The sequence below is a fragment of the Ostrea edulis genome, chromosome 1 (assembly GCF_947568905.1).
Source record: "Ostrea edulis chromosome 1, xbOstEdul1.1, whole genome shotgun sequence".
NCBI classification, from domain to species: Eukaryota; Metazoa; Mollusca; class Bivalvia; order Ostreida; family Ostreidae; genus Ostrea; species Ostrea edulis.
Window position 1 is genome coordinate 46421174 of NC_079164.1, and position 72089 is coordinate 46493262.

Consider the following 72089-nt stretch of genomic DNA (forward strand, 5'->3'; position numbering starts at 1 on the left):
TATATTTTAAACAATATCATTCTCATTCACACTTTGATTTGATATATCCTTGTGAACTCAAAATAAAGATACCATAGAGTCCTCCACATCTGCTTTGTATTTAGATATTTTATTGAAAATAAATATTTACAGCAAACTAACAATTCATCTTTATGACAATTTTTGAATAGTGTGAAATATCGCTGTTGACATTAGATTGTATTTCTAGTGATAGCTTGGTCGTTTTTCAATGTACATACTCAATTGACTGGCGGTGGAAAAATAAATTTCACAGAAACTATGCATGTAAACGTGTAACACGTAAATGGTTTACGAACTATTTGCTGCTAGCGCTGAACATTGCATTTGTTTGTAAAGAAGTGCTCAGGTCCACACCACATTGAGCCGAGTGACTGCATAGAGGAGTTGATCAAATCAGCTCCCAAAAACCTATCCTATTCAATATATCATCGACCATTTCAGGTAAAAGAAAGGTCATCTTAGTCATGATGATTTTGAGGCATCCCCATTTTCTGAGAAATCAAGTTCGGTTATGACGTGACCCTTTGAGGCTAGGTTGTGACCACAATGTGGGAGCAAAATTAAAATTTCATCTTGTGAACATTAACAGAGCCAAGGTGACTCAGATGAGTGATGTGGCCCATGTGCCTCTTGTTTTATAATAGTAGTGAATGGTAGGAATGTAAGCTTTCAGAACGAAAGAACATGCTGTGAAGGACGAACCCAAAATCAAGCCCCCCTCAATGATGAAAGGTGAAGATAACGAACAGTAATCAATCTCATAACTCCTATAAGCAATACAAAATAGAGAGTTAGGCAAATACAGACCCCTGGACACACCAGAGGTGGGATCAGGTACCTAGGAGGAGTAAGCATCCCCTGCCGACCGGTCACAACCGCCGTGAGCCCTATATCTTGATCAGGTAAACGGAGTTATCCGTAGTCAAAATCAGTGTGCTAAGAACGACCTAACAATCGGTATGAAACACGTTAGACAGCATTTGACCGAATGAAAGGTGGTATTGAAAAACTAGAACGTTATATATCGACCATAGAATTTGCAAATTGCTGACTTTAAATGAGACTCGTGAAATTCCTGAGCCATCAACTTGTTTAACAGTAGCCTGCTTCGATTTTAAAACTGGCCATAGACAGATTTGAAGTTTGGGCAAAAGAGAGATGTTTAGGTAGTAGTATGTTACGTCGGACGAAAATTTTAAACAATTTTGAAATCAGCAAAGCAAAATATGTGGCCCGTAGAATGTCTACAAGCTTTTCTATTGACCTTCGACCTTTTGACCCCAAAATCAATAGATTTGATTAAAAAGTTAGATATTTAATTCAATTAGTGACAACTGCCAGTTAAATTAAGTGGAGGCCGCCGGATATTTTAACTTAAAAGTTGCGGTCGCTAGTTAAATTAAGTGGCGACCACCATATAAATCAGGGGCGGCCGTAAACTTAATTATTAACATTAATTCTGAAATCTTTTCACTTACCGCGTTTCGTACTAAATACACAGTGTAGTTAATACTATGCGAAATTTTCTCTCAGAATATGTTGCATACCTATCATATTAAACTATTATCTTCTCTATGAGATATGAAAAATGTCACATTTCAGACACTAAGCAACACTTCGAGGTATTACAGACCTTTTATCTGTATGGGATGGAGTACTGAACAGATCTCATACCTCAACCAGTGGACACTTTCGCCCTTCCTCTCTTTGTATAGTAGAAATAGGAACTTCAAATCTGTCCCGACCCACAACGAGAGCCAGAGGTTCAAGCAAGCTGAACAACATTTCTGGGTATTACAGATCTAGACCTCCTTTTGTCTTTAGAACATTGAGTACCCAATAGGGTCTCATAGTCCAACCAGTCGACATTTTTTCGCACTCTCTTTGTAAACTAAATAAAGGAACTACAAATTTGTCCCGACCCCCTAGAGCCACCAGGTGGTACCACCACAGCCCCAAACTGAAAGCGGTAAATCATAGCCCAAGGGGTATTCTACCTTGCCCTAGTGTTCCTTCCGCCTTGTTTTCAAAGATAATAGCTATAAAAGCAACCATCAAACCCCTTTATTCTCTATGAGATGCGAAAAATGTCAAAGTTCAGGCGAGCTAAACAATACTTCCAGGTATGACATAGCTCTTCGATGACATCGAGTACCCATTAGAAATCTCTACTCCAACCAATGCATGGACATTTTGTCCCTATCTCCCCTCATAGCGTAGAAATAGGGACTCCAAATCTTATCCGACCCCCGAGAGGTACCATTACAGCCCCAAACTGAAAGCGGTAAATGATAGCCCCGGTGTTCCTTCCGCCTTGTCTTCAAAGATTACAGCTCTAAAAGGAGTCTTCACACCCCTTTCATCTCTGTGAAATACAAAAAATGTCAAAGTTCAAGGGAGTTAAACAATACTTCCGGGTATCACAGTCCTCTTGTCTTCATGGCATGGAATACATTTAGTCCAGCAAGTGAACACTTTGTCCCTTTCTTATACCACTGAGTAGAAATAATCCAGACCCCCAGGAGCCACCTGATGGTACCCCTATACAGCCTCAAACTGAAAGCGAGAAATATTAGGCCTAGGGGTTCCCTATCTTGTTCCGTTGTTCGGACTGCCTTATCATCAAACATAAGCGGCATAAGATGCCGTCATGAAACTCAGCATGTATTGAGTAGGTCATGTGGAATGTGAAAGTCAGGTGAGGTAATCCACAGTTTTTGATAACACTGGTCGGATGGAGGTATCACTCTCCAGATATTACAGAGGAAGTATATGTTTCATTATTTGATTTGTTCTTTACAGCATTTCTTTTGTTGATTTCTTTTGTTAGAAGGAATACAATTCAATTATTGCTCTCTTTAATTGAATTGATGCCCGCATTAAATCAACTATTGCTCTCATCAAATGAATTAATGTGCGCATTAATTCAAATAATGCTCTCTTCAATTCAAATGATGCGCGCATCAATTGAATTAATGAAAGCAATAATAGATTAGATGCGCGCATTAATTCAATTATTGCTCACTTCAATTCAATTGATGAGAGCATCAATTTCGTAGAAATATTGCTCGCAATAATTAATTTAGAGCTCGGTATAGATAATTTGATGATATCTTTAATTCAATTGAAGATATCTTTAATTATTTACAATGCTTTTGTATAAGGAATTAATGCGCGCGTCAATTCTTTTAAAGAGAGCAACAATTCAATTAAAGAGATCATTAATTCAATTGTGTGTTGAATTGAAGATATCTTTAATTATATAGTTGCTCTCTCTAAAAGAATTATTGCTCTCTTCAAATGAATTAAAGATATCATAAATTCAATTGAAGAGAGCAATAATTGAATTAATGCGCGCATTAAATCAATCATTGCTCTCATCAAATGAATTAATGCGCGCATCAATTCAATTATCAATTATTGCTCTCTTCAATTGAATTGTAGTGCGTTTTGTGTTGTTGATATCATTAATTCATTTGAATTGAAGAGATCATTAATTCAATTAAAGCGCGCATCAATTCAGCTGAAGAATTAATGCTATGTAATGCGCGCAATAATTCAGAATTGAAGATATCATTCTTCATTTGAAGAGATCTTTAATTCAATTGTTGCGCGCATCAAATGAATTGATGATATCTTCAAATAATTGAAGATATCTTCAATTATTTGAGTTTATGTTAATTTGGCGCTCCATATGTACCTGTACATGTACCATTCGATCTTCAGGGGAGTTAATATACAGAAAAGGTTTTTGAATGCAATATAATTTTAAATTGAATGGCACATGAAAATAGAATCAGTCTTGAGATATACTGTAATAAAGCACACCACATCTTATGGTTTTCCCTATCATTTAAATAATTTATATTCATCGGTACTTGATCCCTGTGAGCTAAATTATCAATGTGCAATTACTTTCGTACATGTAAGGTGGCAAAATTAATCGTTCAAAAAGATCAGAAAATTATATGAACAGTATGGTCAATTTTATTTGCTTCCATCCTTTCATTACAAATTACAGATATTAATTCAATTCACCATTAATGTGCAGCCTCTCACATGAGCTAAGTTGCCCATACCTGTTTCGATTGACATTTACTAATTCAAAACATAGATATATGTCTATGTTCAAAATTAAAAAAAAAAATCCTTTAAAATAGGTTTCAAATTAAATATTTTTCTATAAGTATCATCAGTCCTTTGATGATTTTCTTTAGTTTTCAACTGTTTTCAAACCTCGATGGAGGTCGCAAAGGACGTAAAATATCGAAATAAATAGATTTGAATTTCATCGCTTTCAACAGCTGTTCAAACTCAAAAACTACGCAAAATGTTTTAGGCATGAAAAGAATTAATTTTGCTGAAAAAATAAAAAAGTTTAGAAACATGGGATGTGTCCTTTAAAAACTTTGTACATATGTACCATTCCATGGTATGAACGACTAGTTTCCGGAAAAATATAAATTCAGACTAGGTTTTATATTTATTATTTCTACTCTATGTTACTGATAAGCTTCAAAGTGTTTTCTTGTTATATGAAACGTTTAAATGATCAAAAGTGGCTAAGGTCACATGATTGCAATTATTGCAGATGTAAACACGGGTCCAAAGTCTAGCCCAAATGGCAGAAGAGAGAAGAGTGACCATGAGTAACACGTTAACATCAGGATTTATTCTCTGTTTTATGGTCTTACTGTTTTCTACACCAACTGTCTTAAGGTAAGAATATGTTGCGTCGCACTCTGATATCATTTTCCACCCAAGTTTCCTCTGATAAAATTGGTTTCTAGAAGCGAAGTCGAGTAGACTTCTCAGATGCAATTGAATTATTTGCCTATGTCATCTCTGGCAGTGTTATAAGGAAGAAAGGTAATTTATTTCTTATTTAACATATTTTCTTCATTTCAATATAATTTTTGTTGTTGTGTGAGCTGCCATGGACTCGCGTAAAACACTGACTAAATGACTGATGCTGGGACCAGATAGATGGTTTAAAATTCATAATCTGAAAGATAAAAGTTTTTACACAAATGTGAATCCAGTAACTTGCAATCCCAGCAAGATTGGATTTGATATAAACGCTAGACCACTAGCCTATTTACAGATTTAACCTAAAAATATATACTTTGAAAAATTGACAGTGAGTAATTTCAATAATTTGTAAGTTGTTCACATGTGTAGCCAAGTGAGTACACAGTTCATGTGCAGTACATTTAACAACGAAATTGCAAAAGTTCATCTGAAAAACAATGAATGATTTAAAATCAGCAAATTTTAAAAGACATGATTGAATGTAGGACTAAATTATTTTCTAGAATCACCAATCTAGAGAAATGGTTATTTGAAAAAGATATGGTAAATCTCTGTATCCTTTACTGTGATGCATTGTAGACTGACAAGGTCAGTGATACAGGACTTAGTCAAATTCGGTGAACCTCATATGTTCCTTGTACAGCTGTGATGATTAACATTGCAATTAGATAATTTAGATGCAATATGTTTACTCCCATATCCTGTCATCAGAAATCTGGGCTTCCCCAAAACTAATACCATTTCTATGACAATAAAATGGGAAGAAACTTATCAAATCTAAATTACTTAGGAATAATATCAATAGTAAAATGCTTTGATAATCTTTTGAAGAACCACAAGAGTACCATATGTTTGATTTAAATCAATAGTTTGATTGTATGGTTTTAAGGATGACCAAATAGCTATACTATGCCTTGTAATTTTGAAAAGATTGTTTTGACTTTACAAGGAGACAGTGATTCATGACAATAATTTAGAGACATGCCAATGAATATTTTCATTCCAGAATGTTGTAAATACACATATGTATACTTATGATTAGGCCAAAATAAAATATATATGTGTTTTCGGTTTCCCCGACCCTACCTATTTTTTGGCTGTCAACCCTAAAGAATTTTAATTGACAATATATATATTATGGTAAATAGAATAAAAATCTGCAATTTTTCAAACTGGAATTTTCTTTTCTTTTCGCATTCAAGTTTCTGTAATTCACATTTTGACTACTATTGATCTTCAAGATGTTTGAAAAGTAAGTCTAATATATATATTGACATGTATTCAAAGTGTATCAAAAACTTAGATTTCAAATGAAATGTTTTACCTACCTTCCCTACATAATTTTTAGGGAGTGAAATAGGAAACACACATATATTTTATTTTGGCCTTCGGCTTCCTATAAAATCTGAACAATAACGGTCGGACCTTTCATTTCCGGATTTATTAAACTTTCGATTTATCAAACTTTGAGTTATCGAAATTCACTCGTATATGAAAATCATTAAAAAACCATATTTTAGAGTCAGGCAGGTGAAATTACAAGAAATTGTCCTTGGGCAAGTGTGAATTTTGAAAGTAAAACAAAAGTATAAGATACATAATGTAATGATATGAAATGTGAATGTGTTGACAGTATCGAACGTGGATAAATGTTGAAAGGTGAATGCACAATGCATTGATGAATTGAAACATGGACAAGTTTGTGACATTTAGCAGGAGAAGAATGGACCCCGACTGTATTAAATAACTATGATCAGCCGTCTGTGTCTACAAAGGGTGCAAAGTATGACAAAACGAAGAAAATCCGGAAATATCTCAAATCATGGGAGGAAACTTGGTCTTGGCTTTATTATGATGAGCAAACAGAAATAGATATCAATTAATTGATGTAATAAAATACAATAAGATGAACTATAGTAAATAGTTTATTTATGTCTTAATCTAAGGTGGGGCAAGTGAATTTTGTGGTAGATTAAGTGAATATGGCATTTCTACCTGTCCTTAGACAATCAATTCAAAAATCAATTTGTCTACCCCTGCATTTGACTTGTCCGATTTGTTATTTTTCAGTGATGTGGATGAGAAGCTGGGTGAGAATTGGTGTGTCGTCACCAAGAGCCAGAGAGCCATCGACATTGTCACTGTTCCATGTGTGGAGAAAATCAAAGCAAGCTGTGGCTGGTTCAGTATATCCTACTGTACCATGTACAGGTTAGTCTGAAAGTAAGGACAAGCTGTGACTTGTTCAGTATCTCTTGCTTTGCTATATACAGGTTAGTATGAAAGTATGACTAGCTGTGGCTTGTTCAGTATCTCTTAATATACACACAGGTTAGTCTGAAAATATGACAAGCAGTATCTGTCAGGTTCAGTATCTCATACTGTACTATGTACAGGTTAGTCTGAAAATAAGGACAAGCTGTGGCTGGTCCAGTATCTTCTACTGCACTATAGATGTACAAGTTTGTCAGAAAGTACAACAAGCTGTGTGTGATTCAGTATTTCCTATTGTACTGTAAATAGATTAGTCTTAAAGTATGTAAAATGAAAGTTATTCAGGTCTAATATGCTTTGTGCAGCATACTTAAAAAGCCGGGCAAGTTGTGAGTTTTTATGCGCTCATCTAAGACGGGACGTATTATGCTATGGCGATTGTGTCCGTTTGTCTGTCCTGCTTCTTGTCAGGCTAATAACTTAAGTACCGCGAGACCTAGAATCATAAAAATTTGTCAGCTTGGGTAGAGGGTGGGTCACACTTTAAAGTAAGGTCACTGTGATCTTTGATTAAGACTTTATGACCAAATATGGTAAAATCCTGTCTGACTTGTAACTGGACAATTATCGTCAAACTTAGTCAGTTAATGCATCTTAGGTATAAGGTGTGTCACACTCTAAAGGTCTCTGTGACCTTTAATTAAGATGATATGGCATAACCCTTTTTTGGTTCATGTATATTTTGTGTCCCAGAATCAACAAACTTTGTCAATTCGTGCATCTGTATAGAAATGTAAACTGTAGCTTAAAATCAGGTCATTAAAACCTCTAATATGGTAATTATTAAACAATAGGTAATCCCTTCATATGTAAGAGAATAATGCAGTAACGCTATAATTCAATAATTTTTACACCAAGAAATGCACATTTTTTTCATAAAATGTAGCTACATAGTACATAACAATTACTATGAATGATTATTTTGTTTCAAACATAAATGAGATAAATATATGCAGTATTGTACTACACAACAGATAGAGGAATTGTCTCATGGGAATAATGATCTAAGTCATGGTGTTTCAAGGACTTCAGTTGGACATACCAAATTAGATTTCTTTCACATGAAATCTAAATACATGTAATAATATGAAACATGTTCTGAAACGTAGTTATTTGAACAATTCAAGAGATATATTGACAAGTCAATACGCCGGTTTCAAGATACGCCTGAGTTATTTCCCTTTGGAGAACTCTCGTATATAGTGAGGCGCAAAACAATTTGTTTACACGCGGGAGTGGGACTAATTTTCATCACTGCGTAAGTGAATGTACTCAGTAAGTTTCTCATACAGTTACATCACCCGAATTCGACTGATACGCAAACTAAGTAAATTATAAGTATTTAGGGAGTAATTAAATACATAGAATTGTTATCATATCACGTTATTTCTTTGGTCATAAGTACCATATCTAAGATATTACTTGCAAATATGACATTTTTTTTATGTTTCCACTTTAGTAAAACATTTCTTTCGACAGTATTTTGTATTCCCCACATTTACATATTAAGCTGACTGTAGGTCCACTCTGTCACACTTAGTCATTCAAAGTGCCACTAAATGCACCTCCTACACAGAAGAGTTTGTATCTCGAAACTGGCGTATTGTTGTACCAAGGTTAACATGATTTTGTCCCATGCATACTCATCTTTTTATGATTATGAGTAAGAAACATTTGACGGGTGTATCATGTGTCATGGCAGTGTACTTTATTCAGTCCTAATATACTGCTGTATGTTCACCTTAGTTAGAAAACATGGTAAAGTTATGAATAGTGTAGGTGCATTGGATACTCCTATGAATAGAAGCCTTGGTTAATGTTGGTTATACGATATTAATAAGCAAAAAATAAAATAAAATAATAATATTAAATAAAGATGAAATAAACTATGATAAAAAGAAATAGAAACCATGATAAGAATAAAAACATTTTTTTAAAAAATATATGATGATAACATAGAATAGAAGTATTACTGCTGAACCCCAAGCTGGCTGAATTAGTATTTTTGAAAAGTATTCCACAGGATTTGTATTACTGCATGTATACTTTACTTGTATACCCTTTCATATAAAATCTTCTCTTTTTTTCAGGAAAACCTACTGTAAAAAAGAATTGAACACAACGAGAGTCCTTTACTACAAAATGAAACAATGCTGTGAAGGCTTTGTGAAGACACCCAACAACGCATGCATAAGTATGTAAACATAGCAACACATTTGTGTCTTTATTTTGTCTCAGACTAGAATGTTTATCTGTTATTGAATAAAACATGCCTTTTGACTGAAGACTAAAGGGTATATCTCTATAGACAGTCAGTAAGAAGACTACAGGGTATATCTCTATAGACAGTCAGTAAGAAGACTTTAGGGTGTATCTCTATAGACAGTCAGTAAGAAGACTACAGGGTATATCTCTATAGACAGTCAGTAAGAAGACTACAGGGTATATCTCTATAGACAGTCAGTAAGAAGACTACAGGGTATATCTCTATAGACAGTCAGTAAGAAGACTACAGGGTATATCTCTATAGACAGTCAGTAAGAAATCTATGTAGGGCAATATGGAATATGGCAGATTTGTGTAAATATATTTACGAAACATGGATATTGTCTGTTGTAATATGGTCCTTGAGAAAATCAAAAAATTATTAGGTTAAAAAAATTTCCAGACCTTCTATGGAAAAATATCAGGTTGATCAAGCCCATAGAAAGTTACACATTATATTTCCATAGACAATAATTAATAAACTTAATAACCATGCAATATTCAGGTAAATATTTTCTACGCTCAGTAACACGGATAAAATTGGTAAGTCCTGTATATATGAAAAGATATGATAAAGACATATGTGGCATAATATTTATGAGTTCAATCCACATGATCGGTAGTGGATATATGCAAGATGGTATATTGGTCACCCACTCGGACGTGTGGATTTCCCTCAGGTACTCTGGTTTTCTCCCACATTATTGAATCCCTGGTGCCAATATTCAAGTCAATGATAAATGCTATAAATTTTAGAACTTGTTTATTAATTGTCATAAAATGAATAAGTTTAAACTAGAATTTATATGTACCATACATGTGTGTTAGTACATGTTTATAAACACATGGAAATGTACATGTAAGAGTCAACTGGGGGCACACCATTCCATCCCTGTTTCCACCTCATTCATTTTTATCACATAACTTTCTTTGGTAAAGGGTATTTTTCAAATGAAGCACCATACAAGGGAAGATAATTAAGTAAGTTTTATTGTATAAAAGTTATGTTGTATTACATGTACTGTGTACTGTAGGAAATAAATATGACAAAAATGAATTTCTCATTTCCTGTTATATTGTATCAGTGTTTGTAAGGGAGAATGAAGGTAGGACTTAAAGGACCTTATATGGACCTGAGTTTGAGAAGTCAGCAAAATGAATATAAAATTTCATACAGATATGCTATTTTCTTCTGGAACCCTATTTTGCTCCAGTGTGTGATAGTCCAGTGACTTTAATCACTTGCAGTCATAATCATGATTATATTTCTATAGGTATCATTTTGAAACAAGATTTTACAAGGTTTCAGAATTTTAAGTCTGTTTTGAAATTTAAATGAAAATTGGAGACTACATGGAGCCTTTATCCTACCTTGCTCTTTTGTGCGATCCAATTTTGAGAATGTCTTAAATTACCTCCACCCTCATGTAACTTATTAATATTAATGGTTGAAAGTGGAAAAACTGTATTAATTTCCACTTTATGTAGTATAATTTAATTAATAACCAAAGAAAGTATATATGTTGTCGCCTTTTTTAAGATGTCAGACAGATAGGTCAGCATCAGAAAATCACACATTTTCGTAAAACAGAATAAGAATAGATAAAAACTTTTTAAAATGAAAATTTTTTAAAGGTCAAGTACAGTGAATAGTTTAGAAAAACTGCAAATTGATTTATGAATACATATAAATTGATTGTGGACATTAGGGAAATCATTGTATGATAGACATTCAGTAGAGGAAATACCAGCATAGGAGTTATTGCATTATCTATGGAAAATATAAACTTTTTCTTTATCAATAGTTTACCAGTCCAGTAAATAAAATTCCTCTGAAAGAGTATTTCTATGATGCATAATGTTTAATTCTATAAAGATTTTTATACGCCCGTCTTAAGACGGGACGTATTATGGTATGGCGTTCATGTCCGTCCGTCTGTCCGTCCGTCTGTTAGCTTTTTCGTGTCCGACCCGTAACTTAAATACTACAAGGCCTAGAATCATCAAACTTTGTCTGTAGATACATCTTGGGTAGAAGGTGTGTCGCACATTAAAACCAGGTCGCTGTGACTTTTCATTAAGAAGATATGGCCATATATGGCAAAAACTTGTCCGGCTCATAACTTGAAAACTATTAGACCTAGAATCACCAAAATTGGTCAACTAATGCATCTTAGGTAGAAGGTGTGTCGCATCCTACTTTAAGGTCACTGTGACATTTAATTAAGGTGATATAAAAAAAATGTTTTAATGGGTACAATCTATACTGTTAACAATATGTGACGGGCGTATCATGTGCCGTGGCGGTGCACTTTATTTGTGAAAACCTATGACGTCACATGAGGATCGATCTTAATGTACACAATTTGTGAGATTCACTGTTTTTATAAAAACATGTTTGTGGAAATAAACTTCTGTGATAATTTTCTTCTCTGTTATAAGAGTAAGCCATACAATATTTACAACTGTTTATCTTCCTGGTACATTTTATTTTCAGATGAAACAACACTTGACCCTCATTTGAGAAGTATTATAGACAATACTACCGGTACGTTTAAAACACCTTATAGCAACACATTTTTCTTCAACCTTTAGACTATAATTTTGGGAGAGAGGGTGACATGAAAGTGAGCTATATTAAGCAAATTATGTTATAGAATATGAAGAGTTCTCTAAATATAAAAACAAAGTCATAAAGAAATGGTAGTTAACTTCTTGACTTTAGCGTTTATAAAACTTGTTTCTTAAAAATAAAAAAAAAAGCATCATCTTTGATATTTGAAGTTTTAAAAATTATATGATACTTGTTCAACCGACAGAAAACAGTATACAGGTGTACTTGCTATATCTCTGAATATTTTAATGTCAGTGAAACTAGTTGATCAGGATGTTGAATAAACTGCAAGGTTGTATACACCATAAACATATGTCAGCATCAAATATCTATTACAAAAATATACTTTCTATTCTGGACAATGTCTAATCTGAAGATTTCTTCTGCTTCATCTGTGGACTATAAGCATGTTTGGAAATAAATAAGCTATTACCAGTCATCATCTGTCGGGGCATTTTTCATCACATATCATTTGTGACTCAAACTCTTCTTTGTCTGTATAAAAGTTTAGATATTGAGTGTTCCCTGTAGGTATGTGGTATACATTGTATCTCAGACTCCAATGTCTAATTACAGATTGACGTAATGTAACAGTAGATCCAGTCCAATGTGTGTTGATGTTTTATGGATAGCACCTCTTATTTCAGATAAAGGCTTAGATGAATACTTCATTGTTGATCCAGAAGATAGCATTCCTCATAAAGACTCTGTCCTACAACAGGAATCGGTCATCATTCATAAAACAGGGAGTAGGGGATCTAGCATCAACCTATCTCAGGGGGCCTATGCTGGAATAGCATGTGCTATTATGTTTCTCATCGTAACAGCTGTATTTGTTTTTATTGCAGTACGAAAAAAGAGGTAAAGTACAAGATAGAAAATTGTTTTTTTTATGATTCTTAGTGTTCATGCTGTTTATAGCCAATCTCATCATATCTGATTATATTTGTTTTACTATCAAAGTTTCCCTTTCACATTTTCAACTCCTTCTCAAGAACCACTGGACCGAATCAGCCATAAATTGCATAGAAGAGCTTTATTATGTGATGAACATTCAAGTATGAGAGAACCAAAGTTGAGATACCATGGGAATTTAAAATTCTACATTAGAATATAATTGGAATATAATTATACAAAAATTATTAAGGTTTTATCCTCAAAAGGCACACAAGTACAGTATGTCAAATTAATATTCAGACATCCTCATGCGCTATAGATTCAATTTTGTTTCCACCAGGAATGAGGGAAGGGCCACAGTAGAGGTTTGAAGTTTTACACTAGAAATTAGTGGTATATACTTTAAAGATATTCTTCTCAAGAATCAAAATGGTACAATACAGGAATTTAATATGCAAGCATCCTAATATTGTGTACATTCAACTTTGTTCACATCATGATCCCAGGGTTGTTGAAGTGGTTCAAATTTTTTGTACCCCCCGCAACAAGTTGTGGGGGGATATACTGGAATCGGGTTGTCCGTCTGTCTGTCCGTTCGTCCGTTTGTAGACGCAATGGTTTCCGGGCTCTAAAGCATTATCCTTTCCACCTACCGTCACCATATCATATATATGGACTACCCATGGGATGAAGATGTTCCCTATCAATTTTGGGGTCAAAGGGTCAAAGGTCAAGTGCACTGGACATCGAAGTAGCAATATGGTTTCCGAGCTCTAAAGCGTTATCCTTTCCACCTACAGTCACCATATCATACATATGGACTACCCATGGGATGAAGATGTTCCCTATCGATTTTAGGGTCAAAGGTCAAGGGCACTGGACATCGAAGTAGCAATATGGTTTCCGGGCTCTAAAGCGTTATCCTTTCCACCTACAGTCACCATATCATACATATGGACTACCCATGGGATGAAGATGTTCCCTATCGATTTTGGGGTCAAAAGGTCAAAGGTCAAGCACACTGGACATCGAAGTAGCAATATGTTTTCCGGGCTCTAAACCGTTATCCTTTCCACCTACAGTCACCATATCATACATATGGACTACCCATGGGATGAAGATGTTCCCTATCGATTTTGGGGTCAAAGGTCACGCGCACTGGACATCGAAGTAGCAATATGGTTTCCGGGCTCTAAAGCGTTATCCTTTCCACCTACAGTCACCATATCATACATATGGACTACCCATGGGATGAAGATGTTCCCTATCGATTTTGGGGTCAAAAGGTCAAAGGTCAAGCACACTGGACATCGAAGTAGCAATATGGTTTCCGGGCTCTAAAGCGTTATCCTTTCCACCTACAGTCACCATATCATACATATGGACTACCCATGGGATGAAGATGTTCCCTATCGATTTTGGGGTCAAAAGGTCAAAGGTCATGCGCACTGGACATCGAAGTAGCAATATGGTTCGGTTTGTCATGCCATTTGTTTTTTACACTCAAAAAAGAGGTAGTTTATACCTATTACCAACACCCTTTGGGAGATTGGGGTAAGGGGGGGTGGGGGGGTATTCTTAGTGAGCATTGCTCACAGTACCTCTTGTTTTTATAGGGTCCAGTGATAAACTAAAAAATCTCAGAACTGAAAGGGTACAGACGATTCATTAAAATGATATGAAGGAATTCTCATGTGGTGTAGATTTAAATTTGTTCACATCATGAAGCCTGTTTACAGTATGGGCCCCACAATATAGGCTCATTGTTGTACATGGGAATATATGTATGTTGGAAAATTCTTTTAAGAACTTTTGTTCAAGCAATCACAAGGTTACAGCATGCATTAGTCCTGATGTACTGATTGATTTTTTAGGGTTTACTGCCATTTTGGCAATATTTCAGCCATTTTATGGTGACTAACTACATGTACATGAAATATGTTTGGTATTAAAGAGTTTTGGAGTTTTCTGATGGTTCCCAATGAGCCTTCTCTTTTTCGAAAATCAGAGAAACGATCTATTTGTGTGCCAAGGGGGTCCCATTTGTGGTTCTTGACAAGAGGGACCCTCTAACATCCCATCTGATGGACATAGTCCTGATGTAGTGCAAGTTTAAATTTCAAATTAACACCATGCTCTGCATGGCCATGGATTTAAATGTTTTTATGAGAAAAGTTAGCTGGTCAGGTGAACTATTTGGTCCTTTGGCATCTTGTTATAAGATATTTATTTTATCGATCAAATGCATATCTGCAGTGAATTAGATTAAGAAATGTCTATTAGAAATTATGATTTTGGTAATGTTTTCTTTTATCTAATTTGGTTCCATTTGGTCATATCAACAGGCTTAGGACTAGACAGAATATGAAAAGCAGACATATGGCAGATGGGGAGCTTGGGGAGAGGGTAACCTTTCATACAACTCCCATAGTAAAAACCACAAAATCCAACAAATCCGTAGAATCTGAAGAGATTGAGCGACTACATCTTGCCACAGAGGACACATGAGGACAAGAAGATGTTAAAAAGCATGATTTTAACCTGTCAGATAAACAAGTTTTTAGATAAATTTGTTTTCTTTAAAAAATAAATGTTCAATTGTTATGTCTTTCATTAACTGTTTTACAGGAGTTAACTGTTCATTCCATTTCAAGTGTTCTTGTTATTTCAAAAACATTTTTTATTGCTAAATTTTGCATCTAGATATGTTTTTATTTTTAGATGGGCCTGAAAGCCTTAAAACATTTGTTAGATGTTATATGTACAGACACATGTACTAGGTATGCTAAAATTATTGTCTAAGAGGATCTAGAATTTGAATAGGATTGCATTACTGTTGATAAATATGATTGTATTTTCTATAGAACAATACAACTACAGTATCTAAATTGATATACAGTGAAAACTGCCTAATCCAACACCTGTGCAATCCATTTTACACTGAGCATTCTGACCCTTGCTTTCAGTTTTCATTGGTTCTTACACTGTGTTCCAACACGCTGTATTCCGACGTAAAAATTATTTCCCAGTGCATGTTAGATTTGATAGTTTTCACAGTACAATCATTGTCAGAGAATGAAGATTCAAATAGTTCCGAATGATTCTTTAGGCCAGAATGAAGATTCATTAAAAAATGTAAGATTTTACTAGGATTAGATAAGATATTGGGAAGTGTATGAATTAGAATACAGAAAATTAACTAGATCTTCAAAATTTGTTCTTTTGAACATGTGGTTACAAATTATTAAATAATTTTACATGCAGATATGCAGCTGTTTAGAAGAAGTTTTTTTTTTTTGTTTTTTTTTTACTCTGACAGAAAGAGAAGGTTTATATGTTGCTAGCATCAGTTCTTAGTTTTATGATTTTGTCCAGTCATGGTCCTTTGCTTCTTGTAAGGTCACAATGGATGACTTTTAGATTCTTTAGTCCATAACAACAAGGCAATTTAAGTGAGAATTCTCATTCATGGGCATTTGTTGTTAAATGAGCTGAATATCTATTTCACATGACTGTTAATGATGAAAGGTGCTAATGCATATACTATTATAAACTGAATATAAGTGTCGGTGTGTATTAACACCAATAGGCAGTGACTTATTGTATTGTATGTATGTTTGTAAAAAGATGGACATTGTGTTGTTCTATTGTCTGCTCTGTGTATATATTCCATTTGTGTGAGAAATGTGTACTAGGTAGTGGGGTTTACATACATGTAGTTTTATTTTTGTGAACAATGGCATTTAAAACTTCTCCTCACCATGCCTGTACAAAAGTTACTTTGATGTTCCTTCAAAAATATTCTCACTTTATGGAGTGATCTGAACTCCACTTGAATTGGACAAAATCATATTTTTAAATCAGTTTTACTGTATTCTATGTCTTCATGAAGATTTTTCTCCCATGTGAACAATTAAGACTGTTAAGATCCTTAAGTGAGGAGTTTGAAATTTTGTTGAAGAGAATTATGAAGTAAAAGGTTACAATGTAAAATGGGATCCCTGTTTTGGTGTATGAATGTGTCAGAGTTATCCTTCATATTAATTGTGCATTTATCCGATTTCTTGTGGAGATCCACATTAACTTGGGCTGTGGCAGTCTCTTACAGTGAATTTAAAACGCAGAATTTGGATTCAAGTTCTGTCATCAATAAGAATTGTCAATGCAATCTTGTAAATAGAGTGATTTATTTATATTGCTATGGAGTGTATTAATATTATATGTTTGGAAGTGAACCCACTCAGCTGTACCATTAGTATCTATTTTCATTCTTTTTCATTTTGACACCTAAATGTAATAAAAAAAAAAAAGAAAAGAACTTTACTGCAGAAGCCCCCCTCCATTTTGTTTTGTTAAGGTCATAAAGGATACCAAAGATTTTGGATGTATCATACGAAGTAGGATTATGCGGTGTTTACGTGGCATTCTCTATTATTTGATCAGAGGACAATGAAAAGCGGTCATTGATACACAAAATGCACCAATGAAATGATGTTTTTTATTTGTGTTTTCAAGATTTCAATTTATTGCATAATGTATTTCCATTGAATTTTCAAGATTTGTGAATAATGCAAAGATAAAGGTGGTTTCATAGGAAAAACATTTACAAATAATTTTTCAAAATTCTGTAACCATATTATGAAACTTTATTTACTGTCCCATGAAGTACATGATTTTGACCAGTAAACTGCAGTGCAGGTCTTACTGAATGAGTCTTGACCTTTACGCATGTAGAATACTTGGGATATAAGTTAGATTTGTTTTGTTTTACTTATTTGTACTGCAAACACTTACTGCAGAAATGTCCTGCAAGTCATATATTTACTTCGTTTAGGGGTGGTCTTTGAACATATGTCACAATACACTATAACAGTAAAGCACGATTATAACAAACCTCCAGGCCCAGCAAAACAACATCTAGTTCGTTATAACCAAACTTCGTTATATCCAGTAAATTTTTTTTATATTTTCTTCTCATATAGGAATGAATATCTCTTCACAATAAGTGTGAATTCAGTATAAGCATGTTCATTATAAGCGTGAATTCAGTATAAGCATGTTCATTTTAAGTGCGAATTCGGTGTACATGTAAGTTTTTTACTGTCTCTCCATTTGCACACATGAAACCATTGTATTATAATCATTTTCTGTCGATGATCAGAATTGTTTCCATGCAGACCATATTAAGCAGAAAATTCCTCGGCACGTGAATACCTCAAGTGAACATGTTCAATTTCAAAATAAGTATTATGTGATTAATGCTGTGATATAACATTAAGATATCGGTTCCTCTTTCAAATCTCATTGTCATGCTGTGATTTTATCAGTAATGGATCTGATCATTGTTTGTTGTTTGGTGTTTTTTTTTTTGGTTTGTTTTTTTTTGTTTAGTACTGTGTTAAGCACTTTTTTGATGGTCTCAAAACTCCCATTAACTACTGGCATGGTAAAATTACATGTAATAGATGTAAAGCCTTCATGTCTAATACTGGAAGTATGATGTAATGATTTTAATAAAACTAATAGATACAGGGTTCGTTCTTTTTATGCCCCCCTTTGAAAAAGAGGGGACATATTGTTTTGCACCTGTCGGTCGGTCGGTCTGTCTGTCGGTCGGTCTGTAGACCATGTGTTGTCCGCTCAATATCTTGAGAACCATTCACTTGATGATAATGATATTTCATATGTGGGATAGTTATGAGTAGAAGAGGATCCCTATTGTTTAAAAGGTCAAGGGTCAATCTACTCTGGACATAGGAATATAATGTCCGCTCAATATCTTGAGAACCCTTTGCTTGAAAGACATCAAACTTGGCACACTGGTACATCCTAAGGAGTAGATGATCCCTATTGATTTTGAGGTCATATGGTCAAGGGTCAAACTGGGCATAGGAATATACTGACCATTCAATGTCTAGAGAACCCTTTGCTTGACATACATCAAACTTGGTACGCCAGTACATCTTCAGAAGAAGATGACCCCCATTAATTTTGAGGTCACATGGTCAAAGGTCAAGGGTAAAACTTGACATGGGAATATACTGTCTGCCCAGTATCTTGAGAACCCTTTTCTTGACAGACATCAAACTTGGTACACTGATACGACTTCAGGAGAAGACGACCACTATTGATTTTGAGGTCACATGGTCAAAGGTCAAGGGTCACACTAGACAGGAATATACTGTCCGTTCAATATTTTGAGAACCCTTCGCTTGACAGACATCAAACTTGGTACACTGGTACATCTTCAGGAGAAAGTTACCCCTATTTATTTTGAGGTCACATGTTTAAAGGTCAAGGGTCAAACTGGACATAGGAATATACTGTCCGTTCAATATCTTGAGAACCCTTTGCTTGACAGACATCAAACGTGGTACACTGGTACGTCTTCAGGAGAAGACAACCCCTATTGATTTTCAGATCACATGGTCAAGGGTCAAACTGGACATTGGAATATACTGTCTGCTCCATATCTTGAGAACCCTTTGCTTGACAGACATCAAACATGGTACACTGGTACGTCTTCAGGAGAAGACGACCCCTATTGATTTTCAGATCACATGGTCAAGGGTCAAACTGGACATTGGAATATACTGTCTGCTCCATATCTTGAGAACCCTTTGCTTGACAGACATTAAACTTGGCACACTGGTACATCTTCAGGAGAAGATGACACCTATTGATTTTGAGGTTGCATGGTCAAATGTCAAGGGTTAAACTGTACATAGGAATATACTGTCTGCTCAATATCTTGAGAACCCTTTGCTTGACAGACATCAAACTTGGTACACTGGTACATCTTCAGGAGAAGATGACTACTAATTATTTTAAGGTCACATGGTCAAGGGTCAAATTGGACATAGGAATATACTGTCCATTCAATATCTTGAGAACCCTTTGCTTGACAGACATCAAACTTGGTACACTGGTACATCTTCATGAGTTGATGACCCCTATTGATTTTTAGGTCACATGGTCAATCCACTCTTGACATAGGAAGATATTGTCTGCTCAATATTTTGAATTGATGATACTACTCTCAATTAAATGATGTGTGTGTGTATAACCCTTTTCAATTTTGCACCATGGGGGGCATATGTGTTTTACAAACATCTCTTGTTTAACTACGATTTTAATTCAATGTGCAGATGTCTTTAAGAAATTCAGTGAAAAAGGTGCCCATTTTCATTTTGGGATTTTTATACCTAGACGGTTAGCAATACAAAATTAATAGTGATAGAGAGTTAGATTGATAGTCAAATCACTTATTTGAAACGAACAGCAGTGTCACCTAAGTGCACATTAATTGCTAGAACTGGTCAAAGCTGAAAGTCCAGACATGAATTATGAAGATTCGGTGAAGGCATCAGTTCAAATATTCAGCCGAGCCGAATCTCAACCGAGATTAGGTTGTGACCTTGAACAAATGTCATTTGACGAATGTGAAAATTTCCAGTAAAAACAAATGTAAGAGATGCTTGTCCTGCCTTAAACACATTAGAGACAGATACTTGAAAGATGAAGTTAAAGACTAAAAATTAGCATTGGACGCTCGGTCTACATTGGATACGTTACCGCCTACGAGAGCACAACAAAATTGAATACATGAAGTTATGTAGGTATATATATTTCATACCAACTCAATTCTATATGATAGATAATAAATGATGTTTTCAAGGAAAACATGATGATCAACAGACACGTTACTATCGTTTCTTTTCATGGCTGTAATACGGATTTTTATGGTCAGTTTTTTCTTCTTCCATTTCTGAACTTCAACATACATTTGTAGTTAAAGCATGCTGTATCGGGCTCAATAAATGTCTATGAGAACATGTTTGAAAGGCCATGGTAAGTATTCAAACTTTGCAGATGGTAAGTAGAATTTTTTTTTCATGAATCCTCGTATGATATTTCTTTGTAAAAGCAATTTATATGACCAGTTTTGCTTTTTATCTTAATCATGAATATCATTAAAAAGAATAAGACGATTAACTTTCGCTTTGTACATTGCAAACATCTAATATTGATGGTATCATATTTGTTTCCTATAACATCCCGTGGGCATCCGGGTTAGAATAGGTTTTCAGTACCACTTGCTTGTCGTCAGAGGCGACTAAATGGGGGTGGTCCTTCGAATGAGACCGCAAAAACCGAGGTCCCGTGTCACAGCATGGGTGGCACAATAAAGATCCCTCCCTGCTCAAAGGCCGTAAGCGCCGAGCATAGGCCTAACTTTTGCAGCCCTTCACCGGGAGTAGTGTATGGAGTGCCAAATTAACATAAAATCAAATAATTGAAGTATTATTTGAAGATAGCATCAATTATTGCTCTCTTTAAAGCGCGCTTCAATTCAATTATTGCTCTCATCAATTGAATTAATGCGCGCATCAATCGAATTAATGAGAGCAATAATTCATTTAATGCGCGCTTTAATTCAATTATTGCTCTCTTCAATTCAATTGATGAGATCATCAATTGAATTAATGAGAGCAATAATTCATTTAATGCACGCTTTAATTCAATTATTGCTCTCTTCAATTCAATTGATGAGATCATCAATTGAATTAATGAGAGCAATAATAGATTTAATGCACGCATTAATTCAATTATTGCTCTCTTTAATTCAATTGATGAGAGTATCAATTTCGTAAAAATATTGCTCGCAATAATTAATTTAGAGCTCGGTATAATGCTTTTGTATAAGGGATTAATGCACACATCAATTCTTTTATTAAAGAGAGCAACAATTCAACCAAATAGATCATTAATTCAATTGTGGATATGTTGAATTGAAGATATCTTTAATTATATAGTTGCTCTCTCTAAAAAATTATTGCTCTCTTAAAATTAATATCATTAATTCAATTGAAGAGAGCAATAATTGAATTAATGCGCGCATTAAATCAATTATTGCTCTCATCAATTGATTTAATGCGCGCATTATATCTATTGCTCTCTTCAATTAAATTGTAGCGCGCATCAATTCAATTGTTGATATCATTAATTTATTTGAAGAGATCATTAATTCAATTAAAGAGAGCATCAATTCAGCTGAAAAATTAATGTTAATCAATTCAATTAATGCGCGCAATAATTGAGAATTGAAGATATCATTAATTATTTGAAGAGATCTTTAATTAAATTGTTGGGCGCATCAAATATCTTCAATTATTTGAGTTTATGTTAATTTGGCGCTCCATAGTGGTGACGTCTCCATATGAGTGAAATATTCTCGATAGGGATGTTAAACAATATACAATCAATCAATCAATCCTAGTGGTAACATATATCCTTCATTTTATTCTTTTGAAAATTACCAATAATTTTTTTTTTCGCATGAAAAACAGTTTTGTAACAAAGCGTTTATATATACATAGATAGATAGATAAACTTAAAAGGTATTTACATAATTAAGGTGGGATGATATACCTGAGTGTTGATTTTGCCTATACTAATTCCTCATATATTTATGGAAACATCTGTAATAACCCCAGATCACAAACATTTGTCGTTCATTTTTCAATTGCATACTCCAGAACTCTTCATTTTGTCTTTTGAGATATTTCTGTTTACGTCTGAAAATATGGTCTCGTCGAAGATTTACGAAGACACCCGAGCGTCTGGTTGCACAAGACTATTGTTTGATTGTATATTGTTTAATGTCCCTCTAAAGAATTTTTCACTCATATGAGACGTCACCATTGCCGGTTAAGGGCTGCAATATTTAGGCCTATGCTCGGCGCTTACGGCCTTCGAAGAGGGAGATATCTTTATCGTGCCACTCCTGCTGTGACACTGGATCTTGTTTTTTGCGGTCTCATCCGAAGGACCGACCCATTTAGTCGCCTCTTGCAACAAGCAAGGTGTACTAAGGACCTATTCTATCCCGGATCCCCACGGAAATATTCCTGTAGGTGTTTACCGTATGCTACAATAGGACCTGATAAATAGGGTCCCAATAAATTCGATGACATGTCTGAATGCAGGGGTGCTAAGATATATTATACAAATGTATCACCACAGTTAAGATTTCTTTGTTGGTCATTATAAGACATGGAGCATGCCAAATGTGTCAACTATTTGAGGATATAAGTGATAGATACGTTACTTTTACCTGACTCGTCGACTGTTTCAAAGTTCATTAGCGGTTTGTAATGCGTTCAGGTTCATGATATCATTAATGTTTGAAGATATGTTAAATAAACTTCTATTTCAACAGTCTTAAGAACTCATGTGTGGTTTACTTTGCAAATTAGATTGGAGATATCGTCGAAATGAGTATACACGTGTAGTACATTTTAGAATCAAATTGCACCGTAAATGAGCAGAAAAGACAAAATAAAAGAAAGCTCAGATTTACATATGAATTTATTTCTAAAAGAAACAATGCAATATTTTGAATTTGATTAAAGTACACGAGAACTCCTTCCCATATTCAGCAAGACATCCAAATAATACAGGTAAACATAAAGACATCAAGAACAGTAAAAAAAAAACCAAAAAAAAAACCAACCCCTTTTTATTCACAAAATTCTAAGCTTTTATCAGTCAAAAGATTATTAGCACAATAATCAAGAAGCACATTTACTTTGAAAATACATTGAATCATTGTTTTAAAAAAAATCAACATGTAATTCAAGAGTTCGTACAAACTTCGCCTATTGCCGTATTTCTTCGTTTGCCTCTTGAAGACAAGATTTCCACTGGTAGCACGAACAACACTGTGGGTACCACCTGGCGATCAGTTTAAATCCACATTTAGGACACCACACCCAGAACTGGAGTCTGGTCCATCCGGTACGGACACATCGGCTGTTATGGGCGAAAGCCCCGTAACACGACCTACAAAAAGGCATGCAAACTTTGATAGTTTTATTTTGTAAACTTGCAAAAATGCAATTAATCTTTTGTGATATTTTAGACTTGAATGAATCTTGTATTCTTTTACCACATGGAAATGGGGTAGAATAATGATTACCTTGTAAGGCAGACAGCGGATCTCACTCTTTGTAAGGAAGGAAAGACAACATGACATTTCTGGAAGTCTCCCAATCCAATGTGTACCTTAACACTAGTAATGTACGTTAGTCTCTTGGGGCATGTGTCGATATAATGGAACGCAGGTTTCCTATTAATCATATAAAGATATATCTATATCATGTATTACAGTCACACATATTGGTAAAATTTGATGAAATACACGGAGCTTTTATATTGTGATTAATTAGTTGTGGTTCTCTACGGAGAACTTGTACTCACTTTTCCGGCGACTTCAGCGCCCTCTCCGCGATTAGTGCATTCACTGCCACATTAACTTCGGCGTCTTCTGACAAGGCCTTTTTGATCGCTCCCCTGAATTCGTAGTAAAATGATACTTGTTTGTTTAAGGAATTCCATATATTTCTTACATGAAAACATCAATAAACAAAATAGTAAGATATAGAATAGGAATATCCCACGGAGTATACGGACAATTAAGATAAACTTATCAGCTCTAAACGACACAGTACTCGATAAAAAGCAAAATTGCACAATATTTAATTTAACCTGAATAATTACTTTTCAAGAAGCTGTCCTACATATGTATATAGATTACTTACTGAATATCAGACGATTGTACCGTTGTTTCGCCGTCAATGGCTTGCTCTCTTGGTGGATCAGAAATGCAAGACTCTTGACCAAAAGCAGACACAAAGCATACCAACAACACAACAGATATGAAATTCTGTAAATATGAAACCAATGTATATTACTTTTTATGTAATATTCTGATTCGATTTCAGTAAAATTCTTACGTAGATGGATATTAGTCTATATATATAATATCTCAACTGCTTGAATAAGAAATAAAGAAAGCGTTAGTTGTAAACGCGGTTGGGTTCTTTCAACGAAATGTCTCATGCAGATTCTCATCAATTATTCACAATACATGATCCACTAAAATCCAACAACACACAGCATCCTAATTGTAGATACGAGATCAATTAGTTTCATCAATCATCGATGATATTTAGCTTTTATTGGTATGAACTTAGAATGACTCGAAACTTACAGCACAAATGAATTGCAGATGTGCAGTAGAATGCAGTAGAAACATTAGTAAGAGGTACCTATAATCTTATCTTAGACTTGATATTCGAACCGCCTGTCCAGAAAAAAAACTACAATATGCATAAGTCACAGCTCCAAGTCCCTGCACATCCTTAACCAATTACTACAGTGTTCATTTTACCGAGCGATTTCATCTTGATTATTCGATGTGATATCTGATCGGTGAACTTTATCAAACCCATATCGCGGCGATTTACTGTAGTGGTCAACCATTAGTTTGTGTTCAATGTACCATTTGCGGCTGCCTAGTGGCCAGGGCATTCACTAGGCAACCTAGAGGCCTGCGTTCGATTCTCCACCTCTGCGCAGCGTCGAACTTAAGGCGATTAGGTAATAACTGTTCTCGCCAAACACCTGACCTTACAAATAAATGTCATTTTCGATATGAAATGAAAAACGGAAAAGGGCATTGACAGAATAAAGAACCATTGCTACTACGGTCGTAAGCATCATATACAATTCGAAACTCATGCACTTCATCTTTATAGCGGGTGATGTGTCTACCTCATTAGAAAAAAATTTGACTCAGACGTAAAATATTCTTTTAAAGAAACCAAATGAAATTCATGTAAAAAAAACCCATTAATTCTTTGCTCAAAATGATGTAATTTAACATGAAATTTTAAGTACAAGTGGTAGTTATTTTTATTTATTTTCTTATTATCATATTATAAGTATAATCTTAATTTATACTTAGCTTACCCTATAACAATTTTTTCATCTAATCAAGATCTAGGAGCTAATTTTCTTACCTTCATCTTTCTTGATTTTTTTCTTGAGATGCGCTACCCAAGTCGTATTATATCCACTTCTTGAGGTAGGGTTCTTATATAGGAAAATTGTGTATAACATAATAGCCATCATTTCACCAATCAGCATCGATATTCCAAGAGGATATACGTAATTAAAAAGATAAATAGTGTACTTATTTGCAACGGCGAATCAAATCGCTCCTAATGAAATTTAAAAAGATATAAACATTTTATTGACACTGAATGTTGTTGTACTAGTATCTGTTAATGGCATTTAAATTCTTTAGCTGACATTTCATTCATGGCTTGTTTACATTTTTACATAAGTGAAATAGTTTTCATTTTTCAAGGTGTTCTGTAACATGATTTATGAACTTTATAATAAAACTGTTGGTATGGAGGAAGAAGTAAAAATAACGAACAGTGATCAATTTCAAAAACCCTACAAAGAATACGAAAATATGAGAAGGGCAAACACAGACCACTGTTCAAACCAGAGGTGCGATCAGGTGCCTCAGATGATTAAGAATCTTCTATTACACCCGCCATGAGCCATGCACACCTATGACCTTATATCTTATAGCAAACTAAGTAAACGGAGTAATCTGTAGTCAAAATTGGTATGTAAAGAACGGCCTAACAGCTGGGATGAAACACGCCAGAGAGCATTCCACCCAGTGATAGCTTGCATTGTAAACTACACTGATGAAACCCCTGTAACATCAACTTATTTCAAAATAGCCTGCATCGATTTAAAAACGGATAATACGCAGAACGTATTCTCACATATCGATTCAGTTGAGAGATATAAATACTATATGCTGGTGATGATGGGATATGTCAACAGAAATAGGGATGTTGGCGATGGAGAAGTTGACGTCATCCGTTTTTTCTTGAGGTTGAGTTGTTAGTTTGCCGTCAAATCTACATGCATTATTTGATAAAATATCCAAGTATGAAGAAGATGTGAAAGACTCAAAAGAACTCACTGGGATATATCGAATCGACAAAGGATTGATTGAAAAATGAGCATTGCTAATAGATGAAACTTCGTCGATAAAGCTATCATTCCACCCCATATATTCTTCTTTCTTATTCACTACAAAAATGATAAAACCTAATTCATCATGTGTCATGTTTTAGCTGGTTTTTGTGTTTTAGATGTGTTATGTTACATGTATTGAAGTAATCTATTATGGACATGTAACCATTACAGCCATACTGGAAATAAGCAAATCACTGAGTGAGTCTACATTAAAGCATCGTGATTAGGAATACGAGTTATGTACACTTATGCTCTTTAATTTAACCTTTATAAGAAAGCATTGGTTTTCACAAGGGAACAGAATTAGAGGCATTACTTCCAATAGCTGTATGAACTATACATGAAAAAACACTGAATTTTAGATTGTTAGAAGATTATGTCCCACGGTACGGACCACATTTCTTTTCCATTTCAGGTATATTTCCGGGTATAAGACGGTAAAAACCATTTTGGTTGTTAAAGTACAGTGTATGAATAGATAATTGAAAAATACAAAACTGCGATTGAAGGAACATGTATAAATCAGATCCCACTTCGTGATCCTATACTTTGTACACTAACCTGTTGCCATACATCAACATTAACAGTATTCATACAAAGCTAAGACACAACTGTATACTTAATTATGATCTTTATATACGAAATATTACAAATTCTCCGTTTTGTACATGTGGACATTTTAACGAAAATGTATATAATCTCATTTTCGGTTGTAAAAATTACTCTGGAGCTTGAAATAATCTTTTTAATCGCCTTTTCATGCTTGACTTGGTCAATATTGATACAAAATATTGTTATTATGCGGTGATGTTGATTTGCCTTTGCAAACTAATATTAATATTTTAATTTTCAGCTGTTCATAAATTTATAGAAGAAACTTGTAGATTCGTTTAATCATTGTACATTTTACCTGTTAATTATCATCTTGCATGACATATTGTAATATTTTAGGAGAGGGACTTGTAGGTTTTTAGAACTTGTTCCCAATAATTTTGATTTGATCAATAAAATATGTTCAAAATAAACTTGCTGCACACTTTAATTTTGATCCATGACACAATTCGTTTGAAAATGCATATGAATTTTTACATTTCATACTTTCACGATAAAAAAAATCATAAAACCCGAACTATTTAGTCATATAACTGTCGCGGAATACAGTGGATTTTTAAAAATAAATGTAAATCAAAATAGAAAACAATATCAAAATGCCAAGTTTATGAAGTTGTAATTGATCATAGTCATTATCGCGTGTGAAATAATTACATTTTCGATATGAGAACAAATTTGTGAGTTGTAAATTCAAGAAAGGTTGTTATTCAATAGCGTCATCTCTGGTTGAGATTGCACCTTTCACATCCTATAGAGATAATATAGACCTTTAAAATAATTATTTTTTGAAAGTATGCTACTCTTTTAATTGTTAATTAGATTGTTTGACATTAATGCATGGAGATCTTTTTAAGTTTTGGGGCAAAACATGAAATTTGTCATTTAAAGTATCGTTAAAAAATTGTTATAACTTCGAGAATCTTATAACCACAATATGGACATTTGCAAACATGTATTTTGGTTTTGAAAAATTGTTTAAATATTATTATTAAGTTATTTACATGTATGCTTGCAGGCAGTATTAATTCAGAATTTGTAATCACATTGCAAATAGCAATTTCAAGCTCTAGCGTCTGTGAGTAACTTAGACTACAGTGTCAGACCTAACATGTGTTATTAACTTGGTATTTCTGATCAGATGGTAAACAGTCATTTCAAGAGTGAGGTGCTTAGGTAAATATCCATTTGCAATTCATACCTGAAGCATATATGTCCCGATGAAAAAGAGAAGATGGGTTGTTTGATACGACTTGAGAAAGAAATGTAGTAAGATTTCAAAGATTATTATTTTCTATATTCAGAGATGATAAAGGGGTGTCCATGGTAGGTTATTTGGCAGTTTTGTGGCAGTCGAAAATATGACTTCTGATTACCATAGCAGATTCTTTGACTTGTCGTTTGGCTGAAAGGGTTAATGTAAATGCAAACTCAATTCAATTGCTAGTTCAGTAGCAACATACACAGAACATATAAGTTCGCCTTTTGGAGTTTTCTAAAATTTGATTTTGCTACCAAATTTTCTTTCTAATTTTGATTTTAGGTTCCAAGTTTTATGATCACTATTATATGAGACGGGATAAATAACAACTATCTCACTCTAAGCTTTGTCCTACATGTACTCTCAACCACGTAATTCTGCACGATATTCATCTTCATGTATTCGGATAAAGTAAAACGCCTTTCCTTGATGTTTAAGACTTATATCATCATTTAGTTTCCGACTTGTTTCGGTCATCGGTCCGATGTGTTTTGGTTTGTAGGTTTTTCTGCAGATTGGATAAAACATCGCCTCTTCAGCAACCAAATCGGTATCTCAAACTTCACTTATTGTGTCATAGTCACTTTTATTCTTTGCAGGATTTTTTTATGGCTTCTTATACTGGTTTTGTTACACACTTTACCAGTTTGTGTTTTTTCCTTGTACTCGAGTTTCTTTCATTACAGAACAGATATTTATGGGAGGGGGAAAGTGCAGACAGTGAACACTGGTCGAGTGAAAGACTCTTGCAGTTCACTATAGACTCGACGAAACTTTCCTCAATGCACAAGATTTATTTCTAGTAACTAATATTTGTAAATCCTTGATAACACCAACGATAGAAGTCATGTAAGGCATCAGTTAAAGCTTCTCGCTAGCAAATAATCTATGTCTTTATTATTCTTGAGACTCTGCCTTCTACTCGTTTGAAAACTGTGCTCCGTGTAAGATTCAATGTTATTATCCTCTACAATCTGTTCATAATGTAGGATACATCTTTATTGTTGATGTTGATGGGAGGTTGAAGCATATAACTTTGCAGGCATGAAATTGAAAATGATTTTTTTTTTCTATGTGACATCTTTAAAAGTTATCTGAATTTTTTAAAGTTGTTTAGTTTTATGTATGATGATACATTTATCTATTTTACAAATGTAGAATATAATTGATTAAAATAGATAATTGATAAACTAATTCATTGTTTCTAATAGGTCAAATTCTCAATAGTCGAGCCATTATTTATCAGGGTTTCCAGTTTCGATGTTTTAAAATACTCCATCATATGATAAAACAATTATCAGTCTATACGATACTTTAGATACCCTCGAAGTACAAATAGATGTTTTCAAGGAACATCCTTCAGACGCCCAAGAAACCTGAAGGACATGGTAACTCGATAATCCTTTACCTAATAGAAGTTTCAAAACATGCTCAGATCTTAGATGGCAATCATGCAAATATAGCTCAGACACGACATAGACATGGCGTCATACTTCGTCTCACCCTGCCTTTTATCAACATATATATGCACGGTGCACTGCATTTTGGAGCTAGGAGACTGCAAGATTGGGATGATAATCCACGTAAGTTCACAATCTTAATCCGAGGTGTGACTTGCGAGATCTTTGTAACACGTATTGTATTTTTTCAAATCATTACGCTCTCTCAGTCGCTAGTTCATAATCTGTTCATAGTCATAGCTAGCGCGATTCACAGAATTTGCCCCAAATCCAAATCCGTTCATACTGACCATGAACAGCTCAAAAGTGCTGTCCATGTCTTAAATGTCGCTATCTCTTTATTATGTTATATGGTAACATCATTGTGTTATGTGGTTGCATCGTGTTTTGTTAATACTACTATACTTTACGTTATGTGGTTACAGCTTTATGTTTTGTGGTTACATCATTACGTCATGTCGATACTTCTTTACGTTGTGTGGTTACATCATTACGTTATGTCGATACATCGATATCATTACATTATGTCGATACTTTACGCTATGTAGTTACAGCATTATGCTATATGCAAACATCAAGTGATCGAGATTGATACAGATGCAAAATGGCGCGCTCAAATCCAGACGGTGTGTTTCCAGAATTATTTAGCCCCCGAGATCGAAGATCGGGGGTGTATTGTTTTTGTCCTGTCTGTCATTCTGTAATTCTGTCTGAAACTTTAACCTTGCTAATAACTTTTGAACAGTAAGTGCTAGAGCTTTGGTATTTTACGTGAGTATTCCTTGTGACAAGACCTTTCCATGGGTACCAATATTTTTTACTCTTGATCTAGGAGTTTGACCTACTTTTTGAAAACTTTAACCTTGCTAATAACTTTTGAACAGTAAGCGCCAGAGCTTTGATATTTCATATGCATATTCCTTGTGACAAGACCTTTCCGTGGTTCCAAAATGTTAGATCCTTGACCTTGGAATTTGACCTACTTTTTAAAAATATGACATTGGTCATAACTTTGAAATGATAAGTATTAGAGCTTTCATATTGCACATTTATAAGCATTTTTTGTGACAATATCTTTCTACTGGTACCAAGATATTTGTCTTTATAACATTGGCCATCTTTGGAATTAGACATTATCGGGGGCATTTGTGTTTCACAAACACATCTTGTTTTTAAAATGAAATTGGGTTAGGTATGATGGCTGATTTGTGTCATTCTATAATTTGTCGTCTTTTCGTTATTTCGAGGTCAGTAGACGACAAAAAGATAATTAACGACTTTTCGCCTCGAAAAAAAAAAACACCCACGAAAAGACAACAAAATACAGGTACAGGTTTCCCTATTATTTTTGCTCTCTGATTTTATAGGAATTCAATATGAAAGTTCATTAATGTGGATAATTATTAATTACATTTACAAAGAAGGAAACATCTAAAATTAAAACATGGTGCTCAGATAAATTTTGTATTCTACTGAAGAAATCTTTATGTGTAAATGTTATACCAGACACGTTGAAACAGGGGGTTGTAGTGGACAGGGGGCCTGGTCTGTCCCCTTTTTACAATTTACTTTTTCCGTTATTTTAACTCACAAATCCCATATTTTCTACATGCAAAGGTCGATTGATTTGTTATCCCCCATTATATTTCTAAAGTAGTAGTGAAAGGCAGTTGATGTTTGAAGTGCTGAATTGATTGATTGATTACATATATATTGTTTAACATCCCTCTCGAGAATATTTCACTCAAATGGAGACGTCAACATTGCTGGTAAATGCTGACTTTGAACAGGGAGGGATCTATATCGTGCCACGCCTGCTGTGATACAAGACTTCGGTTTTTGCAGTGTCATCCAAAGGACCGCCCCATTATGATTTTATAAAAAAGGGGGTACTGAGGACTTATTCTAACCCGGATCCCCACGGGAAGTACTGAATTGAAGAATACGTGTAGTGAACTAATCTTTGCCCCCCCCCCCCCCCCCCCCCCTTCAGGACTACGATTTATAAGATATTGAGATTTGGACAGAAGCACCTACTTGCTTGTCAAGAATTTTAATGCAAATGAAAAGTGAACTCCGGCTGAACCCTCCCCTACTTAAAAAAAAACCTGATGCTACGTGCCTGTATATCTCAATATCGAAAATATATTTTTATACTAAGTTTTAGAGTTTTCTGCAATTTGAAAGACTTTTAGTGCTTTGCATTGACTATTTTTATGTCCAAATCCAAACTAATATATATATTTTTTTATTTCTAATAATGAATTCAAATATGAACACAGATGTCACTCTTGTTAGTTTCCACTATATTGTCAATACAATTTTTTTTAAAATAGTTGAAATTCATGAATGCTTTTAAGTTAACACTTAGCACCGCACGCGGAAGGCCGGGGTACTATGGCAAGCCCTTTTACTATTTATTCGAAAAATAAGATATCTCTTTAAATTAAAGAGACATCTCTTATTTTACAGAGATATCTCTTTAAAATGAGAGATATCTCTTAATCTTAAGAGATATCTCTCTAATTAAAAGATATCTCTTTTACTTAGAGAGATATCTCTTTCATTTAGAGTGATATCTCTTTCACCTAGAGAAATATCTCTTTCACTTAGAGAGATATCTCTTATACTTTGAGAGATATCTCTTACACTTAAAGAGATATCTCTTATAATTTAAGAGATATCTCTTTCACTTAGAGAGATTTCTCTTTCACTTAAAGAGATATCTCTTTTACTTTGAGAGATATCTCTTTTACTTTGAGAGATATATCCTTCACTTAAAGTGATATCTCTCTAAGAATTCCTAGAGAGATATCTCTCAAAGTATAAGAGATATATCTTTAATCGTTGAAAAAGAGATATCTCTCAAAGAGAAAGAGGCATCTCTTTCCAATATTTTTATTAGTTTGAATACTTAAGTACTCCTCCCTAAAACGGAAGTCCGCCAAAGCAAATCTTACCATGATGGTTGGGGTGTTGCTAAAACGCGGAACGGAAAATAGAACGGAGAACGGAACGGAAAACGGAAAATATATTATGCAATAATGTCATGAGGAGGTCAATATTTTGCAAAATCAAAAGGCTGATTTTGAACAAGGAATGCAGAAATTACAGAGAGAACAGGAATTCATCCTCAGAATCCACCATTTCATATTGATACCTCATACTAAAGCATTATCATGTATTTTTACTCGGTGTGTTTTGCGGATGAATGTACCAACAGGCGTTTGCTTAATATTTTGCATATAGTAAGTTTTAATAAAAATATTAAGCAAGCTCCTATAAAAATAAATAAGGTAACATACTGAAAAAGACTTGAATTATAATTTATTACTTTATTCTGGCTGGTATGGTAAAAAAAGATTTTATGAGCCCATCCAATGAATAAAAGGTACGCCCCCTCCCCCGAAAACAACATTGTAAAAGATAAAATAATTGTTTGAACAATTTTCCCTAAACAGTGCCGTTTTAAATCGAACGTGCTTTTAATCGAACTACATATGTTTAAGATAACTGAATTTGAATTTAGTTCTACACCTGGTACAATATACATTTATGTATCAAATCAAATTTTAAAGCGAACGAGTCCGGTGAAGAAAAAAGTTTTGCCTGATTTGGGATGAATCTATGTGAAAGTTCGTACATTTACCGATATCCTGCGGATTAGTGTTGAATATGACAAGCCCTTTTACTATTTATTCGAAAAATATGATATCTCTTTAAATTAAAGAGATATCTCTTATTTTAAGAGATATCTCTTTAAAATGAGAGATATCTCTAAGTCTTAAGAGATTTCTCTCTAAAAAAAGAGACATCTCTTTCACTTAGAGAGTTATCTCTTTCATTTAGAGATATATCTTTTACTTTTAGAGATACATGTATCTCTTACACTTAGAGAGATATATCTTATACTTTAATAGATATCTCTTTCAATTAGAGAGATATCTCTTTCACTCAAAGAGATATTTCTTTTACTCTGAAAGATATCTCTTTTACTTTAAGAGATATCTCCTTCACTTAAAGAGATATATCTCTAAGATTCCTAGAGAGTTATCTCTCAAAGTACATGTATAAGAGATATCTCTTTAATCGTTGAAAAAGAGATATCTCTCAAAGAGAAAGAGACATCTCTTTCCAATATTTTATTAGTTTGAATACTTAAGGAATTCTCCCTAAAACGGAAGCCCGCCAAAGCAAATCGTACCATGATTGGCTGGGGTGTTGCTAAAACGCGGAACGGAAAACGAAAATATATTATGCAATAATGTTATGAAGAGTTCAGCATTTTGCAAAATCAAAAGGCTTATTATGAACAAGGGATGCAGAAATTACAGAGAGAGCAGGAAGTCATCCTCAGAATTCATCATTTCATATTGATACCTCGAGCTCATACTAATGCATTATTATGTATTTTTACACGGTGTATTTTGTGGATGAATGTACCAACAGGCCCTTGCTTAATAAATTGCATAGTAATTTTTTTTAATTAAAAATATCAAGCAAGCGCCTGTTGGTATCATCTGGCTTTGCCCCCCCCCCCCCCCCACACACACACACACGATTTTGATGGTACGTTGTCTCACAAATGAAGAAAAAATAAATAAGATAACATGCTGAAAAAGACTTCAATTATAATTGAACCCCCTTTCAAATCCTATTACATTATTCTGGCTGGTATCGTAAGAAACAATTTTAAGAGCCCATCTCCAATGAATAAAATGTACACCCCCCTCCCCCGAAAACAACATTGTAAAAGATAAAATAATTTTTTGAACAATTTTCCCCAAGCATAGCTTTTTTAAATCGAACGTGCTTTTAATCGAACTACATATGTTTAAGATAACAAATTTGAATTTGAATTTAGTTCTACACCTGGTGCAATATATATTTATGTATCACATCAAATTTTAAAGCGCACGAGTCCGGTGTCGAAAAAAGTTTTACCTGATTTGGGATGAATCTATGTGAAAGTTCGTACATTTACCGATATCCTGCGGATTAGTGTTGAAACTGAAGAGATACAGCGCGAAAGAAAGATTGAAACAAAACCGATGGTAACTAGGGTGAAGTTTACGATCAATAGTAACAGGAATTAACGTATTTATTTCATAATATATGAAATAACTAAAAAGCTAATACAGAATTTATGCTTGAATGGAATTGAATTAATCCAAATGTTAAGCTATACAAGTATTTAGTTTAGAAATTAACTACCAGAAGTCCTCCCTATTTAGGATTGGAATGCTGTGGTTACTAAGTCTCCTGTTAGTTAAAAAATAATAAATCAAACACAAGATGTTTAATTTGTTGACTAAATAAGATAATGAATTATTATTGTTTTATATATATCACACCCCGTTGTAAGTACACACATACACGGTAAATATTATGTGTAAATACATGTACATGCGCGTTAATGACGTTTTGCCACGGGGAAGGAAGTATTTTCTACCCATAGGTGTCACTGCTCGCTAACACCTCTGTCAATGCCGAAATTTCAAAATTCTTGTAAAATGCTTTGTAAATTCTTATACTATAAAGTTTAACTAAATTCGCTTAATCAATTTATGATGTAAACTTTTAAGATAAAGTTGTTTGATCGCTTGTAAACAATTCCCAAATTGTTGATTTTAATCAAAATGAACCCCCCCCCCCCCCCCCCCCCCCGATTTTTACCGTTATCTTATCGACACTAATCATTCTCATTCTTAAATTTCGTTCCGTTCCGTTTTCCGTTCCGCGTTTTAGCAACACCCTGATGGCTGCGATCGGGACCGAGCGAATATTTTGCATTTACCGCATGTGAAATGTATACAGGTAGCAAAAAACAAACACAATAAATTGATGAAATATGCGTGCTAGACTAGATTTCGCCTCTCGGCAACTTGATAATGTTACCCCAACCACCTCTTCCACCTTTCCCGCCATTTGTACACTAGAAGTATTTTGCTTGGTTAAAAAACAGGGTTACATCATTTCAATGACACTGCAACAGGGAGAATTATGATCACCGGTGGAAAAATCTAAAGAGATATCTCTTTAGGTTAAAGAGATATCTCTTTTTGAAAATTTAAAGAGATATCTCTCTAACTTAAAGAGATACTTCTTTTTACATTGATAGAGAGATATCTCTTTATGCTAGAGAGATATCTCTCTCACTTTGAGAGATATCTCTTTGGCTTTGAGAGATATCTCTCAAAGAGAAAGAGATATCTCCCAAGCGTAAAGAAATATCTCTCAAGCGTAAAGAGATATCTCCCAAGAGTAAAGAGATATCTCTTTAAACAATAGAGATATATATCTTTTGTTTAAAAAGATATCTCCCAAGCGTAAAAAGATATCTCTCTAACTTACAAAGATATCTCTTTAACCAAAAGAGATATCTCTCTTATTCAAAGAGATATCTTATTTTACAAATAAATAGTAAAAGGGCTTGCTATAGAAAAATCTAAAGAGATATCTCTTTATGTTAAAGAGATATCTCTTTTTGAAAATTTAAAAAGATATCTCTCTAACTTAAAGAGATATCTCTTTTTACATTGATAGAGAGATATCTCTTTATGCTAGATATATTTCTCTTTGAGAGATATCTCTTTAGCTTTAAGAGATATCTCTCAAAGAGAAAGATATATCTCCCAAGCGTAAAGAGATATCTCCTTAAACAAAATAGATATCTCTTTTGGTTAAAGAGATATCTCCCAAGCGTAAAAAGATATCTCTCTAACTTACAGAGATATCTCTTTAACCAAAAGAGATATCTCTCTTACTTAAAGAGATATCTTATTTTACGAATAAATGGTAAAAGATTCGGATCCCGGCCGCGACATACATGTACCTGTTAAAAACAGGTAGTGACAGTTCCCTCGCCAAACGATCGGCACCAGGTGTGAATCACGGGTTCTCGGATATGACCTTAAAAACGGATGTCCCATGTCACAGTAGGTGTCCTCAATGCTCAATGGCCGTAAGCGTCGAGGAAAGGCCCTTCATCTATGGAGCGCCAAATTAACATAAACTCAAATAATTGAAGATATCTTCAATTATTTGAAGATATCATCAATTCATTTGATGCGCGCAACAATTTGATTAAAGATCTCTTCAAGTAATTAATGATATCTTCAATTCTGAATTATTGCGCGCATTAATTGAATTGATGATATCATTAATTCTTCAGATGAATTGATGCGCGCTTTAATTGAATTAATGATCTCTTCAAATGAATTAATGATATCAACAATTGAATTGATGCGCGCTACAATTCAATTGAAGAGAGCAATAACTGATATAATGAGCGCATTAATTCATTTGATGAGAGCAATAATTGATTTAATGCGCGCATTATTTCCATTATTGCTCTCTTCAATTGAATTAATGATATCTTTAATTCATTTGAAGAGAGCAATAATTCTTTTAGAGAGAGCAGCTATATAATTAAAGATATCTTCAATTCAGCATATCCACAATTGAATTAATGATATCTTTAATTGAATTGTTGCTATCTTTAAAAGAATTGATGCGCGCATTAATTCCTTATACAAAAGCATTGTAAATGATTTAAAGATATCTTCAATTGAATTAAAGAGATCATCAAATTATTTATACCGAGCTCTAAATTAATTATTGCGAGCAATATTTCTACTAAATTGATGCTCTCATCAAATGAATTGAAGAGAGCAATAATTGAATTAATGCACGCATCAAATCTATTATTGCTCTCATTATTTGAATTAATGCGCGCATCAATTGAATTGAAGAGAGCAATAATTGAATCAATGCGCGCATCAAATCTATTATTGCTCTCATTATTTGAATTGAAGCGCGCATCAATTGAATTGATGAGAGCAATAATTGAATTGAAGCGCGCATTAATTCATTTGATGAGAGCAATAATTGATTTAATGCGCGCATTAATTCAATTAAAGAGAGCAATAATTGAATTGATGATATCTTCAAATAATTGAAGATATCTTCAATTATTTGAGTTTATGTTAATTTGGCGCTCCATATTCATCGCTCTTGATGACGTCTCCATATGAGAGTCGAGATGTTAAACAGGATACAATCAACCAATCATACTCAGTGATCAATTTTCTTTCCTTCTGTCAGTTGACATCTTATCGTACATCGAGATAGGACTCTCTCTCTCTCTCTCTCTCTCTCTCTCTCTTTCTCTCTTTCTGTCTCTCCCTCATATGAATGTACATGCAAAGGTACGGTATTTATACTTGTGAATCCCGAAAAGACAACAAAGAACATTGGACGTTATTGGCCTAGATTGGCCACGCTTCAAAAGCCGACGATGTTTTGCAGGTAGAAAGGTGATAATTCCCCCCTTTGATTCATATATAACATGTACCATTTACTTTTTGCTGATATTGAGAAAACATATTTCTGCAAATTATTGTATGTGTTTGTTATCTTCTTACATGTACCATAACCGGCACGTAGTTGTATCCCCCTTTATTTTCTCTCTTATTTGTAAAATATTTCTTTCTTTTTTTTGGAAACATTTTGTTGATATTTTCATGTACTACATGTATATCAATCAAATCATGTATAGTGACGCTTCAAAAGCAGAATCTGAAATTCTCCCCAATCAATCTGACTAAAGTAGAGACCTATATTATATATCTGTACTTTAGTCAGATTGCTCCCCAATAGACATCGCCATAGTAACAACAAATATTTTTAATGTGTGACAATCCTTTTTGCTTAATCTAAAAAAAAGTTTGGTTTCACACGGGAACGAGAATAGAGACATTGATACAATTTCTTCTAATAGCTATATGGAATATGCATAAAAAGAAACTTTTTAATGTGATGTTATTGAAAGATTCTGTCCCAAGGAACGCATTTCTGTTCCATTTCAGGTATATTTTTATTTATTATTATTTCCGGGTGTAAACCGATAAACACGGGTTTCAGTGATGTAAATGAATGAATAAAGGAATTAAACTAACAAAATTGCGATTGAAATACGCAATGGTGGCTCGGTCCGTTTAACCCGAAGATGATCCAATTTTTTCACATTTTAATTTGGATTTATACATGTTTCACCATTTTTATAAGACTCACATTAATTCTAATACTTTTCGTATTTGCAGAATCATAAACTTCAGGAAATCAAAAATAATCAAATTGCAAAGCAAACACGGAGTACAATATACAGTGTACTATATGTTTATATGAATACATGTATATGAAAATGCGAAGTTTATGAACTTTAGCGAAAGAACATTTTGTACCCAGAAACAGGTTTGTGTCTGCCAGATGTTTATATGGTTAAGAGGACAGTTCAGAAGACATCAAAGTGGTTCTCCCCAATCTAGGTAATCAATTTGTAATTTGTAACCTGTAAAAAGCACCCCAGAAGCAATTTTCAGCTACATCCTGGGAACTCGGCGGATCCTACATGTACTAAGAAATACGAAAGATTTATCAGCATTAGCATGTGTCATTTGTACATCGTCTGAACGCAGACATAGAGTACCTGAGTCCAAGAAAGACCTTTCGCCCTAAAATGTGGCTTACCGCGGTAGCTGATCAAAGACCTTGGCTTCTGGACAAGTGATGCTTATCTGCATTATCTAGTTCTAATTATTGACCAACGACTTTCAGGCCTCCAAACCTTTGGTTGATTTTTATCCCCTTAAAAGTATCCCTGGTTATACAAAATGGAAAAGAAATGTGCATAAAGTGCATTTAATTTTGGTTGTTTCATGTTTTCAAAAGGGACAAATAGACATGAGAACATTTTCAATTCTTGCAATAATTCATTTTTCACCACTTTACAAATGAATTGACGAAAAAATTAATGTGTCATTTTAAACCTACTCGGGTGAAAATTTAAAAAGGTGTTAGCGCATATTAAAACTCTACCTGGCTATTGGAGGAACTAGTCCAATGAAAACTCGCTGTATGTAAGTCTGACCTTCACGTACAGTAATTCCGGGTTCACTAATTCTTATTTGTACAATCGTGACATTTTTTCCTATCTTAGTGAATAAATCTAGACTTCAAACATGAAAATAATACCCACAACTAATGGAAAGGAAATACCGGTAGAATGATTCTTTCTATGTATGAATGTTCAAATCATTCATGTAATAATATAATATACAAAAGTTGATATTCATATGGTATAGGATATATGTTTCTTGTGAAATCGTACGTGTTAAACTTGTTTCATTCATTTCTGAAGAAATAAAACTGAAATCAAAATTTATTTATAGTGCTGTAGTGCTCAGCATAAATACGACTTATTCTTTATGATACTCCCCCCTTCCCCCCATTTCCTGTATTTTATCAGTACCAATCGATGAAACATTGGAATTCATTAAATGTAGAAGCCAGAAAAGCCATCTCAGTCAACACATTACGCAAAAAATATAACAACTCATTACGCAAAAATATAACAACTCATTACGTAAAAATATAAAAATAGAAATCACAAGCCCGCCATCATATCTTTCTTTTGGGAAACGATTCATCAACATTATTTATGCAACACAACTGCACATATACTTCTTTATGATCTTATAAACGAATTCTCCATCTTGTTCATGTGGACATTACGAAGATGTATATATACAAATGTATATCATTTCTTTTTTGCTCGTAAAATTACTCTAAAGCTAGAAATAATCTTTTTAAATATTAACCGCCTTTTCATGCTTCACTTGGTCATTATTAATACAAATATGTTATTGTGCGGTGATGTTAATTTGCCTTGCAGACTAAAATAAATATTTTTCAGCTGTTCACTTTATAAAGTACTAGTAAGTTGTTAGAACCTATTCTCAATCCTTTGATTGATCAATAGAATATGTTCAAAACAAAATACATAATATGTTATATTATAGATTTTGATGATCCTCTTGAATTTAAAATTACTCCATATTATGATAGAGAATTTTTTCGTCTCCAAAAAGCGATCGCTGATCATACGCTGCTAGGATTTATTTGTTTTATTTATTGGTTCCGGAGGTCGTGAGTTCAACCTGACATTGGCTGGAACAAAAGTGTGTATCCATATAGTGAAAATCTCTCTCTCTCTCTCTCTCTCTCTCTCTCTCTCTCTCTCTCTCTCTCTCTCTCTCCATATCATATATTCGTTATTCATTTGCAAAAGAAAAGAAAAATGTTTGCAATTCACTGATAAACAGAAATATTTGTTTTCTGGTATTTGTTTTGATATATATAAAGCACATACAGTGTAGAAATAAAGGCACTCGACCGAATGGATGTAGAAGCACAGGTAGAATTTCTCAGCTGTTTTGCAAGAAATACATGTCAAAGACCGAAGATAAATATCAACACGAATATAAATTGGACGAGCTAACCTAATAGGAACTAAGAAGTCTTCAGAAAAGAAGATAGAGAAAGGTTCGATGTAAACAAGATGTTGTGCTGCAGTGTAGGTTGTCTACATTCAACCGTTAAGTGGGTTCTGTTGCTATGCTTCTTAACTTTTTGCATCCAGTACTGGTTAAACAAAAAAGAACATTTAACAAATGGCGACGAGATAGCTGTATTGGTGAGGAAATATGCAGGTAAAGTTTATACTGCAGTTTAAAAGTATTGTTAGTTAACTTCCTTAAAGTACTTAACCTTGTGAGGCTTGTGTAACGAACCTAGCGGATCAAAGTTTCATATATAATTAGAATTTCGGTGAATTTTATTTTTATTTTTATAGTACCAGCTGTCAGAAAAAGACCACCTAATCATTCTCGAGAGTCAATAAAAAGACCACCACCTAATCATTCTCGAGAGTCAGTTTCTTAAAGACCACCACCTAATCACTCTCGAGAGTCAATTTCTTAAAGACCACCACCTAATCACTCTTGAGAGTCAATTTCTTAAAGACCACCACCTAACTGCTAATGACTCTTGAGAGTCAATTTCTTAAAGACCACCACCTAATCACTCTCGAGAGTCAATTTCTTAAAGACCACCACCTAATCACTCTTGAGAGTCAATTTCTTAAAGACCACCACCTAATCATTCCTGAGAGTCAATAAAAAAACCACCACCTAATCATTCTCGAGAGTCAATTTTCGAAATAAACTTTTTGACTCTAAACATTAGAATTCAGGGGCTGCAATTTTTGGAGCTCAACATTTTTAGTTGAAGTATTCGGATATTGATATGGTTCATATTGTTTATATTCAGTCTAGATTTGTAGATTATAAGTGGAATTGCCCACTCATGAAATCTGTTTCCCTTAAATGCTACATGTAGGTTACGTAACTCACTGTTTTCTCTATACAGCCTTACCAATTATCCAGGGTAATGTTGTTGAATTAAAAACGATACGTGTATCTTCAGTTTGCTTTACAGGTTGTCCCCTAAGTAAACAATATTGATATGGTTCAAAATTCTGAAAAATGTTTGATGTTGTTGAACATTTAAACAGGTACATTATGTACGTTACATAGGATGTTTAGAAAAAACTAAAGGTTATACTGAAAAAGGGTGATAAATTTTAAGAATACGAAAGTCATCTTTTGTATAGTATGAGTTTACACCTAACATTCAATCTCTGCTTTGAGTCTTCATTACATTTTTCACATGTTTAAATTTCATGTGAAATACATTGTCACGTTAATTGTATATAATAATTTGATAAAGTTTTTTGATATTATATTAGACTGATGTGTACATCTAACTTAAATTATATGTCATCATAGGAGCTCCAGTGCCCATTTCTAGTAGGGGTGAAATGATTCACCAAAATATTGATACTGTTCAATATAAATGCTCGATTCAATGTTTCATTCATTGCCTCGATTTTTGGTTCAATACATTTATTACAAACGGGTTCAGTAAAATACATCAGGCTTAGCCTGTATATATATTATTATTACCTGTATGAGGGACAAAATAGTGTCCAATGATGTTCAGACTGTTGTTTGCTTTGAGTCTGACGAAAATAATAATGAACTTTGTCAGTTTAAAGTACAGAGTACAGATCCAACAGGCATCTTACCGTTTGGCAGTTTGGAAACATTTTGCTTTTGAAATTATGATTATTAGATTTTTAGTAAAATCAGGTGACCTATTGCAATTGGTTGTCGTCAGATGTCGTGTGTTAACAATTGAACATTTTTAACTTCTTCTTGATAACTACCATTCCAATTCTTTTCAAATATGGTATGAAGCAACATTTGGACAAGGGGAATATAAATTGTAAATTTCAGGACTCCAGCACCCCTGGGGCATTAGGGGCGGGGTAAAAACTGCCCAAAATTGACAAATTTTCAAAAATCTTCTTCTCAAGAACCACACATGTGGAAGAAAAACTAAATGCATGGTGATGTAGAGCAGGAAGGCCTCTACCAATATTTTTAATTTCAAGATCCCCGGGATAGGGGTTCTGACCCCAGGGTGGGGCCAAACTTGGTATATAGTTTATGTGTAAAACACTTAAATAACATCTTCTTTAGTGCTATTGATACTAAATTGAAAGTAAATAGATATTTAGAAAAAACAGGTAGTCCTTTACCAAAATTGTAAATTTGATGATCCCAGGGTTAGGGTTCTGATCCCAGGGTAGGGCCAAACTTAGTATATAGTATTTATATTTACAAACACATTTTATTTAAACTATGCAATAGATAAACATGACATATCATCTTCCACCGAAAAAAAAGATAATTGTTTGATATATTCTCATGACAATTTCAGGTTTGAAACCCAAGGTGGCTTTTGAGAAAATAGCCACGGTGCTTCGTAGAATGTATCCGGGCCATATTCTGCCAGATGAGGATATGCAGTGGATATTTATGAATGCTGGCGGGTGGATGGGCAGCATGTGTATCCTGCATGCTTCTCTTACGGAGTATATTTTGTTTTTCGGTACAGCTGTGGAAACCTCAGGTCACTCTGGTAAGGGCAAGGCAATGATATGGGACATTTGTTAAAATAGAAACAAACTCTGTTGAGTACAAGTCAATATATTTAGATGTTCCACAATCTAGGGACAAAAACTGACACAGTGTGTATCATAACCTGGTGAATCTTGTAACACAAAGTAACTGTTGATATACATAATGCTTTTAAAACAGCTATTTCTATGTTTACTCTGGTTACATATTACAATGGACTGGGTTTTTTTCCCTCCTGTCGTCTTCTGTTGACTGTAAACTTTTGAATAGTTTGAGTGGTTTTTTTTGTTTGTTTTTTTTAACTAAAACTATATGCATTACATGCCTCCCAATTTCACCATTTTCATTACACCAGGCTTCTTCCTTTGATTCAGGAAACAAACATAAATGTTTAGGAAATGTCTTACAGCTGATTTTGCTGTTCAGATGCTCAATTTGTCAGAGAAATTTTATTGAATATCATAGAGAAATTTTGTGGAATATCAAGTTCACCTGAATTGTGCGATTTGCAGTTGATTGATGTATAATTAGTAGTTTATGATCTAATTCGGAATTATAATTGTCATTTCTATAAATATGAAAGTCAGTTTACAGCTCCGGTATCACATGTATAGGACACATGTAGTTTTAAAAATAATACAGGATGGCCATCTTGTTTTGTAAATTGTAATACTTTAGATTGATTTGATGAATGATTTTATTTAACAAAAATCAAAGGAAAATACCTAGTCATACAAGGTGAGAAACAGTGACAGGATTTGGAGTTATCTTTCTTTGTGTTTCAGTTATGTGGTTTATTCCTTTAATTTGGCTGTTACTTGATTTAGAAATTACTTGATTTCAGATAAATGAAATAAGTTTATGTACTGATTTTAAAATTTTAAGAAACCAGCTCTACACTTTTACATACTTCTATTAATACATACATGTACTTCTAAAAGATAAGTTTTAAATCAAGCATAATTTTTTCTGCACGTAATTATATATATATATATATATATATATATATATATATATATATATATATATATCCAATAATAAAAGTCAAGAAACACAAAACTCGAATAACATTTCACTGTTAGCGCTTTCGGCTTTAATGTTATTCGAGTTTTGTGTTTCTTGACTTTTATTATTGGATGTATTTACTGTATCAAATACCGAATTCTTTTTTACAAACTATATATATATATATATATATATATATATATATATAATGTATCTTTACTGATTCATATTGTATTTCCAAAACAAAAAGCTACATATTACAAGCTATGAATATAAGGAATAAATGTTTAATTTGTTTGTATTATAGGGTTATAAAAACAATAGATGTATTGGGTACAATGTAATTTCTGTCTAACAAATGACCCCATGCTACTACCATAGTTTATATACCACCCTAATACTATTATATAAACAACCTAGACTTTCCTGAAGTATATGTATGTTTTCTATGTGGAATGCACTGTGTACCTTTTTTCAGGTCGTTACTGGGCCAATATCTCCGACACATTGATTTCAGGGTCAGTGAGGCAGTGGAGGGAGGGAGAACTAGAAGCGCATGTCTATAATACCGGTCAGTATTGACTAGTACAAACAAAGTTGTTTTCATCTCACTGGAGCTGAAAGCTCAGATGGGATTTTCTGATCAAAATTTGCCCCTAGCCTGTCTGTTGGAAGCCTGATTGTCTTCTGTAAAAAAAAAAATTCACCTTTTAGATTTTGACTGAAATGGATATCAGTTTCTTTAGATTAAAACATCCTCCTCTAGTGTAGAGTAATGGCAAGATTGTTCAAGGCACGTAGTAAAATACGCTTCTAACGGAGGACTTGGGGATGGACATTGTTGATTTGTTATAAACATAATTCATTATATCAATAAGTTTATAATATGTTTTAAAATTACATGGAATGAAAATCACATCACTGTAAATAACATCTTTGCTAGGCAAGTGTCCAGTTCGTTTACTCTCAATGGGAGATGAGAGTAAGCAAATCAGACAATTGGCTAGTGAAAATATGTAAATAATGAATTCCTTATAATATTGATTGATTGTTTCTTGCTTAACGTCTCACTCGAGAATTTTTCACTCATAAGTGATTCCACTGTATCCATGTTTTACTGTTTGACCCCTCGATGGACTAAGAGTAGTTTCATGAATTGTCTAATTAATTGGTCTCAATTGATAATTAATTGGTCAAATGTCTTGTCTCGGTAGATAATGAAATTTATTTGCTCCTATTTTTTTGGTGTAGAGGGAAATGATGCAAAACGAATTTTAATTTAAGCAGTTGATTTAAATACGAATCAAAAGTGACATCAAAACACATTCATGTCATTTTATCTTTAATCTTCACATGGATGAATCACAATAAGATTGATACAATCTATTCTTTATATCTTAATGTTGCAAATACACAAATCTAGTTTTGATTGATACATGTGGCCCATGATTTCTATTTGACATTTTTGACAATTTTCAAAGACAATGCATTATTAAGTCTCTGACGATTTAAAATTGGAAATTACTGAATTTCAAAGAATTAGAAAAACACTTGATTTTGGGGGTTAGAAATTGCTGTTGTACATTTTGGATCTGGTCCATTGTTCAAACTATTACACAGGGTTTGGCCATAATTGAACATTATTTTATAAATTGCATAAGAATAACTATACTTGCAATACAGTGGAACCCCGTTATTACGTTTTCCATTTTGTCACAATAAAATAACGTAATACCGGGGGCAACGTAATAAACGTTCCCAGTTAAATCCGTTAAAAATATCATTTGGAAATTGTATATCGTCCGTTGGTACTCCGTGAAGGGGTGTGTGAATATATCTTTACTGTTTCTTTGTTTAAAAGACTATGGTACTTTGTTTTATTTACATCTTATCTTTAATGTCCGTAATTCTTCATGTTCTTATCCCCTTTCTTTATTTCGGTGTAGGATACATAAGGATGTTTTGATAAACGTTGCTTTTTCTGCATTCGTTTGGACCGCCATTTTGTTCAACTTTAAAACAATGCGTTCATGTAAATTTCTCTCAATAACTCGTTCCGGTTCGTATTCAACATTCGTATTTAAAAAATAACAAAACATCGTTTTTATTAAGTTCTCTAATTACACAATACACAACACAATAAAAAAAATCCCACCCAAAAAACAACAAAACTATAGACACAAAACGCACACGATACCCAACACTTACACACTTCTCACCAACGATAAACATGCACGGAGAACAATTTTAGCGCAATCCACATAAAAAAAAAAATATATAATGATGCACGAAGATTTCATTTATAACGCTAAATGATGGCACTAAAATCACGTGCGCATCAAGGGATTTTAAAATATTCACTGAGGTAAACGCCGTGCACGAATCGGCCGATAGATTGGTGTATGTATGGACGAGATTTACGAACACCCAAGCTGCATGTCCAAACAACGAACAATTTTTTAAATTGAACACCTTTAATCACTTATGTCCAAGCAGTTACCCAAGCGGTTGTAACATTGCTACGATAAATCTTGTCTTTCTTGTTTGGTACCAAAGCTTTCCGTGAATAGAGTTTTAATAGCGAAGGTAATCACACAATGCTGAACACGCAGGCGGTTGAGAAATTATTTCTTTGATTATCAAAATATGAAAAATGAAGTAAATTTCATAGAGTACAATTTCTAAATAAACATTATTTAATTGTTTATCACTGGCTTCTATACGGGGTATTCACCTGTATTGATGTCGCTAGATCTATCGAAGCGTGATCAGTCAAGCGTCTCTAATCCCCAAACAGACTAGGAAATTTACGTGGTGACTGCCTCAGGCAGTCAAGGTGTGAATGGCTTATTATTTTGAGAATCACTATTGAATAATTAGGGGTTTATTACGTTTTTGTCGGAATATTTACAACGTAATACCGAGTCCCGGCATTTTAGGACAACGTAATAACGAGGTCTATTTTATATAGGTTTGTTAAGAAATGGTTTTGTGCTTTGAAAATCCAACGTAATATGCGGACTAACGTAATAAAGGGGGAACGTAATAACGGGGTTCCACTGTATAAGTAAAAATCTTTTAAACCTTTCTTCTCATGAACCTTAGCTTAACAGTTTGTCCAATTGATATGCAAGATGTTTAAAGTTGCAAACTATTAGTCTCAAATTTTGAATATCTATATATGAACACATGTCTCAAGGGAGTATTGAGACCATGTCCTTATTACAGTAAAACATGCTTATAGTGAAGTGCTGGGGATGAACAATATTGATTCATTGTAAACGTACTTTGTTATATCCGATTAGTTCATATGTTTTAGAACTACTGGGAATAAAAATGACTTCACTGTAATTGTGAATTCATCATAGATGTGTTCGTTGTAACAGTGTTGTACTGAGGTAATAACACTGCTTGAGGAAGAGTAACTAGGACAGTCATCATGTTTCCTCATGTATCTATAAACAAATAGATTTTATATTAGTAAAATTACATGTTTATATTTCTAAAAGAAAATCTTAAACATGTTTTGATTACCGTATATACATATATATTAAAATAAGTACCCCGGCACCCATAAACGACCAACTTTTGGTTCTTTACACAGGTGACACCATACCACACCCCATGGGGAATGCCACAGCGGTCTACTTTGAGGCGGACACCTGGATGGTGGAGTATGGCAGGGGATTTATCCCGTCTACACTTACCTTTGCCCTGGCAGACACCTTCTTTAGTACCACAGATTTTGTGACCCTGTTTTACATTCTCAGGATTTATGCTAAAGCTATGTTTCTGGAAGTCAATGCATCATTGGAGGACTGGAAAGAATATATCAAGGACAATTTGTAACTCTAAATGTGCACCATTGTTATCTTCCACTTTTTTATGTAATGTTAAGGGACCAAGTCTCATGCATTCTTGAAAAGTTTTGATCGTTGGGCTGGACCACTGTACACAGTTATTCCTGATAGATCAGGTGCATTGAGTGGACAGTGGGTAATATAGGGTGTTTCAAAATATGTCATTTTCAGATACTCATTAAAAACAATATTATATATATATGTACAACATTTATTGCAACTCAGAACTCATTGCAAATTTATTCCAAAATATATATACTGGTAAACATTCTTTATACATCATGTACATAAGCCATTTATTATACACATAGTAAGTTTTATAATGAGCATATATTACCACCTGACAATTTTAATTTCATTTTTCAGAAAATCCCATTGACAAAAGTAAAGAAAATTCAGATCTTATGATTGTACTGGTCACATCAAAGCAAATTTCTCCCTTGGAACCATTCCGACACTTTCTTTAATTCATATGCAGAATAGATCTGTCCTAGATAAAGCATACATATTAGTTCTTTCATATTTCAGCTTTGGTAAAAACAAAAACAAATTGATTTTTAGTAAAGTACACGTACGTGTATCAATCTGAATTTACACAGTAAGGCATGACATTACTGTCTTAGAAAAATTCAGACCAATAATCCAATAGCACTTAATGCTGCCCATGTAGAGAATTTGACAGATGTATTGAAACACCCTGTACATTGACCTCTAATCATTGTTTGGTTAAGTGAACCTGTGAGTACATGTAAGTGTGATTGGTTTAACCTAATTTGTAGTTAGAGAGTGTTGACACATTGCTGGTTGAATTATTGCAACAATAATCATGTAAGTGTCCAGGGCATAATAGTGTTGATGATGTCTTTCAATCTTCCATTTTCATCTTCTTTCTGTCACTCCCATTTCGTGTTTAACTCATTTCTGAAAGAGCTACCATCATCATATTTCATATACAGATACCTCTTTGTGAGATTATAATGATAACGGGTTTTCATTTACCTTGACCCTTTATTTGACCTCACTTTGATTACAAGTAAATGATTTAAGATTTACGAAACTAAGTGAAAACTGACACATACTTACCAAAACCTTCTTAAAGAGGTGTATCTGTATTTTGGATAAACTAGATAGAAATGGCTTGAGGAAAGTCACTGCCCAACCCACTAGAAATATTTCAAATAAATCAAAGTACTGAAAATACTGCAAGAGTGAGACTAGTTCAACCTCACAACAACAGAGTTAACATATTAAAACAAATACATAGAGACCGTTTGATTTTGAGGGAACTAATTGTTACAACACCTATTGAAATTACTCGGGGAGAGTATTTTAGGGTATTTAATGTCACCATAAATGTAACTCAGTAAAGTTACACACTTTATGTGTTCAGTGAAGTTACATACTTTGAGTATTTGTTAATTCAAAATCCCTGTTGAGTTACATTCCATAATCCATTTGGGGATTTTTAGTCAGTAATACATGTAGCTTTGAGGCTGAGGGATGTCCCACTTATTGTAAACATTTTGTATTGAATTTTCTAATACTAACATTTATAAAGCTATCTTATGTACATTGTGGTAATCCAGATTTGATATTTATTTTGTCAACACTGGAGAATAGGATATTTATGGAACACCCTATGATATACTAATATGTTGTTTTTTTTCGTTTTTTTTTTCCATAGAACATTTTGCTGCTTTATATATATTTGAAATAAATATTTTTGTGTGTACATCTGTGAATTTAGGGTGCTTACTATTGAATAGTATTGTACATCCTAACATTAATGTAAATTTCAATTCTGTTTTAATTTTGTGTTAAAGCACGTGACCTTGATTTTTAACTTGCCTGATCCATAGGCTCAAGTGAGCTTTCTGATCATTTTTCTGTCATTGGTGATAACTTTTCTCATAAATGACTTCTCAATAATTAACAAGCCAATTCTAAAGAAACTTGGTACAATGCATCTTTGGATAAAAGGAATTCAAAGAGGAAATTATGAAAAATTGGATATGCATTTTGAAAATCTTCTTAAAATCTCATCCTTACGTCACTTTGGGTGAGTGGGAGTAGGGAATTGAGCCATAATGGGATATAGACTGTTAAAGTCCCAGGAATGTGAATGCTGCAGTTTTTCAAATGAGGACAAAAGCATTTTTCTATAATTGCTCTATGATAGACATATTTATATCTACTAATTCTAATGTAGAGACTACTAGAGTTCATGCCATATTACCATTTGGGATCAATGTTTAAAATTTAACCCATCTGTGGAGTTTATTTGACTCAGGTGAGCATTGTGGCTCATGGCCTCATTTTACTACGTTTTCACCTTGATTTGTAAGAGAGAAAAAAGTATTAAGATATATGCATTGTCGTGGTGCTTCATATATGAGTTCTTTATTTAAAATTTTTGTGACTACAATTACAATGTACATAATTTTATTTTTTAATTCAGAATTTCCGTAGCTGCAATTACTAGTACTACATACATGAATTTTTGTATTTAGAATTTTCATAACTGCAATTACAAGAATCTTTCATAACTGCAATTACATTAATTATACTCCATGCAACAAAGTTGTGGAGGGTATAATGTTTTTGACTTGTCCGTCAGTCCCTTTCTTGTCATCGCACTTCCTCTGAGACCGCTCAACAGAATTTCGTGAAACTTTGTAGTTAATATGGACACACTGTGTACATGTCCATATTCGCAGGAAATTCTGATTCAATAATTTTTCTGGGAGTTATGTCCCTTTTGAACTTAGAATTTCGAGCCTCCCCTGTTCTTTTCAGCGCAACTCCTCTGAGACTGCTCAACAGAATTTCGTGAAACTTTGTAGTTAATAAGGACACAATGCGTACATGTGCATATTCCCAGGAAATTCTGATTCAATACTTTTTCTGAGAGTTTGCCCCTTTTGAACTTAGAATTTCGAGCCCGTCTGTCCTGTTCATGTCAACTCAACTCCTCTGAGACCGCTCAACAGAATTTCTTGAAATTAATAAGGGCACACTGCGTAGATATCGCATATTTCCAGAAAATTCTGATTCAATAATTTTTCTGGGAGTTATGTTCCTATTGAACTTAGAATTTCGAGCCCGTCTTTCCTGTTCTTGCAGTAATGGTATTACTGTATAGTATTACACTGTACCATTCATTATGTGAGCCATTGTCAAGCAAGGTTGGAGCGTGGGGTATGTGAGATTGCTCACTTCTGCTTTCTTTCAGGGTTTTTTTTTTTAAATTTAAGTACTGTTATATTAATTTTTTATTAAGAAGTTTTGTAACTGCAATTACATGTATTGATTTTTTTTATTCAGAATTTTCCATATTAATAAATGCAATTGCATGAATTTTTTCATTTTGATTTTTTGTAACTAGTTACATGAATTGTTTATTGAAAATTCACATAACTGCAATTTCATGAATTTTAATACAGAATTTTCCATAATTGTACAGTAATTACACTATATGAATTGTTTAATTGAAAAATTTCCATAACTGCAATTACTTGATTTTTTAAATTAAGAATTTACGTAACTTCAGTTACATAAATTTTTATTGACTGCAATTGCACAAATTTTTAATTCAGAATTTACGTAACTGCAATCACCCACCAATCAGGTTTAGTTTGTTTTACATCTTGTCGAGAATATTTCACTCATTGAGACATCACCAACTGTAGGTGAAGTACCACAAATTTAGACATATACTTAGCGCTCGGGGTCATTGCAGTGAGGGTTCTTTAACGTGTCAACGCCTACCGCAATACGGGTCCTCCGATTTTAAGGTCATATCCAAAAGACCCGTGATTCTCACTTTTAAATACCAAGCGTTTGGTGAAGGAACAATCACTACCTATGTTTACGTTTAAGGTTTGACGCGGTCATGGCACGAGTGGGACTCACGTCCTCCCGGTTACGAAGGAAATTGTAATCAGGTCAATTTGCATGATTTAGAAAGCTGGGATCATACACTGTAAGGTGGTGAAACTGTTGTAGATTGGTGAAACATGTATCACGTTGGCGAATCACGTGACTTTAGCATGACCTATTACCTGGGAAAATGCAAACGAATGAATAACACCTTTATAAATAACGAATTGCCACATAACCTATATCAACATTTGAAGGATTTTCTCAGGATCAAATCTAAACTAAAATGGTAGTTGTACATGCTATAGAAGCAGAGAACATTGACAGTTATTAGACTTATCTGTTTAGCTCATAAGCAGTTCAATATTAAAATCAGTATAAATCATTATAGACTGAAAGTGACGTCATTGAATTGTGAAATACCAGTAATAACAGTAATTACGAAAAATAGAAACAAACAACGGACTGCCTCATGCATTTAATGACATGTATTAACTGCTATACGCATGACGACGCCGGGATTGATTGTATATTGTTTAACGTCTCTCGAGAGAATTTTTCACCATATCGAGAGAATTTTTCACTCATATGGAGACATCACCAAGACCGGTGAAGGGCTTCAAATTTAGGCCTTTGCTCGGCGCTTACGGACATTGAGCAATGAGGGTTCTTTAGCGTGCCACACCTACTGTGACACGGGTCATCCGTTTTTAAGGTCACCTACGAGAACCCGTGACATTCACACCTGATGCCGAGTGTTTGGCAACGGAACTGTCACTGTCTGTTTTAACGACTTAGGACTGTCGAGGCCGGGATTCGAACCCCGGCCTTCCGCATGCTGGGCAAACACTCTAACTTCTAGACCACTGCGGCGGTTACGACGCCGGAGAGAACTTTGGGATCAAAACCACCATCCCGCCACAGCCACATATGGTTATTTGTCTGTTTGTTTGTTTTACGTCCCGTCGAGAATTTGTTTTACTCATATTGAGACGTCACCAGCTGTAGGTGAATTCATGGGACCTCATATAGGAAGGACCCGTGATTCTCACTTCTAAATGCCTAGCGTTAGGTACTACCTACTAGTATGTTTACGTCTTCGGTTATGACACGAGCGGGGCTCCAACTCGCATCCTCCCGGTCAACGAAGCGAACACTTTATCACTGAGCTACATGTACCGCGTATGATTGGTTATCAAAGTGGTGGGTTAGCAGAAAAAGAAATTGACTTAACAACTAGCTGAAAATTCTGCACCATAAAAGCCTAAAAGGGATTCTTAACCTAAAAATCCTAAATCGGAGAGGGGGGGGGGGGGGGCAAGGCTTCATCATGCATTCAGTATAAGGTTCAATTCATCGGTTCAAACCTATTTTGCCACTATGGGAAAGGGGCTATTTTGCCACTATGGGAAAGGGGGCGGGGGGAGGTAGTCGATCAATCGAACCCTACAGGTTAAAAAGCCGGAAATAGCATTTTCAAGAAAGTGGTGGGTTCCACTCCCGGGCCACCTGTGGCTTCGCCTAAAAATTGAGAAAGATACACATAAATGTTTTGATATTCTGCTTCTGTGTGGATCCGACTTCCCACGTTGTCATTCTGGAGGACAAAATCTCATTGACTCTCAAAATGAATTTCTATGACAAAGTTAGAATTGGTTATACAAGGATTAGAGTGAATCAGGTGTGGAAGCCGTATCTCATCACAAGGGAAAATAATTACAGCATTTTGATAATGTTAAATTCCAAATTACTTTGATTTGACAGTATCCCTGGAGCATCTCTAATTGTATCTAATTGTTAGATGATTACGAAAACTGCAGGCGTTCCCCCTCGATTTAGAACTGCTGCAGTGTAGATTTAGAACTGCTGCAGTGTAGATTTAGAACTGCTGCAGTGTAGATTTAGAACTGCTGCAGTGTAGATTTAGAACTGCTGCAGTGTAGATTTAGAACTGCTGCAGTGTAGATTTAGAACTGCTGCAGTGTAGATTTAAAACTGCTGCAGTGTAGATTTAGAACTGCTGCAGTGTAGATTTAGAACTGCTGCAGTGTAGATTTAGAACTGCTGCAGTGTAGATTTAGAACTGCTGCAGTGTAGATTTAGAACTGCTGCAGTGTAGATTTAGAACTGCTGCAGTGTAGATTTAGAACTGCTGCAGTGTAGATTTAGAACTGCTGCAGTGTAGATTTAGAACTGCTGCAGTGTAGATTTAGAACTGCTGCAGTGTAGATTTAGAACTGCTGCAGTGTAGATTTAGAACTGCTGCAGTGTAGATTTAGAACTGCTGCAGTGTAGATTTAGAACTGCTGCAGTGTAGATTTAGAACTGCTGCAGTGTAGATTTAGAACTGCTGCAGTGTAGATTTACGAAAAATGATCAACATAAAAGTGCATGTACTTCAGTAGACACTATCTCACAAAGCGGTGTATTATCTACCATTTGAAACAATTGACGGACAGATGGAACCAGTTATCTCCCCCGAACACTTTGTATTCTATTATCTTTAGTGAGCACACTGTGGCCCGTTATCCAGTTGCTTGTCAATTTCACCTGCCTATAAAAGTGATACACAAAAGGTTACCTTTAGCAGTTCGATTCGGCTACCTGGCGATCGAAGGCTGACAAATTTAGGTACTTTTTTTCTTCTTCTTTACAACTTTGTTTGTTTGAATATTTGTTGTGTATTGTACGTGTATAATGTTAAACATGTAAATAATATGAATGATCTTTTGACAAAAGAATCTTTTATGATATAAAGTATTTTGAAGATATCAAAAACATTGACATACCTTTGTGGAACGTGGTTAGTCACATTTTGAATTAGTTAACGCCTTGATTCTTTTATACGGCCTATTATGAATGATATCCTGCTTTCAAAGCAACTGTAATTGTTGATTACAGTTATGTTTCAAACACCAAAGTTGATATTTATTTCCGATACATAATTCAATTTCATGACTAGTTTGCATATCTATAATTTCAGCTTGTTAATTTTGCGACCGTGATGTAGATAGTAAAAAATTTAAAAATAACAAAGAGCGTTAACTGCAAAAAATAATTAAGTACATGTAGCTCTTTCTCTCTTTGATTTTTGTTCATCAGTTTTGTTTCCCTTTGAAATGTTTTTCATTCAAATTGAGACAATACAAGCTATAGATGACGTGCCACACAATTTCACCAATGCAAGGTGCTCGTAGTAAGGGTTCTTTATTGCACCAACGCCCGCCGTGACACGGGACCTCGGTTTTTAAGATCCCCGACGAAAGACCCGCGATTCTCACCTCTAAATGCCTAGCGTTTAGTGAAAAAGCAGTCACTACGTAATTTGCGTCCGAAGTTTGACGCGGTCAAGATACAAAGCGGTCTCTACTCCACGATATTGTAGTCACGAAGCGAACTCTCTAACCACCGAGGTTCTCCCAGTAAGACTGATTCATTCTTCTTAAATGTGTTGTATGTATATTAGTATCGACATTCCTTTTGATCATTATACTTGTTTGATTTCCTAAATCCCACTTCAGTCTAATTCAAATTAGTTCAACATGAGGCTGCTGATTCTTGCTTGTGTGGTGGGACTAAGTTTCGCTGCTGGTGCCAGAGACTCCAGTCATAGGTTGCAGAATATGGAGGAGATCCTGAAAGATCTGGTTAAACAACTCGTTACTCAGCAGTTTTATGTGGAGGAGAGAATTCGTTCCGATGGAGATTCTGGTAATTTAAAAACTATTTTGACGTTCAATTTCGTCCTTAACTGGCATGAAAAAGAAAAGAAACCACACCCCTACGTCACATTCACTTAAAAATAAATTCATTTTAAAGGAATCAAGCAAGTCAGGCGGATTTCAACTGGAACCGATACGTATAGCTCCGAAACTACAAACGGGATACATTCTCACCCATACCGCAAGGACATTATCGGTTTTTGGGAGGCTGCCGTTGTGTTAAATGGAGTTGAATTCCGAACCATGCACAATGATTATATGCTTCAAATGCCAAGCAGACATAGCAGAAACTATCATGCAACTGATAAAATCTCTTATCCACCAGTACCCCCATCTGTTAAAGCAAAACACACCGTTCCAGAACAGATAGCAGAAATGAAAGAATATTTCCGGGCCTGGAGACTTCAGAACTCCACAATTCGAGATTACAAACCTTACTTTAAACCAGTGATGTGTTATATGGAGGGAAACTGGGAATGGAATACTAAACATATTCACCAGCTGTTTGCCAGCGACACCCACCACTTAAACGCCACTGACTACGACAACCTTGTCGACAAAGTCAGATTCTTGTCCTACACCGGGGAGGCTGACTATCATGAAGACGTTGCATACCTACCCAAAAAAATAATGGATGTCGACAGCAATGGTGATCCAAAGTACGCGCAGTGGACTTATAGAATACTGTGTAATCCTTTACAAGGAGATGTCCCATTAAAAGTTTTTAAACCAATAGACGACATTGCTGTCAGGGTGTCGAAAAAATACGACATGTCAACTTACAGTCACACTGAAGACGCCAGATTTACAGTCGCTGCAGATCAGGCGAGCGCCGAGTTTGATGAACATGAAGGGTACGGCATGTTTGAGGATAAAGCATATGCTTGGGGACTGTTGGATAAACTGATGCACCAGATTCCCGGAGTAAATAATTTAAGGGGAGGTCAGCATGACGTTGAATTCAACCACACCGCACTCGTGGCAGATGAAAGAATGGAGCGACCGGAAAACACAGCCCACTACCATCGAGAGTACCGACTACAACACGGGGATCGCGTCCACAGAGGATTCGCGGACAGCAACCTGTGGGTGTCCCAAAATCACCAAAGTAAAGTAGCGTCAATCACTCTGAGATCGTGCAAGACGGTTGGAACGCTGAAGACCAATTGTACATCTACAACAGAAAAATTCACCTACGCCATTCCTCTAGAAATTATCTATTTGAATCCTCTGCCTTCCTGGAATCCTTTTAATATTGCCATGAAGAACGACAGTGAGGTTACTAATAATGGCCGCAAAGGAGATACTCACAACGCTCACCTGGCCTACAATGGAATGTCGGCGTCTTACTTCTATCAAACCCCGGCTGACTTTTACGGAAACCCGCAAGGACAAACAGTTGGTACCCTGGACGCCCACGGAGCTCTGCACAAGGTAATGGCATCTGGAATACAAACTATCTTGCCGAACATCCCCGGTGTGGGCGAAGTTAGACAGCGATGGCCGATCTACCCGCTACACAGAGAAGGCGACCCTGTCGGGAAAGAGGCCGACGCAGTGCTGGAGATGATCAACCACATGTCCTCGATGTCTTCAATCTACCAGGAACCACCAATGCAAGGCGATCACAAAACTGTCCTCCCAGATCTACACTTTAGATTGTCACCCACTCACATGGATCCACCAGGGCCTCATGAACACGAATTCTTTGTTACGGCCACCGAATGGGAAAACCTTAACAAGAACAGCGTTCCGATTCATGTTCTAACGTCTCAAACAGAGGGAAATAATGCAGAGAGTCACAGTCATCTTCTAGAGATAACTCTGGACAGACGTACACACAAACCAATAGTACACAAATGTGACGGCAAAGCTGGACAATGCTGGGATGGACATAAAGATTTCGAACAAGTTATGTTCCATGAATTCTAAGTTTTAATAAAATTTGTAGTGAATGGTTTTATTTCTCGCTTTTAATATCTCGATGCATTATGCAATGTATTGCTGAACCCCTTTGGCTTGGCATGGAATTGTGTTGAGTAATAAGCAAGAAATAAATAATAATTGATAAGTAATGAATATTGATAATTTGTTGAGTAACGTTCCTTATTGTGCCAACGATATGTCTGACAAGTGGTTGAATTAACACCATTTACATACATATTATCGGCACTCCGTTCTGTGATAATCAACACATAAATACATTGTACATGTCGAGACTTTTTAATGACACTGTGGTAACTAACATCCTCCTTAATTCTCTAACTACATAATCCAGTAGACGAAGACACCAAGTGGTAGAAAATATATAGGAAATGACAGTCTGACAATTTACACACGGAATGAAAATCAATATACATTTTGAAATATATGATCACAGTAGATCAAATCTGAGTTACCAATATTAAAGAGACTTGTGACGTTTATGCACTGTATCAGGGCCGTAACTGCCGATGAGGCAGACGAGGCAACTGCCTCGTCTGATTTTTTGGCAAAAAAGAAAATAAAATTATATAAATGTTATATTATAGGATATATGTTTAAAATGAAGACAAGCACCTTTGTCTTTGACACCATATTACGATTCTTTACATAGTACAAATGAAACACAAACATGATAAATTGGGATTTAAAAAGTGTCATTTTCAGTCGTAAAGTCAATCGGCGGCCCCCAATCCCCTGCCTCCCCTGATTTAGAACCCTACTTACGGCCCTGTGTATGACAACTGTATGACAAACGGGATGATTTCAGCTTCTCCATCGTCAACTTCCCATATTTGTGTAGCAATATTCCATTATCACCTGCATATGGTGTTTATATATCTCAACTGATTCGATATGCAAGAGCTTGTTCTGGGTATAGTCAGTTTTTAAATCGAGGTAAGCTACTGACAAACAAGTTGATGGTACAGGGATTTCAACAGTCTCGATTGAAGTCAGCATTTCGCAAATTGTTTGGTCGTTATAACGATCCAGTTCCTCAATACAACCTCGCATTGGGTCAAATGCTGTCTGACGTGTTTCATACCGATTGTTAAGCCGTTCTTGGCACACTGATTTTGACTGCGGATAACTCCGTTTACCTGATCAGGATATAGGGCTCATGGCGGGTGTGACCGGTCAACAGGGGATGCTTACTCCTCCTAGGCATCTGATCCCACCTCTGGTGTGTCCAGGGGTCCGTGTTTGCCCAACTATCTATTTTGTATTGCTTGTAGGAGTTATGAGATTGATCACTGTTCGTTATCTTCACCTTGCACGTGACAAAATATTATGAATCGCTGTACTTTCAAATAAACATGTTCTAATTTTCTTTTCTTTATGAATTACCATTTATAACAGGATATTCAGACATCCAAATAATGGTATATAAATATCTTTAAAAATAAAGGTCTATTAAAACAAATTTTACTTTTCAGATATAACCTATCACAATTAACGGAATCTTGTCTAACTCTTATGACAGCTGCCGAGAATGGGTCCCCGACGAAGTTTTCTAGAATGCAATAACATTATAAAAGCATAATACATGGTTCAGGATGTAAATAAAACCCAAGAAAGGCATTGTGTATTTAAGAAATAAATTTCTTTTTGTTTAATATAGGAGAGTATGAACTGCAACGCTATTTTATGGAACGCGTTCGCGCTTCATGAAAAGTATGCCGATTTGAAGCATTGCCGTTCATACCCTCTAGTAACTTCATAAATGACATTTAAATTCTATTTTTATATCTGTCGGAATTCCCAGTCGTTAAAATAGACGTATTATATCTATAAGATTCAAACATTTATTGTTCACAACTACATCGCATTTATAAGGAGATGACTATCGTATAAATATTACTGATAATAAAGGAAATGTAAATATATCATAAACCTAGTGTCAATTTTTTTCTTTATACTAGCGCTAAATTTTCGAAATAAGCATATTTTATACAATAAACAAAATAATGGTTGATAATATACATGGTATATTCCTTGTGCCTTGCTGCCGTTAAGAGTCGACACTTGCTTATACAAAGTCCATATTGAAGTGCAGAGGACCGATCTCGTCTAAGTAGTGGCTGGACATTCCTGAATAGTAGTGGCTGGATTTTCCTGAATAGTAGTGGCTGGATTTTCCTGAATAATACATCAATATGAAACAAGTTAAATGACGAACAGTGATCGATCTCATAAAACCTATGAAAAATTATAAATTGAAAGTAAAGCAAACGCCAAAGGTGATATCAGGTGCCCAGGAAAAGTAAGCAGTCACTGCTGACCGGTCACACCCGCCGTGAGCCTTACTTTTTGATCATGTAAACAGAGAATCCGTTGTCAAAATCAGGGTGCAAAATGAAAACATTTTGTGAAGTCATTCTTTTGTTCTCAGAGACCTATATTTCTAAGACTGGACTGGGTGAAAGGTGAAGATAACGAACAGTGATCAATCTCATAACTCCTATGAAGGAACTTATATCGAGCGACAAGTATCCTCGGGGACAGACTGTCCACCAGCAGAGATACAAGCTCGATGGTTAAATGAAAGGTGAAAATAACGAACAGTGATCAATCTCATAACTCCTATGAAGGAACATATATCGAGCTACAAGTATCGTCGGGGACAGACTGTCCACCAGCAGAGATACAAGCTCGATGGTTAAATGAAAGGTGAAAATAATGAACAGTGATCAATCTCATAACTCCTATGAAGGAACATATATCGAGCTACAAGTATCCTCGGGGAAAGACTGTCCACCAGCAGAGATACAAGCTCGATGGTTAAATGAAAGGTGAAAATAATGAACAGTGATCAATCTCATAACTCCTATGAAGGAACATATATCGAGCTACAAGTATCCTCGGGGACAGACTGTCCACCAGCAGAGATACAAGCTCTATGGTTAAATGAAAGGTGAAAATAATGAACAGTGATCAATCTCATAACTCCTATGAAGGAACATATATCGAGCTACAAGTATCCTCGGGGACAGACTGTCCACCAGCAGAGATACAAGCTCGATGGTTAAATGAAAGGTGAAAATAACGAACAGTGACCAATCTCATAACTCCTATGAAGGAACATAGATTGAGAGACAAGTATCGGTATAATCCCATATTATTGTGATGAATCCAGTATTTTTGCGACGAGTCCAATATTAATGCTAATACTGGACTCTTCAGTAACAAAGGTTCAGGTCACATCAATCTTTACAAAACCAATAACAAAGGACACATATGGACGAAACGTGCATTTTTACATAAAAAGAAACATTCGCTGTAACCAAATCAAGCGTAGGAACTACTAAAATATGAAATACCACAGGGACGGGGAAGCTGTAAAAACGCCTGAAACTATACAGGAACTTATAATTAATCATATAGCTTCTCATTAATAGCGATAATAGTGATTCCAATTTAAATACATCATCGTATAAATCCAGAATCCGGTGAAAGGAGAAAAAGTGTAGGGACGGGTAAACATCCCTGCGATAATTTTCTCGTAATATCAATTTACTATTAGCATACATCCGAATTACTCCACTTAAAGACGTTGCATGAAGTGAGGAATTGTGTTTTAATTGAAATTTTGAAAACGGTCACTTATGAATCCATCCTCCTCGATACGATCGGAAATATTAAATGCACACACATGACAAATATCTTAACGCGCATGCGTATATTTATCGCAATGATAAGCACAATATTATTGGGATTCCATGATGGGTTTTTTTCATTCAAAAACTATTAAACACCTAAGAACAATGTTATCCCTTAAATCACCCCATCTAGAGTTGTCACTCTGGTACCTTGACCAGTACTGTCTTATGACAATAGACATTCATTGATTGTGCCAGTCCTGCATCTAATACAATAGACGATCTTCGTCTTGTCAATCGGATCAAGCGCTCCTCCTTTTTCATAACTGACAAGAAGACTCGAGGTTCATTTGCGGTTACGGAAATAGCTGAGTAGTTACGATTGTCGTCTTGTATCCCTTACATCTAACCAACATTTGGTATGATTGATTGAGTATTGTTTAACGTCTCTCTCGAGAATTTTTCACTCCTATGGAGACGTCACAATTGCCGGTGAAGGACTGCAAGATTGAAGCCTATGCTCGGCGCTTACGGCCCCTGAGCAGGGAGGAATCTTTATTGTGTCACACCTGCTGCGGGACCTCGGTTTTTGCGGTCTCATCCGAAGGAACGCCCCATTTAGACACCTCTTACGACAAGCAAGGAGTACTGAGGACCTATTCTAACCCGGATCCCCACCCACGGGATAACATTTGGTATGAAACACACCCACCAGCATTCGACCTAATGACAGGTATTATTTACAACGACCATATGATTTGCGAAATGCTGGCTTCAACAAGACTTGAAACCCTTCAAACAAGAACTTATTTGTTAGTAGATTGCTTCGATTTAAAAATGGAACATACGTAGAACATTTTCTCGCATATCAAATAAGTTGAGAGACTGCATGTGTAAATAGAATATTGCTACATGTATATAAATATGGGAAGTTGACGACAGAGAAGCTGTTCAAAGTCATTGCGTTGGTCATAAAGTTTAGTTGTTTGTCTTTAACATCTGTGTTTAAAAAATTGATTGATTGTATATTGTTTAACGTCCCTCTTGAGACTTTTTCACCCATATGGAGACCTGTGTTCAATAGAGTATCCAAATATGAAGCACGTTTGGAAGACTCATATATATGTATATGTACAATGTATGCACTGAAAAGGGTACGACACTGTTAGTTAAAATTTAAACCTCATTTTTTCAACGTAATCCACATCTTCAGTACATAAACAAATATCTGGAGAAACTTTAAAAAACGCAATGTGCCATAACATATACAAGAAGTGGTATAAATCAAAATGTAGATTCTAAAACAAAACGTTCTTTGGTGATCCAGATCTTCCAACAGTCTATTGGAATTCCCATGGGTACAAATTGTGCTCCTTTGTTAGCTGACTTGTATTCATATTCTTTTGAAGCAGGATTTATTCAAAAGTTTCAACATGAGAAGAAAATAATATAAAAGGTATTGTGATATGTGATAAGGAACACAAAACAAGTTAATATGCAGATGATACATCACTTGCTCTTGATGGGACACCTAAGTCACTTTTTACAGCATTAGATACCTTAGATTTTTTCTCTAAACTTTCTGGTTTAAAGGTAAACAGCTCAAAAACAAAAATTGCTTAGATCGGATATAAAAAGTTTTCAAATCAGGTCTTTCATCATACTAGATGGAAACTTGACTGGGGTTCAACAACTTTTAACTTATTGGGTATTAACTTTTCAGTAGACTTACAACAAATTACAGATTCAAACTACAACAAATAAAGAGCATGCTACAACATTAGACAAGACGAGTTCTAACACCAATTGGTCGGGTTCCAGTGGTTAAAACATTAATTATTTCGAAAATAAACATTTCTTTCTATCTATCACTTCCAACACCGAAAAAGGAGATAATTAAATCATTAAGTAAAAATATTTTTGAATTTATTTGGAATGGAAAATGTGACAATGTAAACTGTTCTCTTGTAACTCAAGACCACCAACGTGGAGGTCTAAAATGGTGGACATCAACAATTTTATCATGTCTTTAAAATGTTCATGGTTTAAAAGGTTATAGGTTGGGGGAAAATCCTGGGTAGATATTTTTGAAGCAATTAATGGTCATGATTTTGTTCACAAATTACTTGATTTTGGAGATGCATTTATCTCTGAATGTGTTATTCCAGAAAAAAATATTTTTGGGCAAGATGTTTATAATTCTATGCTACATGTAATAGAGTCCTTTGACAAAAAATTCTACAAGGAAACCTATCCCAGCATTCCCGTGTGGTATAATTCAAATATTTTAGTGGGTATGAAAACACTGTTTATCAAAAGCTGGTATAAAAAAAAGTGTGAAAGTCATTGATGATTTTCTAGATGACAAAGAGAATCTTTTATCACATAACTTTTTTCAACAAAAATTTGATATCCAAGTTTGTATATTACAATATAACAGTGTATTGAGTGCACTATCAACTCATCTGAAATTGTTTGAAAACAAAGGTTTAATCAATAGATCTTTTACACCTTATATTCCGTTTACAAACAGTCAAATGTAAACCATGATATACCTACTTCTGTTTCAAAGTGGAACTTAGAACTGTTAGCTTATGGAATAGAAATATATGTTAAGGATGTTTCACTGTATGTTTTAAGACTACCAAGGACTCTACTATCCAATAGTTACAATGTAAAATGCTTCATAGAATTCTGCCTGTCAGTTATTATCTTTCAAAAATCAATGTTGTGTCTTTTGATTGTTGTACCTTTTGTAATGATGAAGTCGAGACAATTCAACATGTTTTCATTGGCTGTGAAAAAGTATCTATATCATAGAGCAATCTGAGCATGCATATTTATCAAACAACTTCCAAAAGAATAGGTTTCAATGTACTTGATATTTTATTAGGTGAACTCCCATTGCCTAAAGGCAACAGAATTGTAAATTTCCTTATCCTATATACAAAACAATATATTTTTTCTTGTATGAAAAAAAAGAAGACCAAATTACCAAGATTTTTGGAATTATTGGTCCATCTATACAACAAATACAAAGTTGAAAAATCTATTGCGTATCAGAAATTAGAAATACAAAAATTTGAAAATACCTGGCATGTATGGAAAACATTTTTTGACACATAGAAAAATCATAATTTTGCTATTCTAAGCTATATTTTTTTCTACTTTTGAAGCCACATGTACTTATATTTATTTATTCATTGCATTCATTTATTCATATTTATTATTGCATCAACGTTTTATTTTAAGGTGGCTCACTACACCCTGAAATAGTTTCTCAAATCAGTACGAATTGATTTAATCATAAAATATATGATGATATAAGTATATATGCCAAAAAGAAAGAAAATAATTTATGCAAATTTGGATAAAAACATGATTTTCAAAAACATATTTCAACACATATGAACAAAAGACTCCGGCGGATTTGAGCTCGAGATCTGCAGTTCACCAGCCCAATGCTTTAACCACTAAACTACGATGATAGACAAATAAATCGATCGATACAAATATTTTCACAAAACATTTAAGGTAGCTCCATCCTCATGTGACTTATCAATATTAATGGTTAAAAGTGGAAAAACTGTATTAATTTCCACTCAATATAGTTTAATTTAATTAATAACCAAAGAAAATATATATGTTGCCACCTTTTTAAAGATGTCAGACATACAAAAACAGTAGTATACATCAACATCAGAAAATCACACGTTTTCGTTAAACAGATTAATAAAAATAGATAAAAACTTGTTGAAATGACAAAATTTAAATATCAACAGTTTTAAAAAACTGATAATTCATAAATATGTATAGATTAATTGTGGATATTAGGTAAACCAATGTATAATAGACATCCAGTAGAGGAAATTCCAGCATAGGAGTTATTGCCCTTGACAAAATTATTTTAATCATAAATAATTGATTATCTATGGAAAATATAAACTTTTTCAGTATTAATAGTTTACCAGATTTTTTATTATATCCAGTGAATAAAATTCCTCGGAAAGATATATTTCTAGTAGGACGAGTTAACTAATGATGTAATCAGTGCAAAAGTCAACTCGTACTCGGTAAGATTCCCTCGTTACTGTGTACTAAGAATAGATAAAAAGTAAATAGGAATAAAAGTAATCTTAAAAAGATAAATCTAAAAATATTAAATAGAAAATAGACAATATAGAGCAATTACTCAAGAAACAAAGAATTAGCAGCCTAGAAAGTCAGATAACCATCAGGTATTCCCGTACTGATCATGTCTAGGGTACAAAGGTAAAATAATCATCAGGTATTCCTGCACTGATCATGTCTAGGGTACAAAGGTAAAATAATCATCAGGTATTCCTGCACTGATCATGTCTAGGGTAGAAAGGTAAAATAATCATCAGGTATTCCCGTTTTGATCATGTCTAAGGTAGAAAGGTAAAATAATCATCAGGTATTCCCGTACTAATCATGTCTAAGGTACAAAGGTAAAATAATCATCAGGTATTCCTGCACTGATCATGTCTAGGGTACAAAGGTAAAATAATCATCAGGTATTCCTGCACTGATCATGTCTAGGGTAGAATGGTAAAATAATCATCAGGTATTCCCGTTTTGATCATGTCTAAGGTAGAAAGGTAAAATAATCATCAGGTATTCCCGTACTAATCATGCCTAAGGTGCAAAGGTAAAATAATCATCAGGTATTCCTGCACTGATCATGTCTAAGGTAGAAAGGTAAAATAATCATCAGGTATTCCTGCACTGATCATGTCTAGGGTAGAAAGGTAAAATAATCATCAGGTATTTCCGTACTGATCATGTCTAGGGTAGAAAGGTAAAATAATCATCAGATATTCCCGTACTGATCATGTCTAGGGTAGAAAGGTAAAATAATCATCAGATATTCCCGTACTGATCATGTCTAGGGTAGAAAGGTAAAATAATCATCAGGTATTCCCGCACTGATAATGTCTAGGGTAGAAAGGTAAAATAATCATCAGGTATTCCCGCACTGATAATGTCTAGAGTAGAAAGGTAAAATAATCATCAGATATTCCCATACTGATCATGTCTAAGGTAGAAAGGTAAAATAATCATCAGGTATCCCATACTGTTCATGTCTAGGATAGAAGGGAAAACCAAACTATTATGCAATAACAAAAATCTGATAAATGAGTTTTGCACGTAAAGAGTTGGTTATGTCAAATGATGGTCAAAGTTAATAAGTAAGTAAGTCTGGCACGAAAGTTGCATGTAAAGAGTTTGAAAACTAGACAAGTACACAGTCTTGTAAACCAGTAGGTAGTTTATTAGCTTGTGAAAGTAGTAAACAGGAATTTCAACTAGCAATGAATAGGGAAATGTGGTTGTAGTGTTTGGGACATGATCAATCGAGTAGATGAAGCTCGCTCAAAATCTGGTAAAGGTTTATCCCGTATTCATCCTGGTGAAATAAGTAGATCTGTTGATACCTTGAAGTCATTCGACTTACATTTATAATTATATCCCACATTAGTTTAAAAAATGGGAGTTAAAATCCTATGGGAGAAAAAATCCGCTCAGATTTATTTCTCGCATGGAATTTTTGGTGGGAGCACTGATAGGAGTGAAAATCCCAACAAATCCCATGGGATATTTTTTATTTCAGGTGAAATATCTTGAAAACTACAATAGTTACATGTGTAAATTGTGTGTATGTCTTGCAAACATAAAATCCCATCAGTTTTTGTAAAGGGTGTATTGGTATCCTTAATAATAGTCAATATATTACATATGTATATAAAAATAAGTCGATTGAGGATATACTGTATACTCTATACAATAAGTTGGATAAGAGATACCCTATGGAAAAGTTAAAGCACAATACGCTCAATAGTGTTTGCATTCGAGGTCTATTGAGAAGACAATTCTCTGTGATCCCCATGTATTCAAACATATTTTCTACATTCAAATACTGAGTATACTTGCGAATTAACACCGTGGAGCGTCACCCTTGGCTAGCGAAGATGAGTACACTTGCGCATGCGCAAGCTATCTTTCCACCATAGCATCCGGTTTAACGTTTCATACTAGTAAAGATTGAATATAGGAAAAATCATATGAAATCTCATAGCTGGGTGTTTTTTTGTTGTTGTGAAATTCGGAAATATGTGGTTGAATGATCAGTATCACCACTCTTTCTGCTGTAAATGCATATCACACTAAGGCAGGGTGGATCTTTTTGTCATGAAGTACATCATTTAATTTTAAGGGGTATTAGCTGTCATTTTGTCACTAAAAATTGAATTCAATGAAAACTGCTCTAAATTATATATTTCCATAATACAGAGATGTAGCACCAATATTTAATTATTTCAAAAACTTTTAAACCTCAAAACAGGCACATGAATATGTGATTTTGGTGATTAAATAATTATTGTCTTGCAAGACAATATTTCTTCCATATATATTTCATTACATAGTATAGTTGTGTATTATAAGACTCATCTTTCTCCAAATATTTTCATTGTCGAAAATATCCATAATAGTATTATATGGTGTAGAGTTAAAACTGGTATCGAGGCAAAAGATGTATAATTTGCTTTATGTTATTTACCACCTGAACACAGTGTTTGTAAAGACCATTACGATATTGACACTTGTATTTTCCAATTACTAGAAGATTCAATCAGTAAATATAAAGGTATGGGTTCTGTGTAGACAATACTAAAGAACACAATAACTTGGGAAAATTCTTAGTTCAAGCTGTGAAAATATGAAGTTTAGCATTGTAAATCAATAATGTAATTATAGTATTTTTCTAATAACGTGCATCTCATAATGCGATTACATATATATTATTTTTATTTGCAATTTCTTCTCCTCCTATCTTCTCCTGTCCACTCACCTGTTGTTTATCTTATACAATTAGATATATTGTGTATACAAATGTACATATACTAGATGTATTCCGATGAGTTGTATAACTCAAGGACAATAAAGAATTGAATTGAATTACACTAAAAGCGGTTATCTAACGTAATTTTATTAGGCTTCTCTTGTTTTTGTATGAAATAAATGTTTTATTAGGCATCAATATATATTTCTATGCCAGTGAGATATTTTGAGGGGAAAAAAGAGTTGCCATCATTTTCACAGTTAGTGCCCCTTTAAGGAGGAATTTAACACATCAAAACAAATTTGATATGGATGGAAAGTGGCGGATATGTACAACACTATTTCAAAACCGAACACATTCTTTACTCTATTTAGTTAAAAATGCAGTTTTAGTACAAAGTAATCTGAAAAGAATTTAAAAAACCCTGCTAGACTTGAACTAGAGATGATCCGTTCAGCAGTCAGCACATTAGCTTACTGAGCTACCCAGCTGGGCAATTAGATTTAAAAGGAATATACCTGTACCAGGTTGATACATGTATTTGGATTTTCATTCAAGTTTCAAAAGGAAATCAGCCATTATGACGATGTATTATTCGTCCTTAATACAAAGTTAATTTACATTAATACGGCGTATGTATATTTAATTTTTCTCTTAAATGCACCAACACGTACAACAGTTTATAAATGCAATGACAAATACAAGTCTACATGCACATGTAAAACAATGATTTCATCAAAGATTGCTGATTTGATTCTGCGTTTTTCTTGGACAGTTCTGAGTTGAGAGTGGTTTACATGTACAGGTTCTGGTTTGGTGACCTCCTTGTTTTGTATTCCTATCATGCTTAGATGTTCTACGACAGAGGCCGTAATTTAGGTCGGCAATGATGAATTGAAAATTTCACTTGAGACATGAGGAGATGAATAGAAACCATACTGTGGAGTTCTTACTGGCGGGAGTGGCGGGATGCGGCGCGTGCCTCTTCACGAATCCCCTGGAGGTTGTGAAAATACGTATGCAGTTACAGGGTGAATTGAAAGCAAGAGGACAAAGTACTATTGTATACAGGTAATATCTGTTTTATCAGACACCTGCCTCCTATCGAAATTTTCTTATATCGCACAATGTATGAGTAAAACCGAAAAGTAAAAACCATGGCGTCAACACAAACCCTTCAAATGTCATAATCAAGATGGAAAGTCATTAGTAACTTAATTTATATCGGTAGAAATGCCATACACGGTCTGTATACGATTGCGAAAAGCGAGGGGATCGCTGGAATTCAGAAGGGACTTGTCCCAGGACTGTGGTACCAAATGACGATGAACGGACTTAGGCTGGGAACATTCCAAATCCTGACCAATGCTGGGTACACAACGTCATCGGCTGGGGAGTACTCATTCACTCGGACCATCGTAGCTAGTGCGGTGGCAGGTGCATTCGCCACTTGGGTTGGAAGCCCATTTTATTTGGTTTGTTTGATTTTTATGAATATTCATCGATCAATGTGGTTTAACTTGTTTACAGAAGGGGGTACTTGTAACTGCATGTTATTTTATTCTGCGTTTACATGTACAAGCGCAGATGCAGTAAATTACAAAACAAATGGTAAATTTTCTACCTCCTTTTGAAGAGTTTCAATTTTTCCAATCTTTACAGGTTTACAGTTTTTGACAAAACTCAAGCGTGTTTGAAAGTTTCCTTACTGCAGAGTATTTATTGGTACTTATTTACCAACATGATGCACGTAGAGCAATTTTCAATCAATGTGTGAAAAATGTTCTTGAAGCTATTACAGACTGTCTGTATACAGGGAAGCTCTGAAAACAAATACCCAGTAAACACTAATAACATTTTATCAACTTGACTTAATTCAATTTGTAATGTTGCTATTTTCACCTGTTTTGCATATCCATTCACATTTTGTACACGAATATTTAAAAACATAGAAGTTCGGTTTGTTTGTAGCCAAGTGGCCTTAAGGTGCGGTCACACGATATGATTTTTCTTTCGATTTTCATTCGACTTTTTCAGGTAAGTCGATTAGTGAGGTTGTCACACAAAACGATTTTACATTTGATTTTCATCCGACATTATTGAAAAATGGAACAGGTGCTTCGATTGTATTTAGTAAAAAGCAAATCGGATGAGAAAGTCGAAGGCAAAATAGAAGGAAAATCGCATCGTGTGGCTACCTGAAAACAAGGATCATCTTATTGGGAGACTGCTTATCATATCGAATAACTGGTGAAAAATACTGTATGGTGTAAAGTTGTAGGCCCCTCAATATTCCAATGGCTATTCATTCACAAAATAAATGTGGAAGTAATTTGTCACAGTGAAACGTGTCTTATAGTAATTCACAACATTTAACAAAGTACATGAATTGATTAACATCCCGCCCAAATGGACCTATATATCACTTTGAATCAATATAAAGTTGTATAATTTCTCTTAGGAATGCTAGGAACGGTGTGACCATCGAGAAAATATCGCATTGCTCTGTTTTAGACCATTTCCACACACTGATAATTCGTATTCCCCCACACTTTACTACAATTATCTAGAACCAGTTCGACACAGTTATGGTATAATCTTTCATATGTTTAGATTCAACGTATTTCATAGAATGTATATTAGAAATTACAGATCCCAATGCCCACCCTCCTGATTTTGAAAAGTTTTCAGAATTCCTTTTAAAGTCAATTCTTTTCATCAAATATTACTCCAAGATATTTATAGAATGTTTCATATTTCGAATGTTTATCTCCTAGATTAAATGTATAGTTGGGGTTTTTCCATTTGTATTTTCCTAAAGGGAACAACTTTTAATTCGTCCGGGTTTATTTGGAGACGCGATTTTTTACACCAAGAGTCAGCAGTATCCAGTGTGTTCTGTAGAGCAGTCTCTGATGGAGATATTAAAGCAACGCCATTTGTATACCTTAAAATGTTCAACTCATAGTTGTCGGTTTAGACTTCTTTGTTTAAGACTTTTACCTGAACAGCCAGATAGTTTATATAGAGCGCGAATAAAGTATGGGATAAATTCTCGCCTGGCCTCAGTCCTCTATTACAACCGAATAAGTTCCGGTATCGCTCGCCTAAACAGACACTGGATTGTTATTAATTGTTGTTTTGTATGTCCCGTCGAGAATTTTTC

The 72089-nt window shown here is 34.6% G+C and overlaps 5 protein-coding genes across 6 annotated transcripts in view; 4 read left to right on the top strand and 1 right to left on the bottom strand.

Moving 5' to 3' along the window:
- The first annotated feature begins 4532 nt into the window (after positions 1-4532).
- Positions 4533-18414, top strand: LOC125654858 (uncharacterized). The gene is made up of 6 exons (XM_048884966.2): positions 4533-4740; positions 6904-7044; positions 9198-9301; positions 11870-11920; positions 12634-12847; positions 15229-18414. Exons 1-6 carry the CDS (start codon positions 4643-4645, stop codon positions 15389-15391), a joined length of 771 nt encoding a protein of 256 aa, XP_048740923.2. The 5' UTR covers positions 4533-4642; the 3' UTR covers positions 15392-18414.
- Positions 18415-23236: 4822 nt separating this feature from the next.
- Positions 23237-25812, bottom strand: LOC125653599 (uncharacterized). Its single transcript, XM_048883170.2, has 5 exons — positions 25750-25812; positions 24487-24611; positions 24146-24238; positions 23865-24014; positions 23237-23728 (listed from the first exon to the last, which is right to left on the bottom strand). Exons 1-5 carry the CDS (start codon positions 25753-25755, stop codon positions 23545-23547), a joined length of 558 nt encoding a protein of 185 aa, XP_048739127.1. The 5' UTR covers positions 25756-25812; the 3' UTR covers positions 23237-23544.
- A 15674-nt stretch (positions 25813-41486) lies between these two features.
- Positions 41487-52232, top strand: LOC125654868 (sigma non-opioid intracellular receptor 1-like). Its single transcript, XM_056150360.1, has 4 exons — positions 41487-41676; positions 43811-44011; positions 45494-45586; positions 48620-52232. Exons 1-4 carry the CDS (start codon positions 41526-41528, stop codon positions 48862-48864), a joined length of 690 nt encoding a protein of 229 aa, XP_056006335.1. The 5' UTR covers positions 41487-41525; the 3' UTR covers positions 48865-52232.
- Positions 52233-55258: 3026 nt separating this feature from the next.
- On the top strand, positions 55259-58435 carry LOC125654766 (uncharacterized). 2 transcript variants are annotated; one of them, XM_048884805.2, is made up of 3 exons: positions 55259-55385; positions 56291-56465; positions 56574-58435. In XM_048884805.2, the coding sequence occupies exons 2-3, from the start codon at positions 56297-56299 to the stop codon at positions 58406-58408; spliced, it is 2004 nt and encodes a 667-aa protein (XP_048740762.2). In that variant the 5' UTR covers positions 55259-55385; positions 56291-56296; the 3' UTR covers positions 58409-58435. The 2 variants fall into 2 exon arrangements, with proteins under 2 accessions (XP_048740762.2, XP_056006442.1); XM_056150467.1 differs by having other exon boundaries at positions 55318-55385; positions 56276-56465.
- Positions 58436-69648: 11213 nt separating this feature from the next.
- Positions 69649-72089, top strand: part of LOC125653532 (solute carrier family 25 member 35-like) — a 5854-nt gene continuing 3413 nt past the window's right edge. The window contains exons 1-2 of the mRNA XM_048883105.2: positions 69649-69994; positions 70155-70398. Of these exons, the coding sequence (XP_048739062.1) occupies positions 69846-69994; positions 70155-70398 (393 nt within the window). The 5' untranslated portion in view covers positions 69649-69845. The remainder of the gene's footprint in view (positions 69995-70154; positions 70399-72089) is intronic.

Coding starts and splice junctions, on each gene's coding strand:
- LOC125654858 (XM_048884966.2), top strand. CDS start 4,643: ATGGCAGAAGAGAGAAGAGTGACCATGAGTAACACGTTAACATCAGGA. Junction 7,045..9,197: donor TCCTACTGTACCATGTACAG/GTTAGTCTGAAA, acceptor TCTTTTTTTCAG/GAAAACCTACTGTAAAAAAG. Junction 11,921..12,633: donor TATTATAGACAATACTACCG/GTACGTTTAAAA, acceptor CTCTTATTTCAG/ATAAAGGCTTAGATGAATAC.
- LOC125653599 (XM_048883170.2), bottom strand. Junction 24,015..24,145: donor GCGCTGAAGTCGCCGGAAAA/GTGAGTACAAGT, acceptor TATGATTAATAG/GAAACCTGCGTTCCATTATA. Junction 23,729..23,864: donor TCCGCTGTCTGCCTTACAAG/GTAATCATTATT, acceptor GCCTTTTTGTAG/GTCGTGTTACGGGGCTTTCG.
- LOC125654868 (XM_056150360.1), top strand. CDS start 41,526: ATGTTGTGCTGCAGTGTAGGTTGTCTACATTCAACCGTTAAGTGGGTT. Junction 41,677..43,810: donor ATTGGTGAGGAAATATGCAG/GTAAAGTTTATA, acceptor TGACAATTTCAG/GTTTGAAACCCAAGGTGGCT. Junction 44,012..45,493: donor GGAAACCTCAGGTCACTCTG/GTAAGGGCAAGG, acceptor ACCTTTTTTCAG/GTCGTTACTGGGCCAATATC.
- LOC125654766 (XM_048884805.2), top strand. CDS start 56,297: ATGAGGCTGCTGATTCTTGCTTGTGTGGTGGGACTAAGTTTCGCTGCT. Junction 56,466..56,573: donor TCGTTCCGATGGAGATTCTG/GTAATTTAAAAA, acceptor TTCATTTTAAAG/GAATCAAGCAAGTCAGGCGG.